This window comes from Hypanus sabinus, unplaced genomic scaffold (assembly GCF_030144855.1).
Source record: "Hypanus sabinus isolate sHypSab1 unplaced genomic scaffold, sHypSab1.hap1 scaffold_936, whole genome shotgun sequence".
In the NCBI taxonomy this organism is placed as follows: domain Eukaryota; kingdom Metazoa; phylum Chordata; class Chondrichthyes; order Myliobatiformes; family Dasyatidae; genus Hypanus; species Hypanus sabinus.
Window position 1 is genome coordinate 898 of NW_026781790.1, and position 72,089 is coordinate 72,986.

Sequence of the window (72,089 nt, forward strand, 5' to 3'; positions counted from 1 at the left end):
AAGCAGAGAGAGAGGGGGAGGGGAGAGAGATAGGGAGAGAGAGACAGAGAGGGGGGAGAGAGAGAAAGAGAGAGACAGAAAGTGAGACAGAGAGAGAGGAAAAGTGGGAGAGGTAGAGAGGAAGAGAGAGAGAGGAGAGAGGGAGAGAGTGATGGAGAGAGAGAGAGAGAGGAACAGAGAGTGCGAGAAAGAGAGGAACAGGGTAGAGACTGAGCAAGAGAGGGAGAGTGAGAGAGAGACAGACAGACAGGCAGAGAAGAACAGAGAGAGAGAGGGAGAGAGACAGAAAGACAAAGGCAGATAGAGAGAGAGAAGGAGAGAGGAACAGAGTGAGAAAGACAGAGACAGAGAGGGGGAGAGAGGAACAGAGTGAGAAAGACAGAGACAGAGAGGGAGAGAGAGAGAGGGGAGAGAGTGAGAGAGCTAGAGAGAGAGACAGAAAGAACGAGACAGAGTGAGAGGGAGAGGAACTGAGAAAGAGACAGAGGCAGAGAGAAAGAGAGGGAGAGAGACAGAGAGAGAGGGTGGGGAGAGAGTGAGAGAGAGGGAGAGACAGAGAAAGACAGAGTGAGTGAGAGATTGAAAGGGAGAGAGACAGAGAATTGAGAGAGGGAGAGAGAGAGAGAGGGAGAGAGGCAGAAAGAGAGAGACAGAGAGAGAGCGAGAGGAACTGAGAGTGAGAGAGAGAGACAAGGACAGAGAGAAAGAGAGGGAGACAGAGAGAGGGAGACAGAGAGAGGGATGGAGCCAGAGGGTGAGAGACAGTGAGAGAGCGTGGGGGTGAGTGAGAGACAGAAAGAGAGAGAGGGGAGGTAGAGGTAGAGAGAGAGGAACAGTGTGGGAGAGAGAAAGACAGAGAGAGTGAGAGGGTGGGGAGGGAGACAGCAAGAGAAAGGCACAGGGTGGGGAGAGAGTGAGAGAGAGACAGAGAGAGTCAGACAGACAGAGACAAAGAGAGGCAGAGAAGGGGAGAGAGAGGGTGAGAGACAGAAAAGGGGGGGGAGAGGCCGCGAGAGAGGAAAACTGGGAGAGAGAGACAGACGGAGAGGAAGAGAGAGAGAGAGAGAGAGAGAGAGAGAGAGAGAGAGAGAGAGAGAGAGAGAGAGAGAGAGAGAGGAACAGGGAGTGAGATGGTGAGAGAAAGAGGGAGAGCAAGAGAGATAGTGAGAGAGACAGCGAGACAGGCAGAGGGAGAGAGGAACAGAGAGAGAGGGAGAGACAGTGTGTGGGGAGAGAGAGGGAGAGAGACAGGGGGAGAGAGAAAGGCAGAGACAGAAAGAGTGAGACAGAGAGAGAGGAAAAGTGGGAGAGAGAGGGAGAGAGGAAGAGAGAGAGGAGAGAGGGAGAGAGAGAGTGAGGGAGAGACAGAGAGAGGAACAGAGAGTGAGACAGCGAGAGGAACAGGGAGTGAGAGAGACTGACAGTGCAAGAGAGTGGGTGAGAGAGACAATGAGAGAGTGTGGGGAGAGATTGAGAGGGAGAGAGAAAGAGAGAGAGTGAGACAGAGAGAGAGAGTAGGGAGAGTGAGATGGAGAGGGTGAGAGTGAAATCTCTTTCCTGTCTGGTTCCATTTAGTCGTTTCTCCATCTTCCCAGTATCTCCTGCTTCTCAACTTCCCCCAAGCTCTTTACCCATTCTATCTCTCCTCCTACACTCTTATTTCTTCCCACACCTCGTCATCCCTTAGTCTCCCTCCTCCCTCGCCCCCTTCCCAATTCCCTCAACTGTTTCGCTCTCTCTTCCCAATGGCCTGATACTTCCCCTCGCCCTCTCCCTCCCTCTCCGTTGAGGGTTTTACAGTGAATCAGTCACCGGAAGTTGAGTAAATCCGTGTCCTGCGGAAGCGACAGCAGATAAAGCCTTTCTTCTGGATGAGGAGGGCGCAGGAGGAAGTATGTTTCATATGAGTGATGTGGGATTCAGGAAGGTAGTGAGTAAGGAGAGGCTGAGGGATCAGTGTGAGAGTGGTGTAAGGCGGAGGGAGTGGGGTGTATTGGAGGAGAGTGAGGAGGAGGGATAGTAGAGTTTGGGATGAGAGAGGAGAAGCGGAGAGAGACTAGAGAGAGGAAGGTGAGAGTGAGAAAAGTGAGAGAGCAGGACGAGAATCGGGGAAAGCGCGTAAATAGACCCTTCAGTCCGTCTGGACAGTTCCACCCGTGTTCACAGAGCCAGTGCTGTTTGCACACGGTTGGAATTTACTCCTGTAAACCTTCTCCACCCGCGTGTCGGGTCGGAGCTGGAGAGCGTTGTGACCTGGTATAAACACTCCCCACCCCCTCCATTTCACCAACTTCCCCCGCTCATTATCTGTTCTATCTCTCCTCCTTCTACACACTTACTTCTCCCCATATCTCATCATCCTTTAGTCTCCCTCCTCCCCACCCCCTCCATTTCACCAACACAATAGAGCTGGTTACTGACAACAGGAAGTCAGCCGGGGCGATGCAGACATTCCTGTTTACATCAACGGCAGAGGATAAGGGGGCTGAGAGCTCCAATCTCCTGAGAGTGAACACCACTGACAGCCTGTCCTTGTCCAGCCACAAGGACACTATCGCCAAGAAAGCTCAGCGGCATCTCTGCTTCTTTGAGAGGCTGAAGAAAATCGGCGCATCCAGGGCGACCATCATCTGTTTTTACAGAACACATCCTGTGCGGAAACTAGTCGTTTTGTCACGGCAACAGCACAGGCCACCACCGGAAACACTGCAGAGAGCTGTGAAAAAGTTCAGTACATCATGGAAACTGTGGACACTGTTTACACATCTCTCTGCCTCAATAAAACAGTTCACATTATCAAAGACCCCACACACGTCGAACATTCTGACTTCCTGAGAGATGGACCACTAACTTCACAATCTCCCTAATGCAGTGTCGTGATTAATAGGTCTGCATGATTCCTTAAGTTAATTAATTGTCCCTTTACATTTCGCGACCCCGCACTCCCAGTCTCGAGATGATGAATTGATCTTTATGGACGCACAGCGAATCAAAAATTATCACTGTACGTTGATTCATTGAAAGCAAATGTCCCAATTTACGCTCACCTCGCTTCTCTTCTACCCCCCCCCCCCCCCGCTGCCTGTCACTCTTTCTCTCTGTCTCTCTCTTTCTTCCCTTTCTCTTCCCCTCTCCATTCCCCTCTACTTCCCCCTCTTACGTCCTCATTTACCCTCCCTCTCCCTACTTCTCCACACTCCTCCGCCGCCTATTCTGCAGCATACTAAACGGAAACAAACATGCCTCTCCTAGAAACCACAAGACTTTATCTTCTGAGAGAACATTGAATCTTTCCAACCGACGAGAAATTATACAACATCTGTAATCCACTGAGTGTGTAAAACCGTCATCACAGTGCGGGGTGGGGGAATGGTGCTGGTCTGGACGGGTGGGTGGTGGAGACAGCAAGCTGCAGGAAAGGGGGAATTGGGGAGAAAACGAGAGGCAAACGAAAGGTTAGGCATAAACGGAGCAAGAGACAATAAGGGAAAGATGCAGGTTAGTGACTGTGTAGGGAAGAATGTTTGGAGGAAAGAGTTGGAGGGTGTAAAAGAGAACGGATGAGGAAAAGAGGAGATAGAGAAATTGAGGAATATTATATGTATAGAGAGTGAGAGAGAGAGACAGAGAGATAAGAGTTAAGGGGTAGAGAGAGAGAGAGAGAGAGACAAGGAGAGAGAGGACTGTGGAGCAGAGTGGAGTACCAGGGCACAGGTAAACATCATCTTTGAACTGTCCCACTCTCACTTTGAAATCACGTCCTCTGGTAATTGAGATATTCACCTGGTGAACAAACGATGTCGGTTCTCTTTTCTCAGATCTCTACTCAGCCTCAGTCTGCCTCTGGTCTCCCTTCAGCCCCCATCGCTACAGAGGAAACAACTGAAGCCTCTCCAACCTTTTATTCCCTCTGATCCATGAGGCAACCCCTCCATTTCCAGAACATTAACTCTCACCCGATCATCCCTCCGCCGTAACAGGGTTAGAGTTCCTCCTGTTGTCAACCAACGACCAGCGGTTCTGTGCTGGCGATAGAGTCACCCGGATGGTGAGATGTGTCCAGGTGCCAGGGACAGGGATGACTCCGATCAGGCCCCTGGCATTCTAAAGGGGGAGGGCGAGCAACCAGACTTGTTGGCAAATATTGGCACCAATGACAGGTAGAAAATGTCAGCAGGCCCTGAAAAGAAATTTTGTGAGTTAGGTAAGGGGTTTGGGAACCGATGTGCTACCGCCGAGGATGAGGTAGTTGGTTTGTAGACAGAGACAGTATGTTGTGAGACTGCCGGCAATGAGAGGCTGCTGATGGGGCAACCTGGCAGTCGACAGGATGAGTTGCGATGGAAAAGACACACAGAATCTAAAAGGCTGAACACAGGACTGAAAGTATTACATTTGAATGCGCGCATTGTGCAAACTGACGTGGAGGAAGAGCTACGGACTGGCATACATGAGGTTGTGGGCATCACTGACAGCGTGGCCCTGTTGGTAAACATAACAAAATCAAACCATTAGAAAGAGCTGGCAGAGGGTCGGAAGGTGCTGAGTCGTTGTGGGGAGAGCTGAGGAACTGCAAGTGCAAAGAAACCCTGGTGGAAGGTATGTGCAGACCCCCAAACAGTAGTAAGGACGTAGTCTACAAACTACAACGGGAGATAGAAAATGCAAGTCAGCAGGTCAACGTTACAATAGTCATGTGGGATTTCAGTTCACAAATAGATTGGGAAAGCCCGGTTGGTGCTGGATGCCCCGAGGGAGAATTTCTAGAATGCCTGCGAGGTGGCTTCAGAGAGCAGCTCGTGGGTAAGCCCACTATCGCCAAATCATATCGTTCCCTCGCGGCCCGGTACAGCATGTTTTGCGGCCTGGTGGCTGGGGACCACTGCACTAAGGGATCTGCTATTCTGGATAGGGTGTGATGCAATGAACCGAGATTGAATTTGCAATTTGAGAAGGGGAAGCACAACGTAGATGCAGTGTTGCAGTGGAATGAAGGAAACTGCAGAGGCCTGAGAGAGGAGCTGGCCGAAAGTGATTGGAAAAGACCTTTGGCACCGATAACGTCAAAGCAAGAATGGATGAAGTTTCGGGAAGCAATTCAGAAAGTGCAGGATATACACATCCCAAAGAGACAGAAATGTTCAAAAGGCAGAAAGTCCATAAGACCATGAGGTGCTGGAGCAGGTTAGGACATTCGGCCCATCCACTCTGTTTCAACATATCACCATATCATCCTGGTTGATCCAATTTCGCACCAGACCCAATCTCCTGTCTTCTCCCCGTGTCCTTTCAGACCCTGAACAATCAGTAATATATGACCTTCTGTAGTAAATGTACAGAGAGACTCGGCCTCCACCGCTGCCTGTGGCAAAGAATCCCATAGATTCTCCACTCTGGCTAAAGAAACTCCTCCTCATTTCCGTTCTAACAGGATGCCCTCTGTTATGGCGCATCCGGTCTTAGACCCACCAATCACAGGAAAAATCCTGCCCACATCCACTCTATCAAGGCTCCTCCTTCAACGAGTTCACCCCTTATTTTTCTGAATTCTGGCCCAGAGACATCAATGGTGATATGACAATCTATTCAATACTGGAACCATTTTCGTGCCCCTCCTCTGAACCCCCTCGAGATTCAGCACATCCTTTCTAAGACAAGGAGCTCAAACCTGCTCAAAATACTACAAGTGAGGCCTCCCCAGAGCTTTTTAATGTTTCAACATTTCGACCTTGCTTCTAACTTTTAGTCCTCAAAAAATGAATGCTCTGTATACCATCTGCCGTTTCCAATCCTAATCTGTCTAGCTCCTTCTGTGGCCTCTCTACGTCCTCAGAACTACCTTTCCCTGCATGTCCTCTGCAGACTTTGCAACAAAGCCATCAAATACATCATCCAAGTCATTGCCATATAGCAGAGAATAATCGGTCCCATCACAGACCCCTGTGGAATGCCATTGGACATCTGCAGCCAGACAGAAAACGCTCCTTTTATTCATACTTTCTGCCTCCTGACAATCAGCCACTGCTTTAACTGTGCAAGACTCTTTCTGTAATTTCATGGGCTCGTAGCTTGTTGAACAGCCTCATGTCTGCCACCTTTTCAAAGGCCTGAAATTCAAAGTACACAACATCAACCGATTGTCCTTTGTCAATCCCGCTTGTTATTTCTTCAATGAATTTCAACAGATTTGTCAGGAAACTATGCGGATTCCGGCCCTTTTTATCATTTGTCCAAAGAACCCTGAGACATCATTCTTAATAATCGAATCCAACATCTTCCCAAACACTGAGGTCAGACCAACTGGCCTTTAGTTTCCCTCCCTCTGCCTCTCTCGCTTCCTGACGAGTGGAGTGACACTGTTGTACTCCCCTTTCTCCGGAATCCCTCTTCCACAACACACTGGTCTTTACTTTTCTTCCTATTCAATACTTCTTCCTATTCAATTCCCTATTCTTCCTTATCTCTCTTCATCTCCCCACTCTTTCTCGCTCTTTCAATCCCCACTGTCCTCTCTCTCTCTCTCTTTCTCTCTCTCTCTCTCTCTCTCTCTCTCTCTCTCTCTCTCTCTCTCTCTCTCTCTCTCTCTCTCTCTCTCTCTCTCTCTCTCTCTCTCTCTCTCTCTCTCTCTCTCTCTCTCTCTCTCTCTCTTCCCCCATACACTCCCTTTTCTCTTTACTACCCCACTACCCCGTCTCTTCATAACCACTCCCTGTCTCTCTCACGGACCCGACACCCCCTTCTCTCTTCTACTGCCCTCTCTCCCTAATCTCTCTCCCAGGCCCCACTCTCCCTTCTTTCCTCATCCCACTCCCCAGTCTTTCTCTCCAATCTCCGTTCTCTGCATTGCAGGGGCAAATCTAGCTACAACAAGACCACCATCCGTCCCGCCACCAAACTTGAGGCAGGGGGCTCCCCCAGACCCCAGACTGCCCAGCCAGACCATGCCCATAGCAACCCACCCTCTGCACCTCCCTTACCTGATACTGCCTCGCCTGCCCTCAAGACAGAACTCAGAGAGTTCCTGAGACAGGAAATGCCCCACCTCAACCACCAAGGCGCCTCACCACAGGGGTGGCAGAACTTCTCCCCCCACCCATAGGATGAAGGCCAGGGCCCCCGGGGCATTTACTCTCTCGCCCTCTCCCGCCCGGGGGACCTGAGGCCACATATTCCTGTCGTAGTGCACTGTGGAAAGGGAAACACGCAGAGGTGGATGGCACTTGTCGATACAGGTGCCCAGCACACCATCCTCCCAGGCAATCCCGCCGCATAGCGCGCTACAGCCCCTTCGAGCGCCAGCTACTAGCCCGTTACCTGGCGTTCATCGACACAGAACACCAAACAGGCCCCGACCCTGTCTTCCTCCGCCCCCATCTCCCCATAATGCGATGGGTCGCGTCCCCTGATTCCTCCCACAAAGAGGGCCGTCCTCCATCATCAAGTGGAAGCTACATTGCGGAGTGGCCTGAACCCGGTCCTGAAGGGGTCAGCCGCCTCCATGAACAAGTCGTGGCTTTCCCCCAGTCCCAGAACCCTGCCCCGGACATCCCCAAGGTACAACCCTCCTCAGCGTGTTGGGGTCAGCCCTTCGATTCCCTCCATCCCGACGACAAACTGCACGCCTGGTTCACAGACGGCTCCAGCCGCTGGAAAGGGGGAGACCATTGTGGACAGCGGCAGCACTTCATCCTGCCACGGGCAAAATTTACCACAGAGAGGGAGGGGGGGTTCCAGTCAACTTTCCGAGCTGGCAGCAGTAGCCCTCCCCCTCCAAAACACCACCGGACCAATCCACATCTAGACTGACTCCTGGGCTAATGGCATTGCGGTGTGGATGGCCACCGGTGTATTCCGGCCCTCACCCCATCCTCCCGTCACCACAAGAGGGACCGTGTTCCCCTCGTCCTCACCTACCACCCCACCAGCCTCCGGATCCAGCATATAATCCTCCGCAACCTTCAACAGGAGTCCACCACTAAGCACATCGTTCCCTCTCTACCCCCTCTCTGCTTTTCGCAGGGATCGTTCCCTCCCCACAGATCTCCCACCGGGTACTTATCCCTGCAAGCGTAAGTGCTACACCTGTCCCTACATCTTCTCTCTTACCACCATTCAGGGCCCCAAACAGTCCTTCCAGGTGAGGCAACACTTCACTTGTGAGTGTGTTGGGACCATCTATTGCATCCGTTGCTCCCGGTGCGGCCTCCTCTACATCGGCGAGACACGACGCAGATTGGGGGACCGCTTCGTCGAGCACCTCCGCTCCGACCGTCACAAAACAGGATCTCCCGGTTGCCACCCACTTCAACTCTGCTTCACATTCCCATTCGGATATGTCCATACATGGCCTCCTCTACTGCCATGATGAGGCTAAACTCAGGTTGGAGGAGCAACACCTCATATACCGTCTGGGTAGTCTCCAGCCCCTTGGCATGAACACCAAATTCTTCAACTTCCGGTAATTACCTCCCCCTCCCTTCCCCCATCCCACTTTCACTCTGCCTCCTCTTTCAGCTGCCTACCACCTCTCTCATGATTCTGCCTTCTTCTAATACCCATAGTGCTTTCCCCTTACATTCCTTCTTCACCTTTCCTGCCTATCCCCTCCCTGCTTCCCCTCCCCCACCCCTCGATCTTTCCTCTGATTAGTTTTTCACCTGGCACCTACCAGCCTTCTCCTTCCCACCCTCACGCTCCTTCTTTGTAGGGCCCCTTTTCCTCCTTCTTCAGTCCTGACGAAGGGTCTCGGACCTACACGTTGACTACTCGTTTCCACGGACGCTGCCTGGCCTGCTGAGTTCCTCCAGCTTGTTCGTACGTGTTGATCTTTATTTAACTGTGTTTCCTAATATGATCTTCCAAACCCAAACTGATCCGAACGTTTTCTGAATTCCCGTCTGATAAAATGTGAAATTAACTCTTTTATCAAAAATATCATGCAAACTCTCGATTACCACACATTCCACAAGTTTTCATAAAAGAGACGTTCATGATATTGGCCTATAACAAGGAGGATCAGACGGGGAGCTGCAGGTTTTAGAATGGGCACTATTACAACAACCATTTTCCATGAGGCCAAACCTCCAAATACGATTCAAAAAGTTAATATTTTCACACAAGAAGCTACATACATACCTGTTGAATCAAGAATTTCTACTGCAAGTGCATCATACATTTTATTCCCATTCACAACTCTGTACCCGGCCCCTTTCCTTATAAAACTGGCAACACCACCCCTCTACCAACTAACCTGTCAAGCCGAACGACAATATAATCCTGCACAGGAATAAAAACTTAAAATGTGAAGGTTTCCTGAACAGATATAACATCGGAAGAGTCTGACAAATCAGAAATAAACTTCTTAAAGTCTTGACCATTATAAATCAGATTTGTTGCATTTCCGTGATATATTTTAATACTATTATATATGTTCACAAGTAGACTGCGAGACAGATACCCCACAAAACTTCATTTAAAGCTTCCCACAAAACACCAGTTACACCAAAATACCTTTCTGCAGCTTTCACAATAATTTTAATTTCCTCAGTAGGATGAGATCTCTGATCAGTACAATTCACCACATTGGTTATAAACATCACAAACTTCATTTTATCCAGCAGTGAAGTATCTTTGGTGAGAGAACTGTGATACCAGCATATATCCACTGACGTCACAGTCTGTTCTCTGAGTGGGATCACTTTATCCAGTTTACCTGCTCTGCTTGCTGTACTTGTCCTTGAACAGGCCCTCCTGCTCACTGTGTTGTTCTGAACCCACTGTACTGGTCACTTCATGCCTTACTAAAGCAATCCCGTCTGCCTGCACAAGGGACACATCCCTCCATTCGGTTCACATTCACGTGGTATCTAATAGCATCTATCACATCTTACTCCACCACCTCCCGATATTCACTCCAGACACCCACCACTATTGAAATGTAAAACAAAACTTGAAAAGCAAATCTCCTTTAAGCATTCTGAGTCTGGTTTTTAACATCATTGTCTTTTCTAATTGCTTTTTTTTCTAACAGCTGCTATGTAGAGAAAAGACAAAATTACAATAAATTAAAAAATACACAAATAGTGCAAAAAGGACCAGTGAGGATGTGTTCCCCCGCCTGGTGCAAGGAAATAGATTGCCGAGCCTCTGGCGAGGATCATTATGTCCTCATTGTCCACGGGAATGGTACCGGAGGATTGAAGGGAGGCGAATGTTGTCCCCTTGTTCAAAAAGCGTAGTAGGGATAGTCCAGATAATTATAGGCCATTGAGCCTTACATCTGTGGTGGGAAAGCTGTTGGACAAGATTCACAAAGATAAGATCTTTTGGCCTATAGGGAATCATGGTCTGATCAGTGACAGTCAGCATGGCTTTCTGAAGGGCAGATCGTGTCTAACAAGCCTGATGGAGTTCTTTTAAGAGGTGACCAGGCATGTAGATGACGGTCGTGCAGTGGGTGTGAGCTACATGGATTTTAGTAATACATTTGATAAGGTTCCTCACGGTTGGCTTATTCAGAAAGTCAGAAGGCATGGGATCCAGGGATGTTTGACCAGGTGGATTCAGTATTGGCTTGCCGGCAGAAAGAGAGTTGAGGTGGAGGGAGTACATTCGGATTGGAGTGTTGTGACTCGCGGTGTCCCACAAGGATCAGTTCTGGGATCCCTACTTTTCCTGATTTTTCCTGATTCCTCGACCTGCATGTGGGGGTAGAAGGATGGGTTGGCAAGTTTGCAGAAGACACAGAGGTTGGTGGTGTTGTGGATAGTGCAGAGGATTGTCAAAGATTGCAGAGGGACATCGATAGGATGCAGGAGTGGACTGAGAAGTGGCAGATAGAGTTCAAACTGGAGAAGTGTGAGGTGGTACACTTTGGAAGGACAAACTCCAAGGCAGAGTACAAAGTAAATGGCAGGATACTTGGAAGTGTGGAGGAGCAGAGTGATCTGGGGCTACATGTCCACAGATCCCTGAAAGTTGCCTCACAGGTAGACAGAGTAGTTAAGAAAGCTTATAAGTTGTTAGCTTTCATAAGTCGAGGGATAGAGTTTAAGAGTCGCGATGTAATGATGCAGCTCTATAAAACTCTGGTTGGGCCACACTTGGAGTACTCTGTCCAGTTCTGGTTTCCTCACTGTAAGAAGGATGTGGAAGCATTGGCAAGGGTACAGAGGAGATTGACCGGAATGCTGCCTGGTTTAGAGAGTATGGATTATGATCAGAGATTAAAGGAGCTAAGGCTTTACTCTCTGGAGAGAAGGAGGATAAGGGGGGAAATGATAGAGGTGTAGTTGATATTAAGGGTAATAGATAGAGTGGACAGCCAGCGCCTCTTCCCCGGGGAGTTGCTGACATTATTCCTCGCTCGCTCCCTGTAAAAGCATGTTTCGTCAGCCACCACAAACGTCACCGAAACAGACCCACCGAGTCGCGAAGGGGAATCACACCCGTCCTTGTGGGCGCCAAGGCCGGCGACACCGACAGAAGCGACTCGCTGATCTCCGCCATGGCAATGGAGCGGAAGAGGAGGGGCTGATCATGGGACGATTTCCTCCAGCCTATCGTAGCTCAGACTTAACACTGACCCCTGCAGTCATTGGTCGCTCAAATGTGAACTCAGAGTGTGATGAGTTTATGTGAACGTCAGTCAACCTTCCTGTCTTCATGAGTTTGGATTTGGATTTATAACGGGACAGAAAGCAAAATGGGAGAAATGTGAGTTTTTATGTGATGGTGCATCAGTCTCCGAGTTACATTATTAACAATAAAACGGCATAGGCCGTGGTGAGGAAGTAGGTGATTTACTGGAGTTATATGGAGATAATATTGGAAGGGATATCAAACTTGGAATAGTTTAGGATATGATTTAGAAAATGGGGGGAATTGTGTTGATTAATGAGGGCCAAATGATTATTACTGAAACAGGGATGGTTGTGTTATTGGCTGGGTCATTTGCTGAGATTCTTAATCAGGATAATTTAAGTGAAGATGTTAAACAATGTCGGGATATGTTTTTCAGTGAATACCCTGATATGCTGGAAGTCAGCTGTAGCAATGACAGAATCACTGATGGAGAGATTTCTTTGTATGAATTTAAGAAGTCTATTAATAATGCAGGTCAGGTGTCCCCAGGAAAGAGTGATATTTGAAATTGTAATTGTATATAATTCTCTTTTGTGAAAATATTAAATGTTTGAATTGTGCATCTACTTTCCTCATGGAAAATGGAAATAGTAGTGCCTAGTCTAAAACGTGGCAGATCCCCATTTGATCCTTCTAGTTAAGGGCCTATATCGTGAATGTCTTTATGTAAACTTATGGAATGTATGGTAATCAAGCACGAGTTATATTTTGGAATGAGTGATGATAAAGTGTTTTATTAGAGTGGATTTTGGAAGCGTAAAATGACATTAGATTCAGTTTTAGGTTTGGAAGATGATATTCGGGGAACAGAATTAAATAAAGATGTTGTAATAGCAGTATTTCTTGATGCTGAAAAGGGAAATGATATGGAAGGAAGGACTTTTGATTCAATTATGGAAATTGGGAGTGAGGGGGAATCGTATAGTTTTTCTGAGGTTCTTTATTTATTTGGACGGGCTGTGCAAGTACGGGTCGGCATGTTATGTTTGTGTTTGTACGTAATAGAGAATGGCATGCCACAAGGCAGTATTTGTAGCCCTTCATTATTTAATATTATGATTAATGATATTTTCTCTGAGATGGGTAAATCACAATATACAGATGACGTAGCTTTATAGATTAGAGGTATTAATTGCAATTTACAATTAATAGGTCAAACAGTGGACAGATTGATGAGTATTTTAAGCTTTCAGTCGTTAAAACACATTACGTGGTTTACAAACAGCATTAATACACTTGCACTTGATTTTAAATTATATGATAACTATCTTGAGGAAGTGTCAGTGGTAAGATTTCTCAGTACGTGGATGGATAATAAGCTGACATGGAAGCACCTATCAGTGAAATATTTGATAAATGTAAAGGAGCTTCAAATCTCCTCAGGCATCTATGTGCGTATTCCTGGGTGCAAAATGAAAATTTTGTTGACCAAATATATTTGTTTAATTTGATCTCTTCTTGATTATCGCCGTGTGGTTTATGAATCAGCTTCATCCTCAAATTAAAAATATTTGTATGTGATACAATTACAGTCTTTAAGATTGTTTTCTGGTGCAGTAATGTCGTTTCCTCTTTTGGCTTTACTGATTGCAATGGGACAATTGTCCTCAAAGTAACAGAGGATCAAGTTGATGTCAACATACTGGATTAATTTGCGGGGGCAAGGAAATGATCTTCCTGTTAAAGGTGTGCTGGAGGACGGTTGGGGACATCACAAGAAGAGTGTTTTTTTTTTTTGTTTTGGGTGGCTGTGTTCTTTCCACGCTGGGAATATGAGTGTATTTGATGATACAATGTTTCCCACTGTAGCTTTCTCTGTAACCCCACCTTGTTTTTTCCAATGGCTTCAGTTGATTGTAGGAGACACGATCGGCTTCGGTTCTGCCTGAGAGTCTGTTGGTTCATCAATATATTAATGGATGTTATTATCATACAGTAACATTTTTACAGATAAATCAAAATATGTTAGCTGGGGATGTTGTTGTGGCTGTTATTGTGTGCCTGAATTGCAGGTAATGATAAAGAAATTACTTATAGTCATTTATCAGCATAGAAAGCAGAATTCTTTGCCAACCGTTTAGCCTCACAGTGGATGGAGGAAATCGGTCCTTATAATTTGCTCGGAATACATTACGGTTTTGATGAACCTTAAACAGGTCATTCTGGCAGTAGGTCCGATTGACTGTTGAAAACTCCTCAAACGGTATTTCACATATAAAGCAAACACGAGGAAATCTCCAGGTGCTGGAAACTCAAACAACAACACACAAAACAAACAAAACAACAACACAGCCTGGCCTGCTGTGTTCCACCAACATTTTGTGTGTGTTCTTGTTTTCATATATAACGTTTGATTTAGATGTCTGCACATTATGCTTCATTATGCCTTATATCTAATTGGAAAACTTCCTTCTGTGTCGTGTACATTTTGTGATTATGAAACCGTCGAAACACATACTATTTCAATGTGAAGCGTACAAGGCTGAAGAAAAATCAAATGTAGTCTTCAGTATAATCTTTGCGAGGGTAGATAGTTTTCAGAGAAAAACTTTATTAAATTATGGGACTGACTTTAAATTAATTCACAGTTTGAGCTGGAAAAGGCGTGTAATAATTGTGTTAAACCTAAGGAAATGGCATATAAGGTAGCAAAGGTGAGTGGGATGTTGGATTATTGGGATGCACTTAAAATCACACAAAAGGCAACGAAAAAAGCCATAAGAATGGTCAAGACGAAATATGAGGGCAAACTGGCGAATAATATAAATCAGGATACTAATAGTTTAGTTTTCAGTTACATGAAGAGTGAAAGGGAGATGAGAGTTGATACTAGACCACTGGAAAATGATGCTGGTGAAGTAGTAATGGGGGACAAAGAAATGGCATATGAACTTAATGAACAATCTTCACTGTCTTCCGGTCAGCACCGCCCCCACTTGTCCCATTTAACCTGTCTCATTACGGGTGGACGTTAGGACCCAGGGGAGTTCAGGACCCAACTGCTGCTGAATCCCCGGTGTTTCTGTTCGGTTGACGGATGCGGTGAACGAGTTAAAATTAATCGATCGACAATTCTCATGTCGTGTTTCTTTCACTCCATAGAACCATAGAACACTGCAGCACAGAAAACAGGCCATGCACTTTCTGTCTGTGCGGAAACTTTATTCCGCTGGTCCCATTGACCTGCACCCATTCCGTAACCCTCCAGACCTCTCCCATCCATGTATCTATCCAATTTATTCTCAAAACTTAAGAGTGAGCCCGCATTCACCATGTCAGATGGCAGCTCGTTCCACACTCCCACCACTCTCTGAAAAAGTTCCTGCTCATGTTCCCCCTAAAACTTTCCCCTTTCACCCTAAAGCCATGTCCTCTCGTATTTATCGTTCCTAATCTATATGAAAGGAACCTACTTGCATTTACTGTCTATACATCCCATAATTTTGTAAACCTCTATCAAATCCCCCCTCATTCTTCTACGCTTCAAGGAATAAAGTCCTAACCTGTTCAATCTTTCCCTGTAACTCAACTCCTGAAGACCTGGCAACATCCTAGTAAATCTCTGCACTCTTTCAATCTCTCCAACCTCTCCATGGATACCTCATGTCTGAACTTTCTGAACTAACCTCCCAGGTGGGACCTTGTCAAAGACCTTACTAACGTTCATTTAGACAACATCCGCAGCCTTTCCTTCACCTACTTTGTTGGTAAACTCCTCGACAAACTCTTCAAGATTCATTAAACACGATCTACCATGCACCAAGCCATACTGACTATCCTTAATCAGCCCTTGTCTGTACAAATACTTGTAAATCCGAGCTCTCAGAACAGCTTACAGTAATTTACGTACTACTGATGTCAGGCTCACTGGCCTGTAATTATCTGGTTTACTATTGGAGCCTTTTTAAACAACGTCCAATCCTCCGGCACTGCACCCGTGGCTGAGGACATTTTAAATATTTCTGTCAGGGCCCCTGCAATTTCTACTCTAGGCTCTCTCAAGGTCCGAGAATACGTCAAGTCAGGCCCGGGGGATTTATCTACCTTTATTCGCTGTAAGGCAGCAAGCACCTCCTCCTCTTTAATCTCTGTTTGTTCCATGACAATACTGCTTGTTCCCCTTCCTTCCATATACACTATGCCAGTTTCCTGAGTAAATACTGATGCAGAAAAAGTGTTTAAGATCTCCCCCATCTCGTGTAGCTCCACACAGAGACGACCACTCTGATCTTCTAGGGGACCAATTTTGTCACTTACAATCCACTTACTCTTAATATACTTGTAGAAACCCTTCAAGTTTACCTGCATATTATCTGCCAAAGCCACCTCATGTCTTTTTTCCTTCCTGATTTCCTTCTTTAGTATTTTCTTACATTTTCTATACTCTTCAGGTAACTCATTTGTTCTTTGTTGCCTATACAGGAAAACAGATTATCTGAACGGCGGCCGATTAGGAAAAGGGGAGGTGCATGACATGGGTGTCATTGTACACCAGTCATTGAAGGTGGACATGCAGGTACAGCAGGTGGTGAAAAAGGCAAATGGTATGTTGGCATTCATAGCAAAATGATGTGAGTACAGGAGCAGGACGGTTCTACTGCAGTTGTACAAAGCCTTGGTGAGACTGCACCTAGAATATTGTGTGCAGTTTTGGTCCCCTAATCTAAGAAAATACATTCTTGCCATACAGGGAGTACAGAGAAGGTTCACCAGATTGATTCCTGGAATGGCTGGACTTTCATATTAAGAAAGACTGGATCGACTAGGCTTATACACACTGGAATTCTGTGGAATTCTCTGCCACAGGAAACAGTTGAGGCCGGTTCGCTGACTATATTTAAGTGGAAGTTGGATATGGCCCTTGTGGCTAAAAGAATCCGGTGGTATGGAGAGAAAGCACGTACGGGGTTCTGAGTTGGATGATCAGCCATGATCGTACTGAATGGAAGTGCAGGCTCAAAAGGGTCGAATGGCCTTCTCCTGCACCTATTTTCTATGTTTCTGTACCTGCTATACACTTGTCTCTTTTTCTTAACCAGATCACCAATATCCCTTGAAAACCAAGGTTCCCTGTGCCTGTTAACTTTGCCTTTAATCCTGGCAGGAACATGCAAACTCTGCGCTCTCAAGAGTTAGCTTCTGAAGGCCTTCCATTTACTGAACACATCCTTGCCAGGAAAAAAAAACTTGTCCCAATCCACTCTTCCTAGATCCTTTTTCATTTCCACACAATTGGCCATTATCTAATTTAGAAACTCAACTCGAGGACCAGACCCATCCTTATCCATACGTAACTTGAAACTGATGACATTATGGTCAGGTATTGCATCCTCTCTCGTAGGTACCTCTATATATTGATTTAGAAAACGTTCCTGAAAACATTTCAAAACTCAAAGCTATCTAGCCCTATTACAGTTTGGGAGTCCCAATCAATACGCGGAAAGTTAAAATCCCCTACTATTTCAACTTCCTGTTTCTTACATCGGTCTACTATCTTTATACAGATTTGCTCCTCCAATTCTCTCTGACTATTGGGCGGTCTATGATACACCCCTATTAGTGTGGTCACACCTTTCCCGTTCCTCAGCTCCACCCATATGACTGTGGACAAGCCCTCCGGGCTGTCCTGTCTACGCACAGCTGTGATGTTTTCCCTGACTAGTAATGCCACTCCACCCCCTTTCATCCCTCCCCCTCTATCATGTCTGAAACAACGAATATTTCTATCATGTATAAACCTTAGGTGGGAGGTTATCTTTTTGTATTAATGTATTAAAAATGGATTATGAATTCTACCAATGGAACCTCTTACTAAAGGATTCTTATTCAAAATAGTATCCAACAAATCAGATTCTTGCATATATGGAAATTTAGATGATTATTTTTGTAAAAATTATCTTACCTTAAGATATTGCAGAAAGTGTGTATGAGAGAATTTTTGCTAATTAACTCTTCAAAAGTCATCAATCGACCATCACAATATAAATGAAAATAAAAATAAATAAATGCAAAAAAGCAGATCCCCTTAATCACTAAAAATTAAACAACATTGGGAGAGAGAACTGAATATGACCTTTGTTAATGAAGATGGTCAATTCTTCTTTGATATGTGCCAATCAGTTTTTAGTTCAATTTAAAATTGTTCACTGTTACTATTAACAAAGGAGAGACCATCCAAAATATTTCCTAACATAGACAATTATTGCGATAGGTACAAAACTGAAGTAGCCACTTTTTCACAAATGTTCTGGTCATGTACTTCATTAAAAACTTTTGGGAAATCTTTATTTTCTACAATTTCTAAAGCTCTGAAAATTAATTTACAACCTAATGTGCAAACCTTTGGTTTCTGTCTGGACATGCGGTCCTCGCATGACCTTTATCCTCCTCCACCTCACTATCTGCTCTAACACTCTGGTTCCCCTCCCTCTGCAAATCTTTTTTACCCTCTCCCCCCTCCCCCCACCCCCCACAGAGCAGCACTAGCAAATCTACCCGCAAAGATGTTAGTCCATCTCCAGTTCAGGGGCAAACCGGGGTCGGAACAGGCCCCACCTTCCAGGGAACAAAGCCCAATTGTCCAGAAACATGAAGCCCTCCCTCCTGCACCATCTCCTTAGCCACGTATTTAGCTGCACTCTCCGCACATTTATATTTACAGGGACACTACTCATGACGCCGCTTCCGGGACCCGACCCGTTTACTGACCAGAAACAGAACCGGAGTAGATTCTCAGCCACTGGTTCACAACCCAGGTCGCGAAGAAAGGATAAAGTTTCCCCGTGAATTTACTCCCAGTGAAAGTGTGGATATGGGACTTGGTCTCCGCGTTGTAAAATGAAACTGTCCCGGACTCGAAACTGAGATAAACTCCCACCCTCCCGGGGATGGGACCGGCAGGGAGACGGGACTCGGGGGAGGTGAGACCGAACACGTCACAATCCCGATATAGCACGTCAACAACCCGCCCGATGACCCAGAATCCGGTCTCCGGACTCAGACTAACCCGTCTTTTCCTCTCCACAGACTCTGCGGCGACTCCCAGACACCAGCGCCGATTCCCCGTCACCTCTACCTCCCAGTAATGTCTCCCCGATGTGAATCTCTCCGATCCCAGCACACAATCCCAGTATGTGAATCTCTTCCCGGCGTCAGGGAGATCCCTCCGGGTCCCGGTCCATGTCACACTCTTCCGATCCTCAGACACCGCGAGCTCCGGATGCGCCGTTTCCACATCCAGGGTGACAGAGACTGGGGGGAGAAGCAGAGAATTAGAGAGTCCCCGGGCATCCGAGGGAGACGCGGGCAGCGCGGCTCCCGGGACCGGGGTGGGGGGAGACTCGGGCAGCGCGTACCCGGACCGGGGGAAAGGCAGGAACCTTCATCGTGGTGTGAACCGACAAATGCGGACGCTGGACCGAGAGCAGAGAGACCCCTGGTCCCTGATTCATCAGACAGGGTCAACATGCTCCCTCACTCCTGCCTGTTGACCCCTGAAAGAATTTTGTGTTTCCATGAGATCTCCTCTCATTATTCGAAACTGGGAACAGAGAACACAGAGCAGTACAGCACAGGAACAGGCCCGTCATACAATTTTCTCATTCATTTGTGAGTGTGAAGTGGGGGAGTGTGATGGTTTGAGACAGTAAAGGATGTGATTATGGGAACCAATAGAGGTGAGATGAATGGCAGATTGAACCAGAACCAGGTGAGGGAGGGGTGGAAAGCCTGTGGGTGAACTGTGTGTGTAGACGTAATGAGAAGCTGGAGGGGGCAAAGATGGCAGATGATGATGACTTTGTCCCCTTTCCCACAACCCCTTTCGCCGCAGTCCATCATTAGGACAGGGGATGAATTTGCAGGAACCCTTAAGCAACACAGGTCCTGATGAAGTGTTTCAGTCTGAACCGTGGACTGTTTTCTCTTTTCCATAGAAACTTCCCGACCTGCTGTTCCCCCAACAATTTGTGTATGTTACTCTGCTTTAAATATACTCAATTATTCGGCCTCCACAGTTGCCTGTGGCAGATTCACTATCCTGTGGATGAAGGAATTTCTCCTCATCGCTGTCCTAAATGGACATCCCTATAGTCGGAGGCTGTGCTCACCGTTCTCGACCCACCCACATCCTCCCAACATCAACTCTCTCCAGACAGGTGTCAGAGAGATCTGGCGAGACCCTTCATCAGGACCTGTGTAGCTTGGATTACCAGCATCTGCAGATTTTCTTGTGTTTGATTTTTAAAGCAGAAGTTAATAAGTAAACATCTTGATTAGTCAGAGTCTCAAAAGTTATGGGGAGGAGGCGGGAGAATAGGGTAGAGGTGGATAATAAATCAGCTATTCTTCTAAACTCCGGTGAGTACAGGCCCAGAACCATCAAACACTCCTCATATGTTAACTCTTTCATTCCCGGAATTATTCTTGTGAATCTTCTGCACCCCCTCCAATGCCAGCACATGCTTTCCGATAGAAGGACCAAAACTGCTTACAGTACTCCAAGTGTGGTCTGACCAATGCCTTATAAAACCTCAGAATTATATCCTTGCTCTTGTACTCTAATCCTCTCGAAATGAAAGCAAACATTGAGTTTGCCAATCTTACCACTGACACAATTTGCAAGTTAAGCTTCAGGGAATCCTGCACAAGGACACCCATGTCCGTTTACACCTCTGACTCTTGAATTTTAGCCTTGTTTACAGAATTGTCTATGCCTTTATTCCTTCGACCAAAGTCGTACCTGCCTAAGTTTCTACCTGTCAAACTCTACCTGTGCTAAAAGATCCTTATTCCGTCTCCTGCTGCATTCAAATAAGACCATAAGACAAAGCAGCAGAAGCCGGCCATTCGGCCCTTCGTATCTGCTCCGCCATTTTATCATGAGCTGATCCATTCTCCCATTTAGTCCCGCTCTCCCACTGTATCATCATGAACTTTGATGCCCTGGCTACTCAGATACCTATCAATCTCTGCCTTAAATACACCCAATGACCTGGCCTCCACAGCAGCAAGAAATTCACAGATTTACCACCCTCTACCTAAAAAGATTTCTTTGCATCTCCGTTCTGAATGGGCGCCCTTCAATTCTTAATTCATGCTCTCTCGTACTAGACTCCCCCACCATGGGAAACAACTTTGCCGCATCCACTCTGTCCATGCCTTTCAACATTCGACATGTTTCTGTGAGGCTCCTCCTCATTCTTCTAAACTCCAGGGAGTACTGGCAGACAACCAGAATGGGATCCCTTTATTCCCACTCTCTGTTCCCTGACAATCAGCCAACGCTCTATCGACGTAAGTAACTTTCCCGTATTTCCATGGACTCTGATCTTGTTTAGCAGCCTCATGTGTGGCAACTTGTCAAAGGCCTTCTGAAACTCCAAATACACAAAATCCACTGCACCTCCCTTGTCTAGTCTACTTGGAATTACCTTAAAAGATTTCAATGGGTTTGTCAGGCAGGATTTTCTTTTCAGGAAACCATGCTGAGTTTGGCCTATCTTGTCATATGCCTCCAGGTACTCCGTAAACTCATCCTTGACAATTGACTCCAGAAATTTCCCAACCACTTCTCAAGCTAACAGGTCTATAACTCAGTTTTTGCTTCCTTGCCCCTTTATTAAATACCAGAGTGGCATTTACAATCTTCCACTCCTCCGGAACCATGCCAGAATCTACTGACTTTTGTACGATCATTGCTAATGCCTCTGTGATCTCCACAGCTACTTCCTTCAAAACACAAGAGTGCATTCCATCTGGTCCTGGAGATTTATCTACCCTTAGAATATTCAGCTTCCTGAGTACTTTCTCTGTCGTAATTGTGACTGCGCACACTTCTCTTCCCTGACACCCTTGAGTGTCCGGTGTACTGCTGATATCTTCCTCAGTGAGGACTGATGCAAATACTCATTCAGCTCCACAGGCATCTCCTTATCTCCCATTACAATTTCTCCAGCATCATTTTCTATCGGTCCTATATCCACTGTCACCTGTTTTTTACTCTTTATGTACTTGAAAAAGCTTTCAGTATCTTCTTTGATACGATTTGCTAGCTTCCTTTTATAGATAATCTTTTCCCTCATCATGGCCTTCTTAGTTTCCTTTAGTAAGCTTTTAAAAACTTCCCAATCCGCACTGTCTAGTATCGGTTCCTTCACCTCAATCTCTCTGATCACCTCTGGGTCATTACACAATATCCAATCCAGTACCTCTGATCCCCTAGTGGGCTCGACAACAAGCCATCTCGTAGACATTCTTCAAATTCTCTGTCTTGAGATCCAGTGACGACCTGATTTTCCCAATCCACTCGCATGTTAAAATCCCCCACAATTATCACAACACTGCCCTTCTGGCAAGCCTTTTCTATTTCCTGTTGTAATTTGTAGTCCACCTCACTGCAGCTGTTAGGAGGCCTGTATATAACTGCCATCACAGTCCTTTTACCCCTGCGATTGCTTAGCTCAACCCAGAAAGATTCTGCACTTCTGATCCTATGTAACCTCTTTCTAATGATTTAATATCATTTCATACCAATAAAGCCACGCCACCCCCTCTGCCTACCTGCCTATCCTTCCGATACACCGTGTATCCTTGAACATTCAGCTCTCTGAGACATGCATCCTTTAGTCACGTCTCAGTGATGGCCTCAAAATTATACCTGCCAATCTAGCTGTACGACAAGATCAACCACCTTATTCCTTATGCTGTGTGTATTTAAATATAACACCTTAAGTCCAGTATTTGGTACTGTTCGCATTGATTGCACTGCAACTCATCCCAGTGGCTGTAAATTTGCCCCATTACCTGCCTGTCCTTCCTGACATCCTTACTGATCACTATCGTAGATTTATTTCTGTTTTCCCCCTCCTCCACTCTATCATTCCGGTTTACCATCCCCCTGCCAAATTAGTTTAAACCCTCCCTAACAGCTCTATTAAACATTCCCACTATGGTTCAGGTGTAACCTGTCCTTTTTGAACAGGTAATACTTCCCCCTGAAAGGATTCCAATGATCCAAGAATCTGAAGCCCTGCCCCCTGCACCAGTCTCTCAGCCACGCATTCATCTGCCTGATCCTACTATTTTTGCCCTCACTAGCACGTGGCACAGTTAGCAATCCTGAGATTATTACCCTAGAGGTCGTGCTTCTCAGCTTCATTCCTAACTCCCGGAAATCTCTATTCAGGACCTCCTCCCTTTTCCTCTCTATGTCATTGGTACCAACATGTACCTTGACAGCTGGCTGCTCGTCATCTCCCTTCAGAATATCCTGGACCTAATCCGAGACATCCCGTACCCTGGCACCTGGCAGGTAAAACACCATGCGGGTATCTCTACCAGGCTCACATAATCTCCTGTCTGTTCCCCTGACTATGGAATCCCCTATGACTACCGCATTCCTCTTCCCCTGCTTCCCTCCTGCACAACAGCGCAGGCTCAGTGCCAGAGACCCGGTCACCGTGGCCGTCCCCTGTCAGGTCATCCCCCTCAACAGCATCCAAAACGATATACTTGTTGCTGAGGGGGGCAGCCACAGGGGTGCTCTCCACTATCCGGGCATTTCCCTTCCCTCTCCTGACAGTCACCCAGTTTTCTGACCCCTGTAGCCTGGGGATGATTCCCTCCCTGTAGCTCCTGTCTATCACCTCTTCATTTTCTCTAATAAGCAGTAGGTCATCAAGCTGCAGCTCCAGATCCCTAACATGGTCTCCGAGGAGCCGAATCTCGGTGTACCTGACGCAGATGTGGCTAGCAGGGAGGCTGGAGGTCTGCAGACATGTTACCTAACCCTGCAGACATACTACCTAATTCTACAGGAATGAAACAAAGAAAGATAGGTCTACTCACCCACTTACTTCGCCAAACCGCAAAACAGTTTTTAAACCGTTAGCTAATGTGCCCTGCTGTTCCCCCGTCCGTCGGGCCGATTTGCCAAGGGGAGAAAAAGAGTCGGTTCCTCGCTCTCCCCTCTTCCCGTTACCACCTAAGCCCGTTGAGCCAAAGCCCTACACTCTGCTGCCACCCACTCCGCTGCCCGCTGTATAGGGTGGTCATCTTTTTAAACTCTCCGCGCTGTCCTGCACAGACTTGCCGTTCTTGTACGCAAAGTTTTTTTAAAAACTGCCTTTCTTCAGAATTTAGCTGCTTCGCCGCCCTTCTTGTCCCAATCTAAAAAACCACCTTCAGTCCTGTATTCATCAGCCTATTCCACACTGTCCACATGAAATTCAGCAAGGCCTTTGATGTCGATGATAGACCACACTTGGAGTATTGTCTGCATTTCCGGTTCCCGAATATGGGGAGGATGTCATTACACTGGACAGGAGGTTTCAGTCGGATGTTACCAGGACTGGGGGCTCGGGTTAAAAGCAGAGAGTGGATAAGCTTGGGCTATTCAGCTGTGGTGTAGGATGTTCAGGTATGAACCCTTATCGAGGTAAATAATTCATAAGGACCTTAAATAAAGTTTCTTTTTTCCAAGAAATGGGAGTACAGAACTAGAGGCCTCAGATTGAAAGTGAGATGGGAAATTTTTATGAGTTGTCTATCGGGTAACATTCTCATAGAGAGGGCGGTTGGTAAACGGAATTTGCCCTCAGACGCTGTCGAAACAGGTAAATATAAAATATATTAAAATAAATTTGGGCCGGTACACAGATGGAAAATGGTTAGAAGGTTGTAAACACACACAACTGGGCCATGCTCAAGAAAACATCTTAGTCTTGCAAATTTATGAAGTGGGCCGTGAGTTCAACATCCATCAAACCCTCCCAGATCATCCTCCTGAGGAATCTCACCCCGGAGTCTGTCTGTGAAGTGTTGATGTGACGTCACGTCAGAGGGCAGCTCAGTGCCAGAGAACAGACAGACTGGATAAGGACGGCAGATTTCAATCCTAAGTGGGAATTTGTGCCATTTTCTGTGCCCGTGTGTCACACTCTGATAGTATATCCGTGTGTGTGTGTTTGTGTGTGTGCTTGTGTGTGTGTGTGTGTAAGTATCCGTGTGGTGTCTATAATACACATTGAAGGACAGTGTGGTGCACGTTGAAGCATTTGTATGTTGCAGTGAGTCATCACATGTCTGGTGTGTGTTGTCAATGTGTCACACGTGATTGAGTTGTTTAAATGGCTGTCTCTGAAGAGATTGGTTTCCAGGTTATTGAGGGAAATAACAACGTACGTTGCTGAGGCTCTGACTACAATCTGCCAGTCCTTCCTGTGTATGTGTGTGAGGGAGGTTTGTCAGGCCGGTTATGCTGTGTGTGCCGGTCCCGAGATGAAATCTTGACCCATGTTAATGCTTGTTGTTGTGTCCGAGCTCATTCTCACAATGATTCAATGTAGTGGTCTGATCACCATAAGACATAGGAGCAGAATTAGGCCATTTGCCTATCGAGTCTACTCCGCCATTCAATCATGGCTGATCTTTTTTTCCCTCCATAGCCCCACTCCCTGGTCTTCTCCCCGTAACATTTGATGCTGTTCAATCTCGAACCTATCAAGCTCTGCCTTAAATACACCCAACAGGTTTCGCAAATTCACCATCTGCTGGCACAAATTTCTCTACATCTGTTTTAAATAGACGCTCCTCTATCTTGAGGCTCTGCCCTCTTGTCCTAAACACTGCCCTGGGAAACATCCTTTCAACATCTACTCTGTCTAGGCCTTTCAACATTTGAAAGGTTTCAAGGAGATCCTCCCTCATCTTTCTAAATTCCAGCGAGTACAGACACAGAGCTATCAAACGTTCCTCGTATGATAACACTTTCATTCCTGGAATCATCCTTATGAAATGAATCCTCTCCAATGCCAGCACATCTTCTCTTAGATGAGGAGCCCAAAATTGTTCACAATACTCAAGGTGAGGCTTCACCAGTGCCTTATAAAGCCTCAGCATCACATCTCTGCTCTTGAATTGAATGCTAATATTGGATTTGCCTTCCTCACCACTGACTCTATCTGCAAGTTAACTTTTAGTGTGTTCTGCAGAATGACTGCTAAGTCCATTTACATCTCAGCTTTTTGGGTTTTCTCCCCATCTGAAAAAAAAATCTGCACATTATTTCGACGACCACAGTGCATGGCCGTGCATTTTCCAACATTGTATATCACTTGCCACTTCCCTTCCCATTCTCTTCATTCATGTCCAGCCTAACTGTTTCCTCAACACTACCGGCCCCTCCGCCAATCTTTGTATCATATGAAAACTTGGAAACAAAGCCGTCTACCCTAGGACGAGAGGGGATGACACCAGGACTGAAGGACGTCCTTTTACAACTGAGATGCAGAGAAATTACTTTAGTCAGTGTGTGGAAAATCTGTGGAATTTGTTGCTACAAGTGGCTGTTCAGGCCAAGTCATATTTAAGGCAGAGATAGATAGGTTCTTGATTAGTCAGGTCATCAAAGGGTATGGGGTGAAAGCAGGGGAGTGGGGATGACTGAAGAATTGGATCTGCCCATGACTGAATGGTGGAGCAGACTCGATGGGCCGAACGACCTATTTCTGCTCCTATATCTTATAGTTTATTCCATCAGCTAAATCTTGATATATAGCGTAAAATGAAGGTGTCCTAACACTGACCCCTGTGGAACATGAGTCACTGGCAGCCAAATAGAAATGGATAACTTCACTCTCATTCGCTGTTCCCTACCAATCAGCCAATCTTCTAACCATGCCTTTAACTTTTCTGTAATACCCTGCCCTCTTAACCTGGTTACCACCTTCATGTCACGGCACCTTGTCAAAGGCCTTTGACAACATCCTCTGCAACCCCTTTATCTATCCTGCTTGTAATCTCCTCAAAGAATCCCAACAGGTTTGTCAGGCAGGATATTCCCTTAACGAAGCCATGCTGACTTGTCCTATCTTGTCCAGTGTCACCAAGTATTCCATAACCACATACGTAACAATTGACTCCAATTTCTTCCCAACCACAGAGATGAGGCTAACTGGTCAATAATTTCCTTTCTGTTGCCTTCCTCCTTACTTAAAGAGCTAAGTAACATTTGCCATTTTCCAGTCCTCTGGCACCATGGCAGTGTCCAATGATTTTTGCAAGATCATTTGAAATGCCTCCATAATTTCTACTGCGACCACTTTCAGAACACTAGGGTGCAGTTCATCTGGTCCGGGTGACTTATGCACCTTTAGGTCTTTCAGCTTTTTGAGCTCCTTCTTCCTTGTAACAGTAACTGCACTCACTTCTCTTCCCTCGCACTCTTCAACACCGGGCACAGTGCTAGTGTCTTCCACGGTGAAGACTGGTGCAAAATATTTGGTTTATCTGTCATCTCTTTATCCGGTGTTATTATATATCCAGCCTCATTTTCCAGCTGTTCTATATCCACTCTCACCTCTGCTTTATTTCTTTACAATCCTTGAAAAATAATTTGATATCATTTGCTAACTTGTTTTACAAAGACCGCAGAGTGAAAAGGGCTTGTAGGATCATTGGAGATCAGAGTCACCCCAACCACAAACTGTACCAGTTGCTACCATCCGGGATACGGTACCATATAACCATATAACAATCACAACACGGAAACAGGCCATCTTGGCTCTCCTAGTCCGTGCCGAACCCTTAATCTCACCTAGTCCCACCTACCCGCACTCAGCCCATAACCCTCCACTCCTTTCCTGTCCATATACCTATCCAATGTTACCTTAAATGACACAACTGAACTGGCCTCGACTACTTCTACAGGAAACTCATTCCACACAGCTATCACTCTTTGAGTAAAGAAATACCCCCTCGTGTTTCCCTTAAACTTCTGCCCCCTAACTCTCAAATCATGTCCTCTGGTTTGAATCTCCCCTACTCTCAATGGAAACAGCCTGTTCACGTCAGCTCTATCTATCCCTCTCAAAATTTTAAATACCTCGATCAAATCCCCCCTCAACCTTCTACGCTCCAATGAATAGAGACCTAACTTGTTCAACCTTTCTCTGTAACTTAATTGCTGAAACCCAGGTAACATCCTAGTAAAAACCCAGGTAACATCCTAGTAAAGCAGCATAAAAGCCAGGAGCAACAGTCTCCGGGACAGCTTCTTCAACCAGGCCATCAGACTGATTAACTCATGCTGACACAACTATATTCCTGTGTTATATTGACCAGCATGTTGTACATATAATTCATCATAAATTACTATAAATTGCACATTGCCCATTTAGATGGAGACCTAACGTAAAGATTTTTCATGCTGATGTATATGAAGAATGTAAGTAACAAAGTCAATTCAATTCAAATCAATTTCTTGTTTATTTTTACTCACCCAATCATTCTTTTAGTTCCTTTCTGTTGCTATTTAAAAGCTTCCCAATCCTGCGTCTTCCTACTAATTTTTGTTTAGCTGTATGTCCTCTCTTTTGCTTTCACAATCACTTGTCTTCCCTTGTCAGCCACGGTTTTACTATTTTGCCATTTTAGTATTTATTTATTTTTGGAATACATCTATCCTACACCTTCCTCATTTTCCCAGAAACTGACACCATTTCTGCTCTGCTCTCATCCCTGCCAGCATCTCCTTCCAATTTGCTTTGGCCAACTCCTCTCTCACCACTGTAATTTCTTTCACTTCTCTGAAATGCTGCAATGTCAGACTTTACTTTCTCCTTATCAAATTTCATGTTGAACTCAGTCACGTTGTGAGCACTGCTTCCTAAGGTTTCTTTTAACTACTCACCTCTGGTTCAATACATCACACCGTATCTAGTGGAGCTGCTCCCCGAGCCTACTGGAGCCATGACATTGCATTCAACAAACTCACTCTCTTGAGATCCTTTACCAACCTGACTTTCCCAATTGACCTGCATGTTGAAATCTCCCATGATGATCATAACATTGTCCTTTCCATCAGCCTTTTCTATTTCCAGTTGTAATCTGTGGGTCTCAACCCATTGACTGTTGGAAGGCCTGTATATGACTAATGTCAGTGTCAGTTTTACTTTTGCAGTTCCTTACCTCAACCTACAAGGATTCAACATCTTCCAATCCTATGTCCTATTACCAGCAGAGCCACACCACCCCCTCACCCGACCTTCCTATACCACCGATACATTGTGTAACCGTGAACATTCAGCTCCCAACTACAACCATCCTTCAGCCACGATTCCGTGATGGCCACAACATCATACCTGACGATCTGTAATCGAGCAACAAGATCATCCACCTTATTTCTCATACTCCATGCATTGAGATATAACACTTTGTGTACTGTATCTGCTACCATTTTTAATTCTGCATCTCTAATGCACTGATAGTCACCCTGCTGGCTGCCATTTTGTCCTCTCATCTGTCCGCCTTATCTGACAGTCTGACTGCACCCTATCTTTCAATTTTTTACCGTCAGTCCTATCCCTTCACTCCAATTCCCTACCCGACCCCCAACAAATTCGTTTAAACCTCTCTGAGAATCTGTCTCCCTCAGGTCCAGGTGCAACCCATTCCTTTTGAGCAGGTCATTCCTCTTCCCGAAGAGATCCTAATGATCCAAAAATCTGAAAACATACCCCCTGCACCAGCTTCTCAGCCATCTTTAATCTGCTAAATTATCCTGTTTCCATCCTCATGAGCACGTGGCACAGGCAGCAATCCATAAATTACAACCATGGAGGTGCTGCTTCTGAGCTTTCTACCAAGCTATCCAAATTCTATTTTCAGGACCTCTTTGCTTTTACTTCCTATGTAATTGGTACCAAGTTGCAAAATGATATCTGGCTCTTGACCTTCCCTCTCCATAATGCTGCAGACACGATTCGAGACATCCCTGACCCTGGCACCCAGGAGGCAACATAACATTCAGGTAGCCCCTTCACATCCACAGATTCTACTGTCTGTTCCCCTGACGATTGAGTCACCTGTCACTATAGCTCCCCGCTTCTCCATCTGACATCAGTGAGAGTTGCGGGTTCAGGAGGGGAGGGGGGGGGGGTGAAGACCTGTGTCGTTCAGAGTCTGCACTCACAGTGCACGAAGGACTTGTGTATTTCCCTGACAATCCCGGTCACCACACTGATACCCGCTTTTATTCCCTACAATATCATCAAGTCAGTATTAAATTCCCAACTCCTGTGGTAGGATTCAAGCGCATGTCTTGGTGCGTTAGTGCATTTGCCTGGGATCAGGACACAGTGGTTTATCTGCCAGTCCCGTGTATTGGTTGTATTGTGACCCTGTGCTGGAGTGTTCAGGGGTCTGACATCTCCAGCTGACCGTGCGACAGAGATGCCACCCGGTCGGTGCCGTTGATGTGGAAAAAACTTCAGTTCCCTTTCAGCCCATTATTACAGCCAATCTTTGCCTCAGATGTAACTTGATTGTGTCTCATAAACAAGTAGAAATGAATCTTTGTAAGTTTTACCTCGGTTAATAGCATCAAGTGTTTCTTTCAGCACTGTTTTCAACAAATAGAGGTGCTCAAATTTTTCAACCGGTAGGGCCTCATCTGTCACAGACAATTCCTGGACATTGTCACTGATTCTGTAAATATTAAACTGCTGGTGATGAACTGGAATTTTGAAATATTTCACAAATCCATACAGGGTAAGAGTAAAGAACATGTCCTACCTCCTGTTCTGATGAGCTTCCTCCTGAAATAATAAAACACGAATCTGATTAGACTTTCTGTCCACATCATGAATTTCATCCAGATCATTAAAAGGTGTTGAAAATTCCCACTCCCACAGTCACAAGCACACACCAGCAATATAGAACAACGGGGAAAATTACAGGGAAAGTTGCTGAAAGTTAGACCATTACTGAGAGGATGGAACTGACAGGAGAGACAGGACGGGCTGTGCATTATATCTGGATCAGAGGTGAGAATGATAAAATGGGAGAATTGAAGATTAGTGATGGATTTGATTGCGCGAAGGTGGAAAAAGTACCTCATTATGGCGAACACGATAGGACACTGGTGCTTGGAAGTAGCACGGTGGAGATGTCGGGTAAGTGTTTTGGAATGGGTGGAATGAGCTGCCGGCAACGAAGGTGGATGCGGATGCGATACTGTCTTTCAAGAGACTCCTACACAGGTACATGGAGCTTAGAAAAATAGAGAGCTATGGCTGACCCGAGGTGATTTCTAAAGTAAGTAGATGCTCGACACAGCATTATGGGCCAAAGAGACTGTATTGTGCTGTAGGTTTTCTTTGTTTTTATGTTTCTACTTATGGGGAGACCTTCAGTCAAAGTTAAAATGCCAGGAGGTTTTAATAAATCCCACAAGAAATTTAGTGAAGAGGCTGTAGAACTCAGTGCCACAGTAGTAGTTGAAATGGAACAGCAGAGAATGAATGTAATAGGGAGGCTGAATAAACACGTGAGGAACCAGGGAGTTGGGGCATTGTTGCTGGGTGCGGTGAGGAGGTGGCAGGAGGATTGCGGCTGAGGGGAAATTGATAGAAGATGGACTGAATGGCCTGCTCATGACGGAGAATGGGACACAATCCCATGTAAAACTAATTCGAAAAAGTAGAGACAGTGAAAGATTCCGTAATCTGATGGAAACTGGATATGGAGGATAAGTCTGATGTGTGGGTCAAATTATTTTTTCTCACTCATTGACCGCACACCCACCGCACCAGACACACTCACAGCCTGTGACTGGAACTGGGTATTAATGGAATTTTAGAGGATATTTAATGTGGTAATTAAGGAGACAATCAGAAGCTCTGTGTTATGATCGGAGTAAATAATTTCAGAGAATATTGCATTCTGTCCGGGGATGTACAGAACTTGTGGAAGACCAGTTTTGGGGAAACAACAACCCTGAATAATTGCATCAATTGTCTGGTGAGAAACAGTTTACTGCCATTTGTAAATGCTGTGTGTAGGAGCAACACGTCTGTTTTCTGTCTGCGTTGTATTCTGTGTTATGTGTTTATTACGATAACCGGTCAGGCGAGTGGGGACATGGTAAAAGTGAAGGGAATAAGTTACGTATTCGTACTTTGCTCGGGGCTGTTTTGAGCCTGGGACTGGCAGAGGCCTTATCTTTTGTTGACCGATTAATTGCAGTTTAATTTACGATTTATTATGCTGAAATGTCATCGCTTAAATATTGTATATTGCTGATAAAGGATCGAATATCAATCTCCGATATTTAGAATGTCATTAGCGGAGTGATTGGAGGTTCGTCATGCAAGGAGAAAACTCTGTGTGAGGACACCAGCAGCGGCAATTGATCTGGTAGAATTGGCCGCTGTGCTGTGTTTATTTCAAATTTATTTGAACCGCACTGTTCATTTAGCTCAATTTGACAGAAATATATTGAAATGTAATCCCTCACCTTGAGAAACATCACACTGTCTTTTTGATCCATCTGTTCCTTTAACTTAGTGATTTCCTCCTGAATAATCTTTATATTCCCTTGAATCAGTCGAAGATTTTTCCGCATTGGATTTAGAATCCTCTCCTCTTCCGTCCTGAGATCCCTGAGTAAACTCTGCTCTTTCTCTGTGATAATCTGGCGCAGTTCAGCAAACTGGGATGTGATGTGGGTCTGAACGCTGTGTGACTGTTTCTGTCGAATGAAAGGTGATGATTAGTTTACTGCATTGCTGTGTTGTATTTGCTTATGACATAAAAGTGACTGTTCGGTCCATACTACTTCTGAGACATTCCCGTCAACCACTTCCCCTCACATTTTTCTGAAACTTATTCTCCCTCGGTGACCTATTAACTCCCAGATGATTCGCATCACTCTCCCCACCTTCACAGGGTTAACTGTAATTAACCATTCATCCAGCACGTCCTTGGAATGTGTCTGAAACTGTCATGAACACAGGGAGAACATGCAAACTCCACACAGACAGCAGCAGAGGTCAGGATCGAACCCAGGTCACTGGAGCTGGGATACTCTGCTATTCGGCACTAAAGGGAGCAAAACCCGACAGTAATATCAGAAATTCCGCTCAGGAAGCCTCACCTGAACTTCGGAAATCTTCTCTTTCTGTTGCTGCTCCTTTTCCTGGAAGTCAGATTTCTTTTTTGTGAGAGAGTCTAAGGAAGATTTTAGATGATCCTGGAAGTCAGAGAGTGAAGGAAATAGAAACAAAGATGCATCAAAATAAACAGGTGATCAAACCCGATTATCACACAAAATGCCGGAGGAACTCAGTGAGTCAGGCAGCATCTATTCAGGGGAAATAAACAGTCGGTGTTTCGGGATGAGACCCTTCATTAGGACTGGGAAGGAATGGGACAGATGCCAGAATAAAAATGTTGGGGACGAGAACCAGCTGACATGTGACGGGTGAGACAACGTGACGGGGAACGTGGGTGAGGGTGATGAAGTGAGAAGCTGGAAGAGGTAAATGGCTGCAGAAGAAGGAATCTAATACGAGAGGACAATTGACCATGGAAGAAACGGGAGGAACTGGGCTGTTTGCGGCCCGAATGGTGACGACGGAGGAGGTTAGGAGTCAGGTGTAGCACTTGTCCCGCTTGCAAGTGTCAGTGCCAGGAGAGAGATCAGTGGGGAGGAGCAAGTGGATCAGGGCGATACAGGACGCGGACTTCGATCCGAATAGAGAGCGGAGAGCAGCGGGGTGCGGATGTGGACTGTGGGGCGGAGAGACGCTAGAATCCCGTTGGAAGTGGCAGAAGTTCCAGAGAGTTATCTGTTAGTTATTGAGGCTCGTGTGATGATATATAGGACAAAGGAAATATTTAAGTATTAAACTAACGTTAGTTTTTACCTTGTAGATTTTAACAGCTCCTTTAATCGGCCTGAAGCAGTGCTCTCTGTGTTCCTCCGCCACTGCACAGATCATACAGATCAGTGCCTTGTCCGTTTCACAAAACAGCTTCAATTCTTCCTCATGTTCCTCGCAGTGACGTTTACTTTCCTTCCCTTTCGGATTCAGGTTTAGATTTCGAGCTTTTTCAGCCAGATTTGCTAAGGCGCGATTCACCCTGAGGGTGCGGTCAGCAAACTCCTCTCTACATTCCGGGCAGGGGTTTCTCTCTTCCATTTCCCAACACTGTGTGATACAAGAGCGACAGAAGTTGTGCCCGCACTCCAGTATAACCGGATCGGTGAAGAAATCCAGGCAGACGGAACAATTTACCTGCTCGCTCAAACTCTCGGTCTCTCCTTTCGAAGCCATGTTAACTCCCGGCACTTCCTGATTCAGAATGCTTTCACTTTCGGGGAGTTGCTGATCCCCTGCAGTACCGCGATTGTCCACTACGCGCGCTGCAGACTCGGGGAATCACACAACACACACACAATGCTGGTGGAACACAGCAGGCCAGGCAGCATCTGTAGGGAGAAGCACTGTCGACGTTTCGGGCCTAGCCCCTTCCTCAGTACAGCTGGTGTTGTATACTGCGTCCAGTGCTCCCGCTGTGACCTTTTATATATTGGTCAGACCCAACGCAGGCTGGGAGACCGTTTCGCTCAACACCTACGCTCGGTCCACCAGAGAAAGCAAGATCTCCCAGTGGCCACACATTTTAATTCCACGTCCCAGTCCCATTCTGATATGTCTATCCATTGACTCCTCTACTATTAAGGTGAAGCCACATTCAGGTTAGAGGAACAACATCTGGGTAGCCTCCAACCTGGTGGCATAAATATTGACCTCTCACTTCCGTTAATGCCCCTCCTCCCCTTTTTACCATATTTCCCTGACATATATGACATCCCTGACATATTTAGATGTTTGTGTTTTTTTAACTCTCTCTGACCATCACTCTGCCTGTTCTCCATCTCCCACTGGTGCTCTCCCCCTCCCCCTTTCTTTCTGGCAAGGCCTCCCGTCCCATGATCCTTTCCCTTCTCCAGCTTTGTTTCCCTTTTGCCAATCACCTTTCCAGCTCTTAGCTTCACCCCACCCCCTCCGGTCTTCGCTTATCATTTCGCATTTCTCCCTCCCCCTCCTACTTTTAAATCTCTTAATAGCTTTCCTTTCAGTTAGTCCTGTTGAAGGGGCTCAGCCCGAAACGTCGACAGTGCTTCTCCCTATAGATGCTGCCTGGCCTGCTGTGTTCCATCAGCATTTTGTGTGTGTTGCTTGAATTTAAAGCATCTGCAGATTTCCTCCTGTTTGCTCAGGGAATGAACATGGTTTTACTGGATGTGTTCAGTGGAAACTCTGGTTAGTGTTGGATCAAAAGCACATTAAACAGACAACAGATAAGAAAACGCGGCCATGGACTGTCTAAGCCCGGCTACGAGCGGAGGAGGGTTGGCCGTATAGCTACCAACCCCATCTCGTAAAAACCTAATGCAACAAAAACGTCAGCAGGCATGCAGCAAAGATCAGACTGGGAGGTACCTCTCGCCGCCAGGCAGGTGAGGTCTTTGTGCCTGTTGTTGAGATCTGCTGATGAGGCATTCTGCCAGATGGTCTGGACGGTCTGGTCAGGGAACCACTCCACTGTGTCCATCCAGTCCTTCTCCTGCAGTAACTGCAGGACATTCCGTGCTGACCACTGTCTGGTGTTCTTGTGGTCAAGGCTGCTGGTCTGAAAGAACTGTCAACAATTTCATTAACACAAGGTTCACATGGAGAAGCTTCCTGATTGAGACAGACACAGTCTCACAGGGTATTTACAGGGTAGGGGCAGGAATCATGATTCACCTGGCTAGGCAGTGGAACCAGGGATCACAGACTCAAAATCCGAGATCACCTCAGCAGGACTGAGATGAGGAGAAATTTCCCCAACACAGTGCGATGAATATTTGGAGTTTTCTCCACAAGTTTTCTAAATTAAACGGACATATTTAGGGGCTCGGCGATGTTGGAAACGTTGCAGGAAAGTGGCGCTGAGTTCAAAGATCAGCCATGTTCTGAGTGAGGGGCAGAACAGCGCAACGGGCCGAACGGCAACGCCTGCTCCTGTTTCTTATTTTCTAAGTCACGATCTGACCTTTGCGCCTTGTTCTCCCTTGGCCTTCAGCCTGTCGGATTGCACAGGGGAGCGGTGAGAGCTCCGGAGATCCATCAGCAGCCGCTGCGGTTATTTCATGCTCTTGTTATTTATCGCTGTTTCTCCACTCTGGCTGATCTTGCACTGCCTGCTTCTGTTATCGTTACTTTTTCTAAATATGTCAGCAGGAAAATGCTTCTCGGGTTGTATGTGGTGACTTATCTGTACTCTGGTAATTGGAGTTTGGAACCGGGACCGAGTGAGGCCGGAGACCGGGAGCTGCACCTCGGGTTTCGGCTGCACCACCGGCAGGTCGTGAATCCTTTCGAAGGCAAAGCTGAAGAGACTGGCGGAGACTCAGGCCTTTCCCCGCCGAGGATCGGGGCATATTGTCTGGAGTTGTCTCCCAGACCCGTCCTTTACTGCTGGGAGACTGGAGCAGTCCCGCAGCGGCTGCCGATGGATCTCCGGAGCTCTCACCGCTCCCCTGTGCAATCGGAATGGCCGAAAACAAAGGGAAAACAAGGCGCAAAGGTAAACTCGTGCTTTAGAAAATAGGAAACAGGAGTATGCGTGGCCATTCGGCCCGTTGCGCCTATTCTACTCTTTCCTCACAATAGTCCTGATCTTCGACAACAGCGCCACTTTCCTGCAACGTTCCCATCATCGGTGAGCCCCTAAATTTGACTTTAAATTTAGAAGACTTTAAATTTGACTTTAAATATTCCAAATATTCACTACAACCTTGGAGAGGAAATTTTTCCGGATCTCAGCCTTGCTGAGGTGACCTCGGATTTTGAGCCTGTAAACCCTTGTGCAACTCCTTACCCAAACCCCGGCCAGGGAAAACATCATTCCTGCCCCTACCCTGTCAATACCATGTGAATCTGCGCCTGTTTCAGTGAGACCACCTCTTATTTCTCGCGTTTTGAGACAGGCCCAGTCATTGTACTCCCTCTGAGGACACTACCACAACCCCAAAATCAATCTGGGAAACTACTTCATTGCCTTTATCCGATAGACTGCCTCTGGGACGGGGAGCAGACCTGTGCACAGTGTTCCATGCAGGCTCTGCACAGGACCCCATATACCTTTAGAGGAGCTTCTTCTTCTTGAATTAGACCATAGGGCCATTTTCCCTATCATGTCAGCTCAGCCATTTCATCATGGCCGATCCATTTTTCCTCTCTGCAGCAATCGCCTGTCTTCCCCCCTGTATCCCGTCATGCCCTGACCAATCAAGATTCAATCAAACTCTGTCTTAAAAATTCATAATGAAATGGCCTCGCAATCTGCCAGAGGCAAAGTTTTCCACAGATTCAGTTCTCTGTGCTACAGAAATTCTCCTCATCTTGAGGCTGTGTCCTTAGACATGCCCACCAGAGGAAACACCTTCTCCACATTCACTCCATCAAGCTCTCTCAGTATTCAATAGGTTTCAATTAGGTCACCCCTCATTCTTCTGAATTCCAGTGAATTCAGACCCAGAGCCATCGAATGATTTTCATATGACAAGACATTTAATCCTGGAATCATTTTCCTGAACCACATTTGAAACCTGTCCGGTTTCAGCACATCCTCTCCAAGCTCAGGGGCACAAAACCGCTCCCAATACTCCAAGTGAGGCCTCACCAGAGCTTTATAAAGACTCAACATTACATCTTTGCATTTATAGTCTTGTCCTCTTCAATGAATGGTGACATCGCATATGCTTCCCTCAACACAGACTCCTGCAAATTAATCTTCAGGGAATCCTGCTCAAGGACTCCCAAATCCCTTTGCATCTCAGTTTTTGAAATTTCTCCCCATTTAGAAAATGGTCCATAAAACCATAAGAACCGTGAGACAGAAGAGCAGAATGAGGCCATCTGGCCCATCGAGTCAACTCCACCATCAATCATAGCTGATCCCTTGTTTACAATCTCCTCCTCAACCCCAGATCCCGGCCTTCTCCCCGTAAGCTTTGATGTTATGTCCAAACAAGAAGCTGTCAATCTCTGCATTAAATACACCTAACGACCTGGCCTCCCCAGCTTCATGTGACCACAAATTCCACAAATTCACCACCCTTTGGCTTAAGAAATTTCCTTGCATCTCTGTTCTGAAAGGATGCCCCTCTATTTTGAGACTGTGCCCTCTTGTCCTGTACTCTCCCACCATGGGAAACATCCTTTCTATATCTACACTGTCTAGACCTTCAACATTCACAAGGTTTCACTGGGATCCTCCCTCATCCTGCTGAATTCCAGTGAGTACAGACACAGAGACATCAAACGTTCCTCGTATGATAACCTTTTCATTCCTGGAGTCATCCTTGTGAACCTCCCCTGGACACTTTCCAATGCCAGCACATCTTTTCTCAGATGAGGGGGCCAAAACTGCTCACAATACTCAAGGTGAGGCCTCACCAATGGCTTATCAAGCCCCAGCATCACCTACTTGCTCTTGTATTCTAGGCCTCTTGAAATGAATGCTGACATGCATTTGCCTTCCTCACCACCGAACTGACTCAACCTGCAAGTTAACCTTCAGGGTGTTCTACACAAGGACTCCCAAGTCCCTCTGCATCTCAGATTCCTGCATTTTCACCCCGTTTAGAAAATATTCCACACATTTATTTCTACTACCAAAGTGACTGACCAGGTATTTTCCAATATAGTATTCAATTTGCCACTCTCTTGCCCAGTCTGCTAATCTGTCCAAGTCCTTCTGCATCCTACCTGATTCCTCAACAGTACCAGCCCCTCCACCAATCTTCGTATCATCTGCAAACTTGGAAACAAAGCCATCTATTCCATCATCCATATCATTAATATAGACCATGAAAAGAACCGGTCCCAATCCCGACCCATGTGGAACACCACTATTCACTGGCAGCCAACAAGAAAACAATCCTTGTATTCCCTCTCGCTGCCTCCTACCAATCAGCCAATGCTGCAACCAGGTTAGTAACTTTCCTGTAATACCATAGGCTCTTGACTTGGTAAGCAGCCTCATGTGTGGCACCTTGTCAAAGGCGTTCTGAAAGTCCGAATACACAACATCCACAGCATCCCTTTTATCTATCCTGCTTGTAATCTCCTCAAAGAATTCCAACAGATTCGTCAGGTAAGATTTACCTAAAGGAAACAATTCTGACTTTGTACTATCTTGTCCTGTCACCAAGGACTCCATCATCTCATCCTTAACAATTGACTCTAACATCTTCCCAACCCCTGAGGTCAGGCTAACTGGTCTATAATTTCCTTTCTGCTGCCTTTCTCCTTTCTTAAAGAGTGGAGTGTCATTTGCAATTTTTCAGTCATCCGGCACCATGCCAGAGTCCATTGATTTTTGAAACATAATTTCTAATTTCACAATAATCTCTGATGCCTCCTCTTTCAGAACACTAGGGTGCAGTTCCTCTGGTCCGGGTGACTTGTGCACCTTTATGTCTTTCATCTTGTTGAGCACCTTTTCTCTTGAAACAGAAACTGCACACACTTATCTTCCTTCATACATTACACCATCAAGCAAACTGCCAGCGTCTTCCACAGTGAAAACTGACACAAAACACTTATTTAGTTCATCAGCCATCTCCTTGTCCCCTGTTATTATTTTTACTGCCTCATTTTCTAGCTGTCCTATATCCACTGTCATTTCTCTTTCATGTTTAACATACTTGAGAAAACTGTTACTATCCACGTCGATATCATTTTCTAGTTTGTTTTCAGATTTCATCTTTTCCCTTTTTTAGTTGCTCTCTATAAGTTTTTAAAAATGTTCCAATCGTCCATCTTCCCACTAATCTTTGCTTTGAACATAGAACATAGAACAATACAACACAGTATAGGCCCTTCAGCCCACAATGTTGTGCCGACCCTTAAAACCTGCCTGTCAGAAACCACCCCCCAACTTAAATTTCTCCATATACCTGTCTAGTAGTCTCTAAAATTTCACTATTGTATCTGCCTCCCCCGCTGACTCGGGCAGTGCATTCCACGCACCAACCACTCTCTGAGTATAAAATCTTCCTCTAATATCCCCCTTGAACTTCCCTCCCCTTACCATAAAGCCATGTCTTGTATTGAGCGGTGGTGCCCTGGGGAACAGGCGCTGGCTGTTCACTCTTCTATTCCTCTTAATATCTTGTATATCTCTATCATGTCTCCTCTCATCCTCCTTCTCTCCAAAGAGTAAAGCTCTAGCTCCCTTAATCTCTGATCATAATCCATACTCTAAACCAGGCAGCATTCTGGTAAATCTCCTCTGTACCCTTTCCAATGCTTCCACATCCTTCTTATAGTGAGGCGACCAGAACTGGACACCAAGAGAGCCCTGACCGGTGTTTTATAGAGCTGCATCATTACATCGCGACTCTTAAACTCTATCCCTCGACTTATGAAAGCTAACACCCCATAAGCTTTCGTATCTACCCTATTCCCCAGCAGCCTGGGGAATATTCCATCAGGCCCCGGTGACCTATCCGTCCTAATGTATTTTAACAACTCCAACACCTCTTCACCCTTAATATCATCATGCTCCAGAACATCAACCTCAGTGATATTGTTCTCACCATCATCAAGTTCCTGTCATTAATGAATACCGAAGAGAAGAATTCATTGAGGACCTCGCTCATATCTTACATATCAGGCATATCTTACCACCTTTATCTCTAATCGGTCCTACCTTCACTCCTGTCAACCTTTTGTTCTTCACATAATTCAAGAATGCCTTGGGGTTTTCCTTTATCCTACACGCCAAGGCCTTCTCATGCCCCCTTCTTGCTCTCCTCAGCCCCTTCTTAAGCTCCTTTCTTGCTACCTTATATTCCTCAATAGACCCATCTGATCCTTGCTTCCTAAACCCCACGTGTGCTGCCTGCTTCCATCTGACTGGATTCTCCACCTCACTTGTCACCCAAGGTTCCTTCAACCTACCATTCTTTGTCTTCCTCACCGGGACAAATTTAAACCTAACATCCTGCAAGAGATCCTTAAACATCGACCACATGTCCATAGTACATTTCCCTGCAAAAACATCATCCCAATTCACACCTGCAAGTTTTAGCCTTTTAGCCTCATAATTTGCCCTTCCCCAATTAAAAATGTTCCTGTCTTCTCTGATTCTATCCTTTTCCATGATAACGTTAAAGGCCAGGGAGTGATGGACGCTGTCCCACAGATGCTCACCCACTGATTGATCTGTGACCTGACCTGGTTCATTACCTAATACTCGATCTAGTATGGCATTCCTCCTAGTCGGCCTGTTAACATACTGTGACAAGAAACCATCCTGGGCACACTTAACAAACTCTGCCCCATCTAAATCCTTGAAGCTAATCAGGTGTCCGTCAATATTAGGGAAGTTAAAGCCACCCATGATAACAACCCTGTTATTTTTGCACCTTTCCAAAATCTGCCTCCCAATCTGCTCCTCGGTATCTCTGCTGCTACAAGGAGGCCTATAAAATACCCCCAGTAGAGTAACTGCTCCCTTCCTGTTCCTGATTGCTACCCATACTGACTCAAAAGAGAATCCTGATACATTACCTACCCTTTCTGTAGCTGTAGTAGTATGCCTGACCAGTAACACCACATTCCTGCCCTGGTCCCAGCCAAATCTCTGTAATGGCCACTATATTATAATTCCATGTATGTATCCAAGCTCTCAGTTCTTCACCTTTGTTGCTGCTGCTTCTTGCATTGAAGTCCATACACTTCAGCCCCTCAACCTTACTACCTTTACACCCTTTATTCGCTTCTCTTTTCTCAAAGCCTCTTTATATGTTAGATCTGACTTTACTCCATGCACTATACTTGCAGCTCTCGCTCCTCCACCTCAATATCTGCTCTAACACTGTGCTGCACCTCCCCCCGCAAATCTAGTTTAAACCCCCAACCCCCTCCCCCCCCCAGGAGCAGCACTAGCAATCCTTCCCGCAAGGATGTTAGACCCCCTCCAGTTCAGGGGCAAACCGACCCGTCGGAACAGGCCCCACCTTCCCAGGAACAAAGCCCAATTGTACAGAAGCATGAAGCCCTCCCTTCTGCACCAACACCTTAGCCACGTATTTAGCTGCATTATCTTCCTGTTTCTAGCCTCACCAGCTCGGGGTCCTGTGTCTAACTGCCATCAACATCCTGTTACCTTTACAGTTTCTAAACTCATCCCACAGTGATTCAACATCTTCTTTCCACTGATTTAATGCCATTCTTTACTGGTAGAACCAAATCACGCCCTCTGCCTACCTTCCAATATAACATGAAAACTTGGACATTCCACTCCCAGCTATAACCATCCTTCAGCCACGATGCAGTGATGGCCAGAACATCACACCTTGCAATCTGTAATATTACAACAAGATCATCCACCTTATTTCTTATACTACGCGCATTTAGATACAACACCTTGAGTTTTGTATTTGCTATCCTTTCTGATTTTGCATCCCTGATGATTTAATACTCAGCCTGCTGGCTGTAACTAAGTCCCATCACCTGCCTGCACATCCTGACAATCTGACTGCATGCTATCTTTACGTTTTTACCATCCATCCTATTCTGAGTCCCTTCACTCTGATTCCCATCCCACCCTGCCAAGTTAGTTTACACCCTCCCCAACGGCGCTAACAAACCTGCCTGTGATAATATCGGCCCCCCTCGGTTGCAGGTGCAACCCGTCACTTTTGAACAGGTCATCCCCTCTGAGGAGATCCCAGTTATCGAAGAACCTGAAGCCCTGCCTTCTGCACCAGCTTCTCAGCCACGTATTTATCTGCCAAATCATCCTGTTTCTGCCCTCACTGACGCGTGGCACAGGTAGCAATCCAGAAATTACTACCTAGGTGTTCCTGCTTCTCAACTTTCTACCTAGATCTTGAGATTCCCTTTTCAGGACCTCATGGTTTTTCATGATACCAATGTCATTGATACCAATATGTGCCACAACAACTGGCAGCTACCCACTCTACAAAATGTTGTCGATGCGATTTGAGACATCCCTGACCCTGGCACCTGGGAGGCAAAATACCATACGGGTGTCCCGTTCACGTCCATAGTATCTCCTCTCTGTTCCCTCACTGCCGAATCCCCATCACTACTGCTCTCTTCTTCTGTCACCTTCCCTTTTAGTCAACCCTTTTATTTCAGAAACCAAAGTGCATGACCATACACTTCCCAACACTGTTTGCCATCTGCCACTTCATTCCTCATTCTCCTAATCTGTCTTCAGTCCTTCTGTAGCCCTTCTATTTTCTCAAAACTTCCTGCCCCATCACTTACCTTCGTATCATCTAAAAACTTTGCTGCAAAGCCATCAATTCTGTCGTCCAAACCATTGACATGTAAAGTAAAAACAATTGTCCCAACACAGACATCCGTGGAACACCACTAGTCACCGGCAGCCGAACAGGAAAGGCTCCCTTTATTTCCCCCTCCGCCCTCCACGGGTCAGCCTCTGCTTTTCCCATGCTAGAATCTTTCTGTATTACTGTGGTCTCGTACCTTGTTAAGCAGCCTTGTGTGTGGCAACGTCAGCACATTAACCGATTCGCCTTTGTCTAATGTGCTTGTTATTTCTTCAATGTTTTCCAGCAAATTCGGCAGGCAAGATTTCATCTTGAGGAAACCATGTTGACTACATCTTATTTTATCATGTGCCTCAAAGTACCCTGAAAGCACATCCTTAGCAATAGACTCAATGTCTTCCCAATGACTGAGATCAGATTAAATGGCCTATTAAGCTTCCTTTCTACTGTTTTCTCTCTTCTTGAAGAGCAGAGTGACATTCCAGTCTTCGGGAACCATTCCAGATTCTAGCAATTTTTGAAAGATGATTACAAATGTCTCCAAATCCCTTCAGACACATCTTTCAGAACCCTGGGGTGTAGAACAACTGGTCCTGGTGACATACCCTGTCAGATTTCCAAGAACCTTCTCCCTACTGATGGTTACTTTACATACTTCATGATCTTTGACACCAACAACTTGCACCATTCTGTTGGTGTCTTCCACAGTGAAGAATGATGCAAAATACTTTTTCAGTTCAGTTGCCATTTCATTGTTCCCCATTACTAACTCTCCAGCATCATTCTCAAGCAGTCTGATATCCCCTCTCAGCTCTCTTTCACACTGTATGTATCTGAAGAAACTTTGGTATATTATTGTCTAGTTTAAAATCATATTCCATGTTTACTTCTTTAATGATTGTGTAGTTGCCTTCGTTTGTTGTTGTTTAAGATTTTCCCAAATCACTAATTTCTGCTCTATTGTATACCCTCCCTTTGGCTTTCATGTTGGCTTTGAATTCTCTTAACAACCGTGGTTGTGTCATCTGGCGATTAGAATACTTCTTCTTTGATGTGTGTATATCCTGTGCCTTCCAAATTGCTTCCAGAAATTCCAGCCTTTGCTGCTCTGCCATCCTCCCTGCCAGTGTTCTTTTCCAATGCATTCTGGCCAATTCCTATCTCATGCCTCTGTCATTCCCTTTACACCACTGTAATACTAATACATCTGATTTTACCTTCTCCTTCTCAAACTTGAGGGTGAATTCAATCACATTTTACCCAAAGGATTTTTTCTTAAATTAAGCTCTCTAATCAATTCCAGGGTTAAATGCAGAATACCTCTCGTGGGCTCAGCCTCAATGAGCCATCTTGAGGGCATTCTAGAAATTCTCCCCTTTTCCCAATCAGCCTGCATTGACTATTGTAACTTTCCCCTTTTGACATGCATTTTCTACTTCCCATTAGAACTTGTAGACCAGATCCTTACTACTGTTTGGTGTTCTGTACATTCCTCCCATTAGGGTCTTTTTATCCTTGGAGTGTCTCATCTCTCTCCACGATGATTCAGCACTTTCTGCCCCATTGTCACGACTTTCTGATGATTAAATTTCATTTTTTACCGATTGAGCCAGGCCACTCTCTCAACATCCCTGCCTGTCCTTTCAATGCAATGAGTGTCCTTGGACATTGAGTTCGCAGCTATTATCTTCTTTCAGCCATGGTTCAGTGATACCTACCAATCTGTAACTGTGCTACAAGTTCATCAGCCTTACTCCGTATACTGTGTGTATTCAAATATAACACCTTTCCGAATTCTGTCCACGTTTCATGTTGTCAACTCATCCTGTTGATTGAAATGTTACCCTGTCATCAGCTTCTCTCGCTGGGAATCTCACTGCACATTGCCTATATTTGTGAACCAACTACCTCATCTTCAGCATAATCATGCCGGTCCTCATCACGCTGCCACCCAGACGAACAACACAAAGATCACATTGTTTCTCCAACATGGGTACAAATTCACTACAATGGTGAGATGTCAGAGCTCACTATGGAGACTGAACCCATTGATATCTGTTGTAAATCTTTCTACAGGTTACAAGTGACAAAGAATTTGTGAACGGAAATCCGAAACACAGCAACACCGCAGTTTTAATGTCTCTGACTAGATATTTCCTTTGTGACACCAATATGTCAGCAGTTGATCCTTGGAGATGAAGAAGTAGATTATTCCGGCTGGAAATGTGTTTTGTGTCTGAAATGTTGTAACTCAGTGAAATCCACTGGAACCGGGGTGCTGAGAACACAGCAGCATTTTGTTCTTCAACTGAATTGATTGTAAGAGGGATTCACGAAGTCCGACATACAACTTTGTGAAGCACTACCGAGTTCACAAGGTGGAGAGACCATCCACCTGCTCAGAATTCAGGAAGGAGTTTACTTGGTCATCGTGTTTACAGAGGCATCATCAAGTTCACACTGGAGAGAGATCAATCACCTGTTCCATTTGTGGGATCAATTCATTGGATTATTTGACCGACTGGCACACCAGTCAGTTCACAGCAATGCTTTCTATAATTAACCATGCCCTTCAAGCATCAATTTAGCTTTACTCTTCTTATCCCAATAAAATTATATGTTCATAGTTTTTAAAGGCTTAAAAGAATGAACTTCTTCTATCATTTACAGCTTTCACCCGATGTTTTCAGATCTATTCCCTAGCGTTTAATTAAATTGTGACGAGATGCATTTTTATCTCACTGCATTGTTTTTTGTTTAATAAACAACAATTGACTTCGGTTCCTGCTTAGTTCCCCACTACCTGATAACAGACAAGCATAAATGCAAATTAGAAGCAGGAGTCAGATACTTGGTTCTTCTCTGCCAGTTATTAACGTTAACGGTGGTCCAGATGTAACCTCAATTTCCCATTCTCCATCGCTCTGTTGTTTATTATGAATGTAATTTTGGCTTAACGTTATGAAGAGACTGTTTCGAACATCCTTAAATGAAGGAAGTTCCAAGGACTAACAACTTTCTGAAAGAGAAAAAAACATTGTCTAATTAATTTCAAATGAATAACCTTCATACAGCAAACAGAGTTATGAAACGCAATGCCATTTCCACATTTACTCTGTCATCTCCTCTTGCTCTTCTGAATCCGAAAGATACATGTCGAGATTGTCCAGCATTCCCCACAAGACAATCTGCCCATTCCATTCAATAGTCCAGTAAACCTACTTCGAACTACTTCTCAAAAAAAAAAGAGAATAAATGCAGTAACAGAAATGATGAAAGGGAGCTGAGCTTTATTTGTGACAAGTACATTGGAATATTGACAGTGACACGCGTAGTTTGAGTCAATGACCAACACAGCCCGTAGTTGAGCTGCGGGCACCAAACCAGTGCTGCCATGTTTCCAGCGCCAACATAACATGCCCACAGTTACTAACCGGAACTCGTTTGTCTTTTGGAATGTGGGAGGAAACCGCGTCATCCAGAGGAAACCCATGTCCTCACGGGGAGAACAGCGGCATGAATTGTAACCCAGACTTCTGATCGCTGGAGCTGTGAAGTGTGAAGTTAACTGAGATATTACCATGCTCCCTGGGATTGCACCCTTCTCTTTGGCAATGGTCTCCAACAAAACCAAAGTATTATTAAACACTGGTGACACAATTAAACATTCAGAATAGATATCATCCTGTTGCTAAGAAAACTTAATTTGCCTTTGCAATGAGTATTTTTTGTTGAAACCTTAACTCATGCCTTGCTTCTCAGTAAGTTTGACTGTCCCAATGTATTCCTGGGTGGACATTGTTCTTTCATCTCGTCTGATGGAACATCATCGAGTTCACACTGGGGAGACGCCGTTCACCTGTTCAGACTGTGGGAAGGGATTCAGACTCTTATTCAGCCTGAGGAAGCTGGAGAGAGGCCACTCACCTGTTCTGTTTGTCGGAAAGCAGTCATTCAAAGACACCACCTACTGGAAAACCAGTCAGTTCACACTGGTGAGAGGCTGTTCACCTGTTCTGTTTGTCGGAAAGCAGTCATTCAAACACTCCACCTACTGGAAAACCAGTCAGTTCACACTGGGGAGAGGCTGTTCACCTGTTCTGTTTGTCGGAAGCAGTCATTCAAACACTCCACCTACTGGAAAACCAGTCAGTTCACACTGGTGAGAGGCTGTTCACCTGTTCTGTTTGTCGGAAAGCAGTCATTCAAACATCCCACCTACTGGAAAACCAGTCAGTTCACACTGGGGAGAGGCTGTTCACCTGATCTGAATATGGGAAAAGATTTAATCAGTCATCCTATCTTGTCATGTAGAACCGAGTTCACACTGGGGAAACATTTTAAATTAGCTGCATCCTGGATATTTCTCCATCCCAGTTACTGAATCCAGAGGCAAGTTCAAAATTGACTGCTGGTGCCGCACTCAGCAAATATTTCAGCTGTTTATCACGCCCAGAAACTTATACAGCAGCAAGGCCGTGACTCTGAGGCTTTATAAGGTACTGGTGAGGCCTCGCCTTGCGATTTGAGAACAGTTTTGGGCCCCCATCTTAGAAAAAAATGTTCTGGCTTTGGAAAGGGTCCAGCGGGAGCTTCACAAAGATGATTGCAGGGGTGATTGCAGAGCTGAGGAATGTTTTTTTTAGAGTCAGAGGGTGGCGAATCTATTGCCAGATGCAGCTGTGGAGGACAGAGCGTTGGGTGTGTTTAAGGTAAAGGTTGATACGTTCGATGTTAGACATGGCATCAAAGGTTACGGGGAGAAGGCCGGAAACTGGGGTTGAGGAGGAGAAAGAAAAGGATCAGCCATGATTTAACGGCGGACCAGACTCGATGGGCCTAATGGCCCAATTCTGCTCCTATGTCTTATGGTCTTATGAAAGGGCATCGGCCACCGTTAGGTAAGTTGCAAAGATTTTGAGGAAATGTTGCTGTTGGTCATATTGGAATAATATTGGAAAGGAAATTAAACTTGCAGATGTTTGAGGAAAGATTAAGGCAATGGGGTGTTCGTAGGGAGCGGAATATTCCAATATTCATTGAAGAGGGTCAACTGAGCTCAAACCGTTGAAGAAGAATTGCTGCTAGGATTTCTCGCCATGTGGATAGAAAATAAGCTGCCATAGAAGCAGAAGATCACTAATATTATTGATGAATGCAAAAGAGCATTAAATATACTCAGGTGTCTTTGTGGATATTTCTGGGGTGCTGCCCGAAAATTTTTATTGAACATTTAGATTTGTTTCATCAAATCTGTTCTTGATAATAGCAGCGTGGTTTACGGATCAGCTTCATTCATCTTCAGTTTTGAAATGCTTGGATGTGCTAAAGACACAGGCTTTAAAACTGTGGTGCAGTAAGATCGTCCCCTGTTTCGGATTTACGGGTTGAAATCGGAAGTACCTTTTCAATTGCGGAGGTTGAAGTCGACACATTGAACGTGAGGGGGCGGAGAAATGATCATCCTGATAAAGGTGTGTTGGAGGACTGTTGGGAAAATCACAATGAGAGGGTTTTTAGTTTTGGGTATCACGCTTGGAATATGGGTCATTAAGATTATACAGTATGCCCCACGGCAGCTTTCTCGGCAAACCCAACTTATTTCTTCAAATACATTTTCTTGATTTTAGGCTACTGTATTTAATAAAAAATCTAAGGATGTTAAGAAGTTGGTGTGGCTGCTTTTGTGCTCGATTTATAGGTAACGATAAAGAAACTAGCTACCAACCATTTAGCAGCATATAAGCATATAACAATCACAGCACGGAAACAGGCCATCTCGGCCCTCCTAGTCCGTGCCGAACTCTTAATCTCACCTAGTCCCACCTACCCGCACTCAGCCCATAACCCTCCACTCCTTTCCTGTCCATATACCAATCCAATTTTACCATAAATGACACAACTGAACTGGCCTCTACTACTTCTACAGGAAGCTCATTCCACACAGCTATCACTCTCTGAGTAAAGAAATACACCCTCGTGTTTTCCTTGAGCTTCTGCCCCCTAACTCTCAAATCTTGTCCTCTCGTTTGAATCTCCCCTACTCTCACTGGAAACAGCCTATTCACGTCAAATCTATCCCTCTCAAAATTTTAAATACCTCGATCAAATCCCCCTTCAACATTTCCAATCTACGTGTGGAAAATTAAAATCTCCCACAATCACCACCTTGTGTTTACTACAACTATCTGCTATCTCCTTACACATTTGCTCTTCCAACTCACGCTCCCCATTAGATGGCCTATGAAACACTCCTATCAGTGTCACTACACCTTTCCCATTCCTCAATTTCACCCAAATAGCCTCCCTAGAGGAGCTCTATAATCTATCCTTCCAAAGCACCGGCATAAGATTTTCTCGGACAAGCAATGCAACACCTCCTCCTCTGGCTCCTCCTACTCTATCACACCAGAAGCAACTAAATCCAGGAATATTTAGTTGCCAATCACACCCTTCCTGCAACCATGTTTCACTAATAGCTACAACATCATAATTCCAGGTAGCAATCCACGATTTAAGCTCATCCACCTTTCTTACAATGCTCCTAGCATTAAAATAGATACATTTAAGATACTCTCCACCTCCTCCTCTCTTTTCATCCCTAACAATGCATTCAAATTTATTATCCTTTTCTTTCTTCTCCTCTACATCTTCGGGCAGAGCGCATCCTTTCTCCATCACCCGCCTTCCTTCCCTCCCTCACACACTGTCTATTTACTTGTTCTACTGGTGAACTAACCTCCTCTCCGATAGTTTCCTCAAATTGATTCCCGCCCCGCCCCCCCATCTTACTAGTTTAAAGTCTGCCCTGTAGCCCTAGCAAACCTCCCCGCTAGGATATTGTTCCCCCCAGGATTCAAGTGTAACCCATCCTTCTTGAGCAGGTCACGCCTGCCCCAGAAGAGGTCCCAATCACCTAGAAATTTGAATCCCTGCCCCCGGCTCCAATCCCTCAGCCACGCATTCATCATCCACCTAATTCCATTCCTACTCTCACTGTCGCGTGGCACAGGCAGTAATCCCGAGATTACTACCTTTGCGGTCCTTCTTCTTAACTGCCTTCCTAACTCCCTGTACTCTCGTTTCAGGACCTCTTCCCCTTTCCTACCTGTGTCATTGGTAACTACATGTACCACGACCTCTGACTCCTTACCCTCCCACTTCAGGATATCTTGAACGCGATCAGAAACGTCCCGAACACTGGCACCAGAGAGGCAAACTACCATCCGGGACTCCCGATCACCTCCACAGAACCGCCTGTCTGAACCCCTGACTATCGAATCCCCTATTACTATGGTCCTCTTTCTTTTATCCCTGCCCTTCTGAGCTACAGGGCCGTCCTCTGTGCCGGAAGCCCGGCCACTGTCACTTTCTCCAGGTAGGCTGAACCCCTCCAACAGTACTCAAATATGAGTAATTATTGTCAAGGGGACAGCCACTGGGGTACTCTCTAGTACCTGCCTCTTCCCATTCCTGACCGGAGCATCTTCAGCGGAATGGGTTGCGATCATTTTCGGCCTACAGTGGGTGGAGCAAATTTGTCCGTGTAAAGTTGTAATTTGTTCAGCTTCTTTTTCGGATTCGATGTGCCTTAAACAGGTCATTCCAACAGTAGATAAGATTTAATGTTGAAAACTCATTAAACTAATTTCATATACTGAGTATTGGTTTCCAGGTCTACGTTGTACGGGTCCCTGCACATTGAGTGTTGAGGGGGATGAGCGGTTTCACCGATCAGCGACAAAAGCAATTCAAATTTTACCTGAGGATGTAGACCTTTCGGGAAGCACATCAGAAGCTAAGCAATTTATTTGTGTGGATCTGTCTAGATGTTTGGGTCATGTCGGCAAATATGGTCTGTACACTGACTTGGCGTCTCACCATGGCCGGTGTGCGAAGAACCCTGTGCAGGGTCAACCGACGGAAGCTGCTGGACAATAGAGATAGAGTGATGGAGTGCCCAGGTAGAGTGCTCAAAGGATGTGCTGTCCAGCTGTGAGATATTCTCACCGACATCTTCAACATCTCCCTGAGCAGCGTCACAGTTCCAACGTCCTTCAAGGGCGCCACCATCGTCCCCGTGCCGAAGAAGTCTTCAGTGTCCTGCCTCAATGATTACCGTCCCGTTGCACTTACATCCATCATCATGAAGTCTTTCGAGAGGCTCGTCATGAGGCATATCAAGACCCTGCTGTCCCCCTCACTGGACCCGCTGCAGTTTGCATACCGTCCCAACCGCTCAATAGATGACGCCATTGACATCATCCTCCATTGCACAAAAAAAAAGATGCATATGTTCGGATGCTGTTCATAGACATCAGTTCAGCATTCAACGTAATCATCCCTCAGAAACAGATTGGAAAACTGAGCCTACTGGGCCTGAACACCTCCCTCTGCAACTGGATCCTAGACTTCCGGACTGGGAGACCTCAGTCAGTCCAGATGGGGAGCAGCATCTCCAACACCACCACACTGAGCACGGGGGTCCCCCATTACTTTGTGCTCAGTCCACTGCTGTTCACTCTGCTGACCCATGACTGTGCTGCAACACACAGCTCGAACCATATCATTAAGTTCGCCGATAACACAACCGTGGTTGGTCTCATCAGCAAGAACGATGAGTCAGCTTACAGAGAGGAGATGCAGCAGCTAACGGACTGGTGCAGTGTCAACAACCTGTCTCTTAATGTGTACAAAACAAAAGAGATGGTTGTTGACTTCAGGAGGGCGGGGAGCGACCGCTCCCCGCTGAACATCGACAGCTCCTTGGTAGAGATCGTTAAGAGCACCAAATTTCTTGGTGTTCACCTGACGGAGAATCTCACCTGGTCCCTCAACACCAGCTCCATAGCAAAGAAAGCCAAGAAGCGACTCTACTTTCTGCAAAGACTGAGGAAAGTCCATCTCCCACGCCCCCATCCTCATCACATTCTACAGGGGTTGTATTGAGAGCGTCCTGAGCAGCTGCATCACTGCCTGGTACGGAAATTGCACCACCTCGGATCGCAAGACCTTGCAGCGGATAGTGAGGTCAGCTGAGAAGATCATCGGGGTTTCTCTAACTGCCATTACCGCAAAGTAAACAGCATTATGAAGGACCCCACGCACCCCTCATACAAACTCTTCTCCCTCCTGCCGTCTGAGAAAAGGCACCGAAGGATTCGGGCTCTCACGACCAGACTATGTAACAGTTTCTTCCCCCAAGCTATCAGACTCCTCAATACCCAGAGCCTGAACTGACGCCTTGCCCTACTGTCCTGTTTATTATTTATTGTAATGCCTACACTGTTTTGTGCACTTCATGCAGTCCTGGGGTAGGGCTGTAGTCTGGTGTGTTTTTTTTTTCCTGGGTGTTTTTTTTAAAGTAGTTCAGTCTGGTTTTTGTACTGAGTCATGTAACACCAAGGTCCTGAAAAAACGTTGTCTCATTTTTACTATGTACTGTACCAGCAGTTATGGTCGAAATGACAATAAAAATTACTTGACTTGACTTGAGATTCGTGGGTGCACACAGATTTGTGGTGTGACGACAGATATGGCGGTGCACACAGAATTGGGCGAGTCGAGGATTTGGGGATGTACATGGATTTTCGGGGTGTCGATGTATTTGGGGCGTGACGAATGTCAAGGTTGTTTCATTTGAAAATACTTTAAATGTACTTTAAACATTGAGTTTTGTTCCTGCAATTTTGTAAGGTGGAGACAGCCATTTTGTGAACTGTTTGAAATGCATTCGACTCCGGGATAATCTGATTGGAATTTAGAAGTTTCTGGGGGCTGGTTTGCGCCCAGCAAGGGGGTCTATGAGCATAATTGAGCAGTCAGGCTCCCCAGAGTCGGTAGGACAGATGAATCTGGGAACACAGATTCATAATTAGTTCAAAGTTGCGTTACGGGTAGACAGAACAGAAAGATTCAGGCACTTTGGCCTTCATAAATCAAAGTATTGTGCAGGAGATGGGATTATATGTTGAAGTTGTATAAGACTTTTATGAAGGCTAATCTGGAGTATTATATGCACTTTCCGTTATCTGTCTACAGGAAAAATATCAATAAAATTGAAAGAGTGCCGAGAATATTCACGTTTGCTGCGACTTGAGCTCAGAGTTGTAAGGAATAGTTAAATAGTTTAGGACATGAATCCCTGGAATTCAGGAAAATGATGTGAGATTTCATAGAGTTATACAGAATTCTGAGTGTCATAGACAGGGTAAATGTAGGCTGGCATATTTCCTCTAATGCCGGGTGAGACTGGGCTAGAGTTCGCAGTTTCAGAGTAAAAGAAGAAAGGGGAACCTGAGAAGGAATTTCTTCACTCGGAGGGTGTTGCTGGGGTCTGCAGAAGTAGTGGATGTGGCTTCGATTGCATGGAAGGGACGTTTGGATACGGACACGGATTGAGGTCCATCTTTGAGGTGAGGTCACGGAACTCGGGACAATACCAATCGGTACAGACTAAATAGCGAAAAAGGTCAATTTCATGTTTATAGTGTCCTCTGATTCCATATAATATGTAGATGAAGGGGAACTACTTGGCTCCGTTCTCTGGAAAGGAAGTAGAATGTTTTAAAATGCTTTGATTGGGTGTAGAAGTGTATCGGTGCTGGGCATCCACGATCAAAATCAGGCGATCAGGGCAGGGATATTAAAGTTGTCCCACAGTTAACGAGCATGTCAAGTTCACGGAGAGACTTCAAGTATGAACACAAGATCAGTCGGGCAGGGGAAGGTAGAAACAGTGGGCCTACCCACACAGAGTCACAAAAACACATTCACACGCACGCACACACATAGACTGACGCAAAGTCAGATATACAGACACAAACACAAAATACATGCACCGTTGCAGAATAGCATACAGTCACAGACACACACACACACACACACACACACACACACACACACACACACACACACACCAACACTTTCACTTCGGACTCCCCAGGTCTCCACTGTGCTCTGTTTGCATTCAATATTCGATCGGTTTCAGTCTGATTTCTCTCTCATTTTTTTTTTAAACTCAACGAGTTCGGGCTCTGAGCCGTCAAACGCTCCTCACAGGTTCACTGTTTCATTGCTTGATCATCCTCCTCAAATATATCTAGTAGAGACTGTCTGAGCTCTCCCCTCTTCTGAATTAAGCCCATGATATCGCTGTATTCCTTACAAACAATGCAATGCTATATAGTTCCCTGAATGAGTGTGCACACATCCGTCTGGTGTCCTGAACGATTTCTTCCAGACTAGCCGTGTGTTCTCACTATCCACACCGTCGCGAAAAAGACCGAGCGCTGTCTGTGAGCTGGTCTGTGACCCAAACACACACAGACACAAGAAAAGACGGGCAGACACACAGGTGGACACATATTAACACTCAGAGATGTAGACACACATAGATACTTTAAAAGTGAATTCATTTTGTACATTGAACATTTTAAGATTCGAGGCAGCTATTTTGTGAACTGTTGGAAATGATTCTTGCTCTGGGATAATCTAATGTGCCTATGGGGGTGTCAGCGGGTTCGTGGTGCAAATTGATTTACGGATGTGCGCAGTGTTCAGGGTGCGTCAGTAACTTTGGGGGTGCACACTGATTTGAGGATGCATGCTCGTTTGGAGGGTGCACAGGGTTTTGGGAGTGCACATCGATTTGGGGTCGCATACAGATTGCGGTGTGTCGGCGGATTTGGGTGTGTGATGAACCTGAAGATAGTTTCATTTACAGACACTTTAATAACAACAACATTTGGACAATGAACTTGCTGTTTGATTTAAGGTGGAGACAGCTACGTTGTGAATTGTTTGAGATGAGTCTTGTTCTGGGATAATCTAATGTGCTTGTGGAGTTGTCGGCAGGTGTGGCGGTGCGCACGGATCGGGTGATGCAAGCGGATTCGGGGGAGACCACTGAGTCTGCGTTAGCATGCGGGTTTGCGGGTGTCCACAGATTTGGGAGAACACAGATTTGCAGAAATGCGCAAATTTGAAAAACCCAGTGGATCTGGAGGTGTGACGAATCTCAAGGTTGCTTCATTGATACATACTTTAATAATTAATGCAACTTGAACCTTGACTTCTGCACTTGCTGTTATTTGGGGTGGAGGAAGATATTTTGTGAACTGCTCGAAATAGTTCTTGCTCTGCGATAATCTAATCTGCATGTGAGGGTGCCGGCAGGTTCGGGGGTGCTCACGGAGTTGGGGCTGAAGACGGATTTGAGGATTGCACTGATTTAGGGGTGTTTTGGCGAATACAGGGTTGCACAGTGAATTGCTGTTGTGAACAGAAATGGGGATTTGTCAGTGGATATGGGGCACCCATTGAAACGGGGTGACGATTGGTTTGGGGAGGTTCTCAGGATTGGGGATGTCAGCGGACTTGGAGTTGCAAAGCAATTTTGATAGCTGGTGGATTTGGGGGTGCTCATGGAATTCGTGTGTGCGCGTATTTCACGGTTCTCTGTATGCAGAGGTATGGCAAATCTAAAAGTGTTTCATTTATCGATACATCAATAATAAATTCATCTTAAGTTATTAAGTTGGACCTACTTAAAATGACTCCTCCTCTGGGATACTCTGATGTGTATGTGGATGCTGTTTACTCTGTGCACGGAACTGAGGTGCGCACAGATTTTCTGATGCATACGGATTTGGGGAAGTGCGCTAATTTAAGGGAACACTGACAAATACGCGGGTGAATACGCGTGTGGACGTCTGCTTGGAGTCTGAACTTTGTTCTTGACATTGTTAAGGTGGAGGTCACTATCTTGTAGTGTTTGAAATGATTCCTGCTCTGGAATGGTATAGTGTGGAGGTATATGCACGGATTTGGCTTACGACCGGATGTGAGTATGTGAGCAGAATTCCGGTTTTGTCGGTGAATTTGAGGGAGCATACAGGTTTGGCGGTACATCTGCAAATCCGCAGATTTAGGGTTATATCAATGAATGTGTGTGTACACGGGGAATTGGGGTGTCCGTTTCCTGGCGGTGCACACTGATTTGAGGGTTGAATGCGGGTTTGCCGTTGAGCACAGGTCTCTGGGTGAAGTCTGATTAACAGATATGTGCAGAGTTGGGTGTGTTTGCAGATTCTGAGGTGAAAGTGACTTCGGGGAGCCGGTGGATTTGTAGGTGTGCCGAATCGCAAGATTATCCTGTTTATATAGACTTTAATAATAAACGCAATATGATCTTTGACCCCTGTCCTCTTTTTTTATATATTGGCATAGACACTTTATGAACTGTTTGAAATTATGTTGGTCTGGGTTAATTTAATGCGCATGTGGGAGGTTCAGCGGGTTTGGGTTTCACACGGATATGGAGGTGCAGACGGGTTTGGGAATATGCGCTGATTTAAGGGTGTTTCAGAGAACATGGGGTGCATAGAGATTTGGAGATATGCACAGAAATGGCTTTTTTCCGCGAATATTGGGGTGCAAGCGGATTTGGGGGTATCGGAAAATATCGGGCACACAATGACTTGGGTGTGCACACGAATTTTGGGGCGCACATATATTTGGATATGCGGGTGGATTTTTTGTGTGCAGAGATTTTGGAATTTCTGCGGATTTGAGGGTGCACACGGATTCTGGGGAATCGGTGATTCTGGAGCATGCTCATGGATTTGGGAGTGTGCACGTATTTCAGGCTTCTCAGGATATGGAGATGGGGTGAATCTCAGGATTGTTCCATTTGGACATACATTAGGAATAAATGCAGATTCAATGCTGACCTCTGTTCTTGCTTTTTTCATGGTTCAGGCAGCCATTTTGTGAAGTGCTTGACAAATGAGTTTCAGAGTATGTGAAGTTTGCGGAGATAGATTGGAAGGGACTGAACCCAGGGGGATAAACTGAACTCGAGGTATACGGACAAATGTTCAGTCAGGCACGGTCAGGCAGAGACAATGGGTTATCCACAAACGGACACGTAAACCCACTGACACATACACAAACACAGAGACACACAGAGACAGACACACCCGAAGACACACAGACAGACAGACACACACTTACACTTCACCGCCTGTCTAGCTCTCCCCGCATTAGGGTCTTTGACACATCCGGGGTGTTATGTATAGAACATACTCACCACCCTCTCTAGACCACTGAATCTGATGGCCATGTGTTTGAATTAACAATGGACCTGGACGAACTGTCAAATATTCCGCCTGTGACTGAGTCACTGAGAGGTTTCTGAGTTTCTTGGATATGGAAGTATTTATTCATCATTACAAACGGACGTTTCCTTGGGTCCTTCTCCGTTGAGTCCGGAACACAAACTACATCGACAGCTTATACTCTTGAAGAGAATGATAATAGTAGGTGATTCAATACAATTTCACAAGCGTGAATGACATAATTTACTTCAATATTCTGTGTCTGACAAATAGTTCCCTTGAAGTACATCTTTACATTGGCAGCACATTTAATTGATAAAACATCTCAGAAGGTTCAATCAAAGTTTTTGGGACAAGCTATCTCCCACAAAGGTTCTAAGTATTAAAGCATTCATTTTATCACAATCTGCCCCGTGGAGATTTCGCCTGTCTGACGTAATCGGTTTGTAAATAATTTAAAAACGTTTATTTTTAAATCTTTCGAAATCAGTCCCCGTGGAGCCACTGAAATGTGTTAAAAAACCCCAGGCATGTGCTGCCTCAACAGTTCATTCCGAGAGATCACAAAGGGACATATCCCTGGACAGAGAAAATGGCTGAAACGTTGGATAGGTACAAGAGTGTGGAGAGAATATTGTACGTGTTGATTGCTGTCGTTGGAGTTCCCGGTGAGTGAGAAGAAGAATTCATATTTGCTATTTCTGTGTGTTAGCCGGCGTGACGCTATCTATGATCATTTGACAAGCTTCTATCTTGATTATTGCAAAACTATCCGTCAGAGATATCGGTCCTGTCAGTTCAACACTCTGATATTTATCATACTTCATGACAAGCGGAACTAAACTTCTGTCTCTCCCCTAAATCATGGGATCGACTCTAACATTTGTATTGCCTTGAATGGAACCTTGTCCGGAGTTGCTCCAGGGCTGGGAACAACCAGCTCTCCGGAAGGGTGTGTCTGGGAGGATTTAAATGGGACCTTGTCCGGAGTCGCTCCAGGGCTGGGAACAGGCAGCTCTCCGGAAGGGTGTGTCTGGGAGGATTTAAATGGGACCTCGTCCGGAGTTGCTCCAGGGCTGGGAACAGGCAGCTCTCCGGAAGGGTGTGTCTGGGAGGATTTAAATGGGACCTTGTCCGGAGTTGCTCCAGGGCTGGGAACGGGCAGCTCTCCGGAAGGGTGTGTCTGGGAGGATTTAAATGGGACCTTGTCCGGAGTTGCTCCAGGGCTGGGAACGGGCAGCTCTCCGGAAGGGAGTGTCTGGGAGGATTAAAATGGGACCTTGTCCGGAGTTGCTCCAGGGCTGGGAACAGGCAGCTCTCCGGAAGGGTGTGTCTGGGAGGATTTAAATGGGACCTTGTCCGGAGTTGCTCCAGGGCTGGGAACAGGAAGCTCTCCGGAAGGGTGTGTCTGTGAGGATTTAAATGGGACCTTGTCCGGAGTTGCTCCAGGGCTGGGAACAGGCAGCTCTCCGGAAGGGTGTGTCTGGGAGGATTTAAATGGGACCTTGTCCGGAGTTGCTCCAGGGCTGGGAACAGGCAGATCTCCGGAAGGGTGTGTCTGGGAGGTTTTAAATGGGACCTTGTCCGGAGTTGCTCCAGGGCTGGGAACAGGCAGCTCTCCGGAAGGGTGTGTCTGGGAGGATTTAAATGGGACCTTGTCCGGAGTTGCTCCAGGGCTGGGAACAGGCAGCTCTCCGGAAGGGTGTGTCTGGGAGGATTTAAATGGGACCTTGACCGGAGTTGCTCCAGGACTGGGAACAGGCAGATCTCCGGAAGGGTGTGTCTGGGAGGATTTAAATGGGACTTTGTCCGGAGTTGCTCCAGGGCTGGGAACAGGCAGCTCTCCGGAAGGGTGTGTCTGGGAGGATTTAAATGGGACCTTGTCCGGAGTTGCTCCAGGGCTGGGAACAGGCAGCTCTCCGGAAGGGTGTGTCTGGGAGGTTTTAAATGGGACCTTGTCCGGAGTTGCTCCAGGGCTGGGAACAGGCAGCTCTCCGGAAGGGTGTGTCTGGGAGGATTTAAATGGGACCTTGTCCGGAGTTGCTCCAAGGCTGGGAACAGGCAGCTCTCCGGAAGGGTGTGGGGGGGATTTAAATGCGACCTTGTCCGGAGTTGCTCCAGGGCTGGGAACAGGCAGCTCTCCGGAAGGGTGTGTCTGGGAGGATTTAAATGGAACCTTGTCCGGAGTTGCTCCAGGACTGGGAACAGGCAGCTCTCCGGAGGGGTGTGTCTGGGAGGATTTAAATGGGACTTTGTCCGGAGTTGCTCCAGGGCTGGGAACAGGCAGCTCTCCGGAAGGGTGTGTCTGGGAGGATTTAAATGGGACTTTGTCCGGAGTTGCTCCAGGACTGGGAACAGTCAGCTCTCCGGAAGGGTGTGTCTGGGAGGATTTAAATGGGACCTTGTCCGGAGTTGCTCCAAGGCTGGGAACAGGCAGCTCTCCGGAAGGGTGTGTCTGGGAGGATTTAAATGGGACCTTGTCCGGAGTTGCTCCAGGGCTGGGAACAGGCAGCTCTCCGGAAGGGTGTGTCTGGGAGGATTTAAATGGGACCTTGTCCGGAGTTGCTCCAGGACTGGGAACAGGCAGATCTCCGGAAGGGTGTGTCTGGGAGGATTTAAATGGGACTTTGTCCGGAGTTGCTCCAGGGCTGGGAACAGGCAGCTCTCCGGAAGGGTGTGGGGGGGATTTAAATGGGACCTTGTCCGGAGTTGCTCCAGGGCTGGGAACAGGCAGCTCTCCGGAAGGGTGTGTCTGGGAGGATTTAAATGGGACCTTGTCCGGAGTTGCTCCAGGGCTGGGAACAGGCAGCTCTCCGGAAGGGTGTGTCTGGGAGGATTTAAATGGGACCTTGTCCGGAGTTGCTACAGGGCTGGGAACAGGCAGCTCTCCGGAAGGGTGTGTCTGGGAGGATTTAAATGGGACCTTGTCCGGAGTTGCTCCAGGGCTGGGAACAGGCAGCTCTCCGGAAGGGTGTGTCTGGGAGGATTTAAATGGGACCTTGTCCGGAGTTGCTCCAGGGCTGGGAACAGGCAGCTCTCCGGAAGGGTGTGTCTGGGAGGATTTAAATGGGACCTTGTCCGGAGTTGCTCCAGGGCTGGGAACAGGCAGCTCTCCGGAAGGGTGTGTCTGGGGTGATTTAAATGGGACCTTGTCCGGAGTTGCTCCAGGACTGGGAACAGGCAGATCTCCGGAAGGGTGTGTCTGGGAGGATTTAAATGGGACCTTGTCCGGAGTTGCTCCAGGGCTGGGAACAGGCAGCTCTCCGGAAGGGTGTGTCTGGGAGGATTTAAATGGGACCTTGTCCGGAGTTGCTCCAGGGCTGGGAACAGGAAGCTCTCCGGAAGGGTGTGTCTGTGAGGATTTAAATGGGACCTTGTCCGGAGTTGCTCCAGGGCTGGGAACGGGCAGCTCTCCGGAAGGGAGTGTCTGGGAGGATTTAAATGGGACCTTGTCCGGAGTTGCTCCAGGACTGGGAACAGGCAGATCTCCGGAAGGGTGTGTCTGGGAGGATTTAAATGGGACTTTGTCCGGAGTTGCTCCAGGGCTGGGAACAGGCAGCTCTCCGGAAGGGTGTGGGGGGGATTTAAATGGGACCTTGACCGGAGTTGCTCCAGGACTGGGAACAGGCAGATCTCCGGAAGGGTGTGTCTGGGAGGATTTAAATGGGACTTTGTCCGGAGTTGCTCCAGGGCTGGGAACAGGCAGCTCTCCGGAAGGGTGTGGGGGGGATTTAAATGGGACTTTGTCCGGAGTTGCTCCAGGGCTGGGAACAGGCAGCTCTCCGGAAGGGTGTGTCTGGGAGGATTTAAATGGGACCTTGTCCGGAGTTGCTCCAGGGCTGGGAACAGGCAGCTCTCCGGAAGGGTGTGTCTGGGAGGTTTTAAATGGGACCTTGACCGGAGTTGCTCCAGGGCTGGGAACAGGCAGCTCTCCGGAAGGGTGTGTCTGGGAGGATTTAAATGGGACCTTGTCCGGAGTTGCTCCAGGGCTGGGAACAGGCAGCTCTCCGGAGGGGTGTGTCTGGGAGGTTTTAAATGGGACCTTGTCCGGAGTTGCTCCAGGGCTGGGAACAGGCAGCTCTCCGGAAGGGTGTGTCTGGGAGGATTTAAATGGGACCTTGACCGGAGTTGCTCCAGGACTGGGAACAGGCAGATCTCCGGAAGGGTGTGTCTGGGAGGATTTAAATGGGACTTTGTCCGGAGTTGCTCCAGGGCTGGGAACAGGCAGCTCTCCGGAAGGGTGTGGGGGGGATTTAAATGGGACCTTGTCCGGAGTTGCTCCAGGGCTGGGAACAGGCAGCTCTCCGGAAGGGTGTGTCTGGGAGGATTTAAATGGGACCTTGTCCGGAGTTGCTCCAGGGCTGGGAACAGGCAGCTCTCCGGAAGTGTGTGTCTGGGAGGATTTAAATGGGACCTTGTCCGGAGTTGCTCCAGGGCTGGGAACAGGCAGCTCTCCGGAAGGGTGTGTCTGGGAGGATTTAAATGGGACCTTGACCGGAGTTGCTCCAGGACTGGGAACAGGCAGATCTCCGGAAGGGTGTGTCTGGGAGGATTTAAATGGGACTTTGTCCGGAGTTGCTCCAGGGCTGGGAACAGGCAGCTCTCCGGAAGGGTGTGTCTGGGAGGATTTAAATGGGACCTTGTCCGGAGTTGCTCCAGGGCTGGGAACAGGCAGCTCTCCGGAGGGGTGTGTCTGGGAGGATTTAAATGGGACCTTGTCCGGAGTTGCTCCAGGGCTGGGAACAGGCAGCTCTCCGGAAGGGTGTGTCTGGGGTGATTTAAATGGGACCTTGTCCGGAGTTGCTCCAGGACTGGGAACAGGCAGATCTCCGGAAGGGTGTGTCTGGGAGGATTTAAATGGGACCTTGTCCGGAGTTGCTCCAGGGCTGGGAACAGGCAGCTCTCCGGAAGGGTGTGTCTGGGAGGATTTAAATGGGACTTTGTCCGGAGTTGCTCCAGGGCTGGGAACAGGCAGCTCTCCGGAAGGGTGTGGGGGGGATTTAAATGGGACCTTGTCCGGAGTTGCTCCAGGGCTGGGAACAGGCAGCTCTCCGGAAGGGTGTGGGGGGGATTTAAATGGGACCTTGTCCGGAGTTGCTCCAGGGCTGGGAACAGGCAGCTCTCCGGAAGGGTGTGTCTGGGAGGATTTAAATGGGACCTTGTCCGGAGTTGCTCCAGGGCTGGGAACAGGCAGCTCTCCGGAAGGGTGTGTCTGGGAGGATTTAAATGGGACCTTGTCCGGAGTTGCTCTAGGGCTGGGAACAGGCAGCTCTCCGGAAGGGTGTGTCTGGGTGGATTTAAATGGGACCTTGTCCGGAGTTGCTCCAGGACTGGGAACAGGCAGCTCTCCGGAAGGGTGTGTCTGGGAGGATTTAAATGGGACCTTGTCCGGAGTTGCTCCAGGGCTGGGAACAGGCAGCTCTCCGGAAGGGTGTGTCTGGGAGGATTTAAATGGGACCTTGTCCGGAGTTGCTCCATGGCTGGGAACAGGCAGCTCTCCGGAAGGGTGTGTCTGGGAGGATTTAAATGGGACCTTGTCCGGAGTTGCTCCAGGGCTGGGAACAGGCAGCTCTCCGGAAGGGTGTGTCTGGGGTGATTTAAATGGGACCTTGTCCGGAGTTGCTCCAGGACTGGGAACAGGCAGATCTCCGGAAGGGTGTGTCTGGGAGGATTTAAATGGGACCTTGTCCGGAGTTGCTCCAGGGCTGGGAACAGGCAGCTCTCCGGAAGGGTGTGTCTGTGAGGATTTAAATGGGACCTTGTCCGGAGTTGCTCCAGGGCTGGGAACAGTCAGCTCTCCGGAAGGGTGTGTCTGGGGTGATTTAAATGGGACCTTGACCGGAGTTGCTCCAGGGCTGGGAACAGGCAGATCTCCGGAAGGGTGTATCTGGGAGGATTTAAATGGGACCTTGACCGGAGTTGCTCCAGGGCTGGGAACAGGCAGCTCTCCAGAAGGGTGTATCTGGGAGGATTTAAATGGGACCTTGTCCGGAGTTGCTCCAGGGCTGGGAACGGGCAGCTCTCCAGAAGGGTGTGTCTGTGAGGATTTAAATGGGACCTTCTCCAGAGTTGTCCCAGCGTTGTGGGCAGGGAGCTCACTGGGAAGGTGTGATTGGGAGGGTGTTAATGGGAATTTGTCGAGATTTTTCCTGGTGATGGGGGACAGGCAGCTCGCTGGGAAGGTGTACCTGGGAAGGGTTTGCATTACAGAGTAAATTTTTTCTGAGTTATTGATCGGAGGGAACCCCTGGTCCTGTTGTTTTATGTCTCCCTCTGAAGTCTGTCACAGACTGTTGGTCAATAACTGGGTCTGATCACCTGCACCCGTGTCCGCGGACCTGCTGCTGTGCATTATCGAACTGAACTGCGCTGTAGATTTAATCCATTAAAGGAACCACTCAGCCTCAGGTCGCTAACTTGTTCCTGCTTTCCCCCGAGACCTGTCGGAAATCGGGACACCACCTCGTCCTGATGAATGGTCTCGGTCCGAAACGGCGGCTTGTTGAATGTCATGGATGCAGCTCTCCGCGAAGGGGTGACTGGGAGGGTTTTAATGGGAATTTGTCCAGATCTGTTCCAGTACTGGGGACAGGCAGCTTTCCAGGAAGGGGTGACTGGGAGGGTTTTAATGGGAATTTATCCAGATCTGATCCAGTACTGGGGACAGGTAGCTTTCCAGGAAGGGGTGACTGGGAGGGTTTTAATGGGAATTTGTCCAGATCTGTTCCAGTACTGGGGACAGGCAGCTTTCCAGGAAGGGGTGACTGGGAGGGTTTTAATGGGAATTTATCCAGATCTGATCCAGTACTGGGGACAGGTAGCTTTCCAGGAAGGGGTGACTGGGAGGGTTTTAATGGGAATTTGTCCAGATCTGTTCCAGTACTGGGGGATGCAGCTTTCCAGGAAGGGGTGACTGGGAGGGGTTTACATTGTAAAACTCTGTGTTTCTGAGTTATTGATTAGAGAGAATCCCTGGTCCCGTGTTTCACGACTGCCTGTGGAGACTCTCGCAGTCGGATTCCACTGTCTGTTGGTCAAAAATTGGGACCGACCAGCCGAACCAATGTGTTATTGATCTGCCCTGTCCGGAGCCGCTCAGCCTCAGGTTGCCAAGTTGCTCCTGCTTCCCCTCTGAGACCCGTCGTAAACCCGTGCACTGCTTCGCCCTCAATAGGGATCTGGCCCGAAAGGACAGTTTGTACAATTCCATGGATGCAGCCTGAACAGCTGAGTCCCTCCAGTATTATATGTGCGTTCCTCCCGACTGTGTCCAGTCTTGGCCGCATCAGATGCTGAGTTTCCAGTGGCCTGGTCAATCAGAGAAACCGGCCCCATCAGCGACTGGAAACGGCATGATCGTTGTTGTTCATACAGATCGATTTTTATCGCCGATCATTGTTCACGTATCGTCTTATCCCCACACTGAGGAAAGCAAGTCAGAGACAGTGTAACCCGTGTCTGATGTCGTAGACAGATAGCGCTCCTGATCTTTACATGAAACCAGATCCACTGTTAATTCCCGCAGAATATTTGTGCAGTCATGCCCAGTGTCTGTTCGTTCTTTCTCTCTCTCTCTCCAGTGAATTTAGTGGCGATGGTGATCTTGTCCCGGAGAAAGTGCGGACTCTCTATCTGCAGCACTCGCTACCTGGTGGCCATGGCAGCGGCCGATTTATTGGCCGTTGTCACCAACGTAATTTTGAATCGAATCAGAACATTTTACTTCCGGTGGAGTTTTCTGAGCATCACCCCAATGTGCAGTGTTACTGAGGTACTGATGTTGACAGCCACAGACTGTTCTGTCTGGTTTACCGTCACTTTCACCTTTGACCGGTTTGTCGCCATTTGCTGCCAGAAACTGAAAACAAAATATTGCACCGGGAAAACTGCGGCTGTGGTTCTAACAATAACCGGCGTACTGATCAGTCTGAAAAACGTTCCACAATACTTTACTCGGGAACCCTTGATGATCATCGACAATGTACCGTGGTTCTGTAGACACGTGGACAATTATCTCACTCACTTCGGGTGGGTGGGATACGACTGGCTCAATACGGTTTTAACTCCGTCCCTCCCTTTCGCTGGGATCCTGCTGCTCAACGCTCTGACAGTCAGGCACATTTTAGTGGCCAGTCGGGTCCGTAAGGGGCTGAAGGGTCAGAGCAAGGGGGGAAACCGCAGTGACCCGGAGATGGAGAGTAGGAGGAGGTCTGTGGTTTTACTCTTCACCCTCTCCGGCAGCTTCATCCTCCTGTGGATGACGAACGTTGTAAATGTCATATATTATCAGGTCTTAGGAATCGATTTTAAAGATTCTGAATGGATCTTTTACTACGTCGGTGTTTTGCTGAAGAATTTCAGCTGCTGCACGAACACATTTATTTACGCGGTAACTCAGTCGAAATTCAGGGAGCAGCTGATCGGCGCGGTGAAATATCTGGTCGCTTCGGTGCTTCAGTTCAGTCATAAAGCTTCGTGTTAGAACCATAGAAACATAAAACATTACAGCACAGAAACGGGCCTTTTGGCCCTTCCTGGCTGTGCCGAACCATTTTTCTGACTAGCCCACTGACCTACACCTGGCCCACATCCCTCCATACATCTCTCATCCAAGTACCTGTCCAAGTTTTCTTAAATGTTAAAAGTGAGCCCGCACTTAACACTTCATCTCGCAGATCATTCCACAAACACAGCACTCTCTGTGTGCAGAAGCCCCACCCCTCAATGTTCCCTTTAAACTTTCCCCCTTTAACCTTAACTCATGTCCTCTGATTTTTTTTCTCCCCTAGCCCCAGTGGAAAAAGCCAGCTTGCATTCACTCTATCAATACCCATCATAATTTAGTCTATCAAGTCTCCACTCATTCTTTTACGCTCCAGGTTATAAAGTCCTAATCTATTCAAAGTTTCTCTGTCACTCAGTTTCTCAAGTCCAGGCAACATCCTTGTAAACCTTCTCTGCACTCTTTCAACCTTATTAATATCCTTCCTGTAATTCGGTGACCAGAACTACACACAATACTCCAGATTCGGTCTCAACAATGCCTTATACGTCCTCACCATTACATTCCAATTCGAATACTAAATACTTTGATTTATAAAGGCCAGTCTACCAAAAGCTCTCTTTGCGACCCTATCTGCGTATGACGCGACTTTTAGGGAATTTTGTATCTGTATTCCTAGATCCCTCTATTCCACTGCACTCCTCAGTGCCCTACCATTTACATTGTATGTTCTACTTTGTTTTTTCCCTTCCAAAATATAATATCTCACACTTAAGTGTATTAAACTCCATTTGCCATTTTAACCCATTTTTCCAGCTGGTTCAGATCCATCTGTAAGCTTTGAAATCCTCCCTCACTGTCCACCACACCTGCAATCTTTGTATCATCAGCAAATGTGCTCATCCAATTTACCACATTATCATCCAGAGCATTGATATAGATGACAAATAACAATAGACCCATCACTGATCCCTGTGGCACACCACTAATCACAGGGCTCCTCTCAGAGATGCAATCCTCCACTACCACTCTCTGGCTTCTCCCATTGAGCCAATGTCTAAACCAATTTACTACTTCTCCACGTATACCTAGTGACGGAATCTTCCTAACTAACCTCCCATGCGGAACCTTGTCAAAGGCCTTACTGAAGTCCATGTAGACAACATCCACAGCCTTTCCTTCATCCACTTCCCTTGTAACCTCCTCGAAAAACTCTAGAGGATTTGTTAAACAGGACCTACCACACACAAAGCCGTGTTGACTCTCCCTAATAAGTCCCTGCTTATTTAAATACTTGTAGATCCTATCTTGGTTCTCCTTCCAATACTTTACATAATACCGACGTCAAACTTACCGGCCTATAAGTTTCAGGATTAGTTTTAGAATCTTTTTTAAAAAACGGAACAACATGAGCTTTCCTCCAATCCTCTGGCACCTCATCCATAGATACCGACATATTAAATATATCTGCCAGGGCCACTACAATTTCAAAACTAGTCTCCTTCACTGCTCTGTCACGTCCTGGGGATTTATCTACTCTGATTTGCCTCAATAGAGCAAGCACCTCCTCCTTTTCAATCTATATAGGTTCCATGACCTCACTTCTTGTTTGCCTTATTTCCATTAACTCCATTCCAGTTTCCTGAGTAAATACAGACGCAAAAAAAAAAAATTAAGATCTCTCCCATTTATTTTGGTTCCATACATAGTGTGTTGAAGATACACACTAATCTTCAACAGGACCAAGTTTATTCCCTACTATCCTTTTGCTATTAATATACCTGTAGAAGCTCTTTGGATTATGCTTCACCTTGACGGCCAAAGCTACCTCATGTCTTCATTTAGCCCTCCTGATTTCTTTGTTAAGTATTTTTTGCACCTTGTATACTTCTTTATCAGATTTCCAATATCCCTCGAGAAACCAAGGTTCCTTATTCTTATTCAGTTTGTCTTTAATCCTGACAGGAACATACAGACTGTGTACTCTCAAAATTTCTCCTCTGAAGGCTTACCACTTACCAACGTTATCCTTGTCAGAGAAAAACCTGTCCCAATCCACGTTCTTAAGATCCTTTCTCATTTGTACCCCTACACATACTTCCGTCACCTGTCCTAACTCGTTTTCTAACAGAAGATCTAATATTGCATCTTCTCTCGTCGGTACCTCTTATTTATTGCCTTAGAAAACTTTCCGAAACACATCCTACAAACTCTAACCCGTCTAGACCTTTAACAGTATGGGAGTCCCAATCAATATGTGGAAAATTTAATTCTCTTGCTATCATAACTTCTCGTTTCCTTCAGTTGTCTGCTATCTGTCTGCAGATTCGCTCTTCCAATTCTCTCTGACTATTGGATGATCTATAATACAACCCCAGTAACCTTTTCTGTTTCTCAGCTCGACCCATATGGCCTCAGTAGACAAGCCCTCTAATCTGTCCTGCCTGAGCACTGCTGGAACAATTTCCCTGATTAGCAATGCCACCTCCACACCCTCCCACCCTTCATCCCTTCATCCCTCTGCTTCTATCACGTCTGAAACATAGGAACCCTGGAACATTAAGCTGTCAGTCCTGCCCCTCCTGTAGCCAAGTTTCGCTAATGGCTACAATGTCATAATTCCATCTGTCAATCCACGCCCTCAGCTCGCCAGCATTCCCCAGAATACTCGCATTGAAATGGACACACCTCAGAAGATTATTACCACCACACCCAACCCTTCTATTTGTGAATTTGCATGAATCTTTAACATCATTTATTTTCACCCGCACTCCACTATCAACTCTGGCACTCTGGTTCCCATCCCCCCCCCCCTAATAGAACTAACAAACCTCCCTGCAAGGACAATGGTCCCCCTGCAGTTCAAGTGTAACCCAACACTCTTATACAGGTCCCACCTGCCCCAGAAGTAGTCCAATGATCGTGAAAACTGAAAGCTTGCCCCCTGCACCAGTTCCTCTGCCACGTGGTCATCCTCCAGAGCATCCTATTCTTACCCTCACTGGCACGTGGCCTAGGTAGCAATCCTGAGATTACCACCCTCGAGGTCCTGCTTTTAATTTCCTACCAAGCTCTCTATACTCACTCTTCCGGACCTCCTCACTCTTTCTTCCTACGTCCTTGGTACCGATCTGGTTGCTCACCCTCCCATTTCAGAATGCTCTGCATGCGATCAGAAACATCCCTGACCCTGGCACCCGGGAGGCAAAAAACCATCCGGAAGTCTCTGTCGCGTCCACAGAAACTCCTGTCTGTACCTCTAACTATCGAGTCGCCTATCACTACCGCTCTCATCTTCTTCCCCCCTCCCTTCTGCACTGCAGAAGCAGACTCAGTGCCAGAGATCCGGCTTCCGCAGCTTGTCCCAGGTAAGTCATCCCCTCAAGAGTAACCAAATCGGTATACTTGTTGTTGAGGGGAATGGCCGGAGGGGAGCCCTGCTCTGCCTTCCCTATCCCATTCAACCGCCTGACGGTAACCCATTTACCTGCGCGCTGCTCCTTTGGGGTAACTACTTCCCTGAAACTACTATCTATAAATTTCACATTCTCCCGAATCATCCCGAGGTCATTTAGCTCCTGCTCCAGTTCAGTAATGCGGTTTGTTAGAAGCGGCAGCTGGAAGCACTTCTTGCTGGTATTGTTGTCAGAGGCACCGGAGGTCGCCCTGATTCTCCACATCCTGCCTGGCATTCTCTCTACTCTAAACAAACAAAACAGAACATACCATATCCTACCCTCACCTCTGCCTGTTCACGCCGAAGCCTATTAAGCCTATAAAGCCTATAAAGTTCATTTAATGTTTGAAAGGAAACACAAACACACAGACACACCTGGGCACGGACACAGGGCCACACACACACACACACACACACACAGACACAGACACACACACACACACACAGACACACACACACACACACACACACACACACACACACACACACACACGCACACGCACACGCACGCACGCACACACACACACACACACACACACACGCACACGCACACGCACGCACACACACACACAGACCATATACGGACTCGCGCACACTCAACAGACAGTAGATTCGACAAAAACACAGACAGGATCAGGCACGCAACGAAATAGATGCAGACACACACAGCAAATGGACCTACACAATCACACTGGACACACACAGGCAGTTAGAGGCCAGACAATTATAAACGCGCATACACATGGACTCCTACACATAGACCCAGACCCACACTCATGCACACAGATACCGACACAGACACTTTGTACACAAAGACACACACACACAGATGGACGCGCGCAAGGAGACTGCACAAAGCGTCGTCAAACACACAATTAGAGGAAAAAACACGCAGCGCCACGCGCGCGCGCGCATCCGGCTCGCCAGCTCTCCGCCGTGTTCTTTGACACATACGGGTGATATGATGAAAACATACTCATCACCCAGCAGACGGCCGAGTTTGAAGGCCGTGCCGCCGGGTTCGGGGTGCGTTCTGGACGAGCACCCAAATGGGAGTAGGTCAGTTAAGAACTGGAGTGTTCAGTGGATATGAAAGTGTTTATTCATCATTACAAACAGACATGTTTTTGGAGGCTCTGTCGTCAGCGCTCCCCAAACACAAACTGAATCATGAGTTTATACTCTTGAGGATAATGGTAACAATAGGTGATTTATTATAAATTCACAAGCTACAACGACATAATTTGCTTCAATATTCTGTGCCTGACAAATGGTACCTTTGAAGTACATATTTACAGTGGAAGTACATTTAATTGATAAGGCCTCGGAATGTTTAGACGCCTTTTTTGAGGCAAGCCAACTCCCACAAATGGTGCAAATTTATTTCACTAAATTAATCACAATCTGTCACAATGCCGATTGCTCTTGTCCGACGTAACTGGTTTGTAAATAATTTTAAAAATCTTTATTACTAAAACGACTTGAAATTAGTCCCTGTGGTGTTGCTAAATGGTATTAAATACCCGATGCTTATGCTGCCAACATTCCATTCCCAGACATCGCCTGTAACACAGGAGGAGATATCACTGGGCAGAGAAAATGTCTGTAATGTTGTATCGGTACTGGAGTGTGGAGGAAATATTGAACGTGTCCATCACTGTCATTGAAGTTCCTGGTGAGTTAGTGGAGACATTCATATTTACTATTTCTCTGCATTAACAGATGGGAACCTATTTATGATTATTTTACAAACTTCCAAATGGATGATTACTTCAAAATTATCCGTCAGTGATATTCATCCTGTTACTTGAACATTCTGATTTTTCATATTTAATGGGAAACGAAACTCAGCCTATGTCCCCTCTCTCTCACAGGATTGACTTGACTGTCGTTCTTACAACTTTTCTAGAGTAGTCCCAGTGCTCCTGACTAGCTGCTCTCCGGGAAGGTGTGACTGGAAGGGTTTTGATGGGACGTTATCCTGATTCGGACCGGTGCTGCTGAAAGGCAGTTTACCCCGAATATGAGATTGGAAAGTTTTTATACGGTGAAGTTCACTGTTTCTGAGTTATTGATCATGTTGAACACCTGGTCCTGTGTTTCCCGACTCCTTGTGGTGTGTGTCCCAGTTGGATTCTAGTGCCTTCTGGGCAATAATTGGGTCTGAACCAGTGTTCACGGATTTGATATCGTGTATAATCGAATTGAACTGCCCTGTGCAATTTATCTATTATTGGAGCCCCGCAGCCTCTGGTTACTAAGTTGATGAAGAAGGGCCTTGCCCTGAAACTTTCCGTCTCCGCTGAAATCCAGAAATGCTTCTTGGACTGATGAGACCCTCCAGTAATCGGTGTGCGTAGCGTTTCTCCAGATCCTACCTCAGCCCCCTCAAATGCAGAGTTTCCAGAGGCCTGGTCGGGCACCGTTAAATCAGCGAAACCGGCTCCATCAGTGGCCGCAATCGTGATTCGCACCGAGGCTTGGCAGTCATGCAGCTCCTTTTAACCCTGTGATTAGCCACACATCGTCTTATCTCCACAGTGAGGAAGGAGGTTCAGCCACCGTTTTCCCACTCTCGATATTCAGCTGAAACTGATGCTGTATTAATTACTAGAATATTTTTTCAGTAATGTCCATTGTCTGTTCCTTCTCTCCCTCCCTCCCGCCCTCCCCCTCTCCATCTCCCTCTTCCTCTCCCTCTTCCTCCTCCCCCTTCCCTCCCTCTTCAGTAAATTTTGTGGCGATTCTGATCCTGTCCCGGGAAAAGTGCGTCCTCTCTTCCTGCAACACTCGCTAGTTGATGGCCATGGCAGCGGCGGATCTACGAATAAAAATATTGTATTATGTCGAGGTTTCTGAACATTCTCAGCTATCGAGGCACTGAGATTCGTAGTCACAGACCGTTCTGTCTGGTTCACCGTCACTTTCAACTTTGACCAGTTTGTCGCCATTTGATAACAGAAGCTGAAAACAAAATTTTGCACGGGAAGAAGCGCGTCTGTCGTTCTAACAACAACCGGTGAACTGTCCTCTCTGAACAACGTCCCTCGGTACTTCATCTGGAATCTCATCAACAATGAACCGTGGCTCTGTAAACACAAGGACAACTATTTCACTGACACCTGCTGGGTGGGATACGATTGGCTCGATACAGTTTTAACTCCGTTCCTTCCTTTCGCTGTGATACTGCTCCTC

General features: G+C 46.5%; 1 protein-coding gene across 5 annotated transcripts; it reads right to left on the bottom strand.

Annotated features, from left to right (window-relative positions):
* Window positions 1-3,892: 3,892 nt before the first annotated feature.
* On the bottom strand, window positions 3,893-33,700 carry LOC132390513 (E3 ubiquitin-protein ligase TRIM39-like). 5 transcript variants are annotated; one of them, XM_059963126.1, is made up of 8 exons: window positions 33,351-33,700; window positions 32,579-32,674; window positions 31,940-32,173; window positions 30,217-30,239; window positions 30,011-30,129; window positions 18,650-18,894; window positions 13,471-13,536; window positions 3,893-4,180 (listed from the first exon to the last, which is right to left on the bottom strand). In XM_059963126.1, the coding sequence occupies exons 1-8, from the start codon at window positions 33,624-33,626 to the stop codon at window positions 4,001-4,003; spliced, it is 1,239 nt and encodes a 412-aa protein (XP_059819109.1). In that variant the 5' UTR covers window positions 33,627-33,700; the 3' UTR covers window positions 3,893-4,000. The 5 variants fall into 5 exon arrangements, with proteins under 5 accessions (XP_059819109.1, XP_059819111.1, XP_059819110.1 ...); XM_059963127.1 differs by lacking the exon at window positions 3,893-4,180 and adding an exon at window positions 10,127-10,293; XM_059963129.1 differs by lacking the exon at window positions 3,893-4,180 and adding an exon at window positions 17,546-17,594 and having other exon boundaries at window positions 13,439-13,536.
* Between the last annotated feature and the right edge of the window lie 38,389 nt (window positions 33,701-72,089).

Excerpts from the sequence above, each read along its gene's own strand:
- LOC132390513 (XM_059963125.1), bottom strand. The coding sequence starts at position 33,626 with ATGGAAGAGAGAAACCCCTGCCCGGAATGTAGAGAGGAGTTTGCTGAC. Across the intron at positions 30,240-31,939 it reads ACAGTGTGATGTTTCTCAAG|GAGGAAGCTCATCAGAACAG; the intron begins GTGAGGGATTAC and ends TTATTATTTCAG. Across the intron at positions 18,895-30,010 it reads ACTTGATGCTATTAACCGAG|TCTCTGTCACCCTGGATGTG; the intron begins GTAAAACTTACA and ends TTCTCCCCCCAG.